Raw genomic sequence first — 72,089 nt, forward strand, 5'->3', positions numbered from 1 at the left:
TTTAGAAAAAGATAATCAGAACTCCATATTTTGTTTTCTAAATCTCCTTTTTTTTACAAAACTGTAGTTTACCTCATTACTTGTCAGGTCAATTTAAAGAAGTGCTGAGTGTCTGTTTGGGTGTCTGTGTCTGAGTGTGTTTCTTTGCGTGTCTGCTAGAGTGTCTATATGCGAATCCTTATGTGTGAGTGTGTGTGCGTGTGTTTCAGTGTATGAGTGTGTCTGTGTGTGTGTATGTTACTACCTTTACAACATTTCCAAGTTTAAATAGACACTTAAGAATAAAGTGCATATACGTTTTAGTCACTTGGTCAAAAATTGCACATGTCAAAGGAGGGGGGGGGGGGCTGATCAATGGTTAAGTCAGGGGCCCCAAAATTTCTAGTGGCGGCCCTGACTATAACTACTTAGCGTTAATGGGGAGGGGGTTCTAACTTCTTACAATTCTATGATTATCAGTGTTAGTTCCTTTGTAATTACAGCAAGCTTTTAAAATAAACCATCTAATATTGAAGCAGTAATCTGACATAAAGATAAAAGGACCTGCTAACATAGATTGTGGGAAGTGTAACGTTCCACATGGATTCCCTCAACCAATAGAAGTTAAGTGATTATGCACAAAGTCTAAGGGGACTCACTTGAAAAACAATCCCATGGCCACCACTGGAGGCTCATTGCTCATCCACCTAAGTGTACATATAAACCCTGCTAGATATCCTAGCCTCCTTTTTACTCTTTCCTAGAATACTAAAGACTATCAGCTAGATACAAAGAGATCTGCTGTGTGAGTACACATGTATTTTCCTGCAATTCACGTCTTTATGGGTGATGCCACAAGTATATTTTCATGCTTAATCACAAAGAAATGAAACAAATAGCAACTACCTATAATTCATACATATGGACTTGTGCAACACTCGGACAAAAGAAAACCAAGTAAAAACTTGTATATTAATGTTAACACCAGGCAAATGATTATATCTTTGTGTAGAAACAACATGAAAATTCATGTGTTTTTTTTATTTATTCGGATGTTGTTTGGGGCAAATAATATTTTATGTATGCTAATAAAATATGTGAAATATCTTCATGTCATGCTATAATTAAATCTAACTGTTGCTACGTGGTGCTAACACAAAGAGTTGGTTCTATAACATACATGTATATACTTTCTCTGTGTGTGCTGCAGTTAATTGTGTAGCAGAGACAAGTCCGCTTGGTTTGAATAGTTATTTCACACAATACGTCTGTTGGAGGTGCGATAAAGAGCAAGCTTGTATTGTTTCATGCAACAATCCTCCACATCTGGCAAGGTGCGGTGTACGTGGCAACACATACCTATTGTTTATACTGATTTGCATTAATTCTTTTTTAAATTCTTTTTTATTTTTTTTTTATAATCCAACAGTGGACACAACAAAACTGACATTTTACTTCTCCAGCTCACCACGCAGGGTGCCTTGGAGAATGAAAAAGAATAGTAACATCTGAAAATATAATCATAACATATAAAAAAAAACAAATACATCAGATGCTTTCATATTTGGGAAAAAAAAAAAAATTAATACAGTATAAACCAATAAGCGCCTTATTTAGCCATTATATTAGTTCATATAAAGATAATCAGATAATATGTCAATCAGGCTTAAAATAACACTACATTAGCTAAAGATACACTGTTGGGGTATATATATATATATTTCTTTTTTTATATATTAGCTATAAATAGCAAAAGATAAGAAGAAAGAAAAAAGAAAGAAAGAAAAAAATATATTTATCTAGGTTCTATTCAATAACAAAAATAGGGGAACAAAGAGTCTAATATCTTTGTTTAACTATTTATCCCTTTAATTTAACTCCCCTTCCTTGAACCGAAGGGGTTAGATCTTAATAGGTGGGGTGGTGTGAGGCACAGCAGCTTAGGACAGGACAAAACAAACAGACACAAGAGGAGAGAAAAAAAAAAAAAAAAAAAAAGATTTGCATGAATTCTAATTGTGGGCTCCCATATTATACCTGGATTTCACACAGATTTGACTTGTAGCTTGATTATGGGTGTATAAAATATAGAAGTATCATCATCTGGTTTCCAAAAATACCACTGACTTTATGTCTCTTGAAAATGTACTTCTAGTGCACAAACAAATGAGACAATGACACTACCCACATCAACTGCCTAAAGTCCAGTTAACAAATAATACACTTATTTAAGTGCTTGAATCTATTTGTTCCTTAGAGTGTAGAATTTCTGGACAGCATCCTAGTGGAACATGAAATGAGTCAGGTTAAAAAGTTTACTTGCCAGAAGCGTATTAAGCTTACGATGGGTAAAAGAGTGAGAGAAGCCCTCCCATGCATAAATGCTTCCAGTAATACCGAAGAAGAATCCCTCAGGTTCTACCGAAGTAGCAATGAAGGACTTAATTAGTCAATACCACCTGTACCATTGTTAATGTTAATTGACCTAATACTACAAGTTGCAGAAAAGGTGCTAATTATACTTTGCTATTGATGACAGCAAATGTGTTAATTAGCCAGTATCTGAAATTAGAAGTTTTAATTAGCCTTCTACAAACTCTCAGAGTGCAGAAAGGGTTAGTCGTACATTCCCAGCAGGTAAAATATATTAATCCCAATAATGCTATAATAACCGTTATAAAACTATTAGCTGTAATAGCTACACAGCTAGTGAAATTATTTAGCTTATATATAGATGTTGTTCACATAGAGATTTACCTGCTGGGAGTAGGAAGGATATAATGTTGGTGATTGAAGAAAAAAGATATAGCTAGTTAACTCAGCTTTTAAAAGTGTATTATTATTATTTTTTAATGGTACATAGTAATTTCCAATAAGATATAATGCTAAGGTAATTTAGAAAATAAGGGCTTCCACTAAAGAAAACAAACTTAAAGCATTGGAAAGTGAGTCACATAATATTTTTAATCTAATGAGGGCTTCCCAAAACCCATGTAAAATCAAAGTAAACATAAAAAGAAACAGATTATGTTAAAAAAAAAAAAAACTAACTTGTTTTCTTGCAAAATTAGCAAATTATCAGTGTAGCCACTGCATACAACTACATAAGGAGGCAGACATGCTGAGAACATTCTCAGCACAGATTCTTCCTCTTCTGAGCATGGGAAAGAATATGACTTCCTGTCTCTCTAGCCTTTACTGAATTGTAAACCAGCTCATCTTACTATAGAAGTTTTTTACATCAAGCAAGATATGTTATTCTGTAGTGACCCAAGCCTCCTTGTGGGGCTGTGAAAGGAAGTAATGAACCTTGCACAAATTAAGTTTTGTTTTGTTTTTAAATAAGGTAAAATCCTTTTAACCCTTTCGTGAGAGGGTTAAAGTGCCTAAATCAGAACACCTGTTCCGATGTAGACAAATTGAAACTACGCGATCGTGCATACGATAGCTAGATTTCAATTATTGGATCGCATCTGGGGGTCGTCCCTACAACCCTAGGAATGCCCTCCAGACCGCGATCAAGTCCTAGAAGCACAGAAGGCTTCAGGACAGCCGTTAGTTATGACGTTCTATTCCGTCATAACGGCTTTAAAGCCCAGTGTAATTATGACGGAATAGAACGGCATAACAGCATTAAAAGGTTAAAATGATGAATGCACTTATTTATATTAAGTGTAAGCCTCTGCTTAGAATGTTTTTAACACAAACATGAAGAACATGTTTAAGCACATAGGGCACTATCATTCCTAAGCCTATATATGCTCACTCTCTTGGATAAATCTGACACTGACATGAAGAGGGAGAAACAAAGTGTGTCATCGGCTTGCATAGAACATTTCCACTGGATATATACCATAGTCGCCAACATTTGAAAAACATTTCCACAGACAGTTTGCAGCAGAGCCACGCCCATGTTTGGTTTGCATAGCTCTGCCCACTCCAATCCACCACAAAACAATCACATAAATAATAATAGTATAATTAGCCATACTGATTGCTTAAAGGCATAAAAGTTTAAATTAAACTTTAATGATTCATGACAGTGCATGTCATTTTTAAAATCACTTATACTTTCTTAGAAACTATGTGCATATCTGCAGCAGCAATTTACTATTGGGAGCTATTGCTGCTCTGAGACTGACTTTAACTATGTGTTTAATCACTTTGTAAACACATTGTTATTACCTCAATATGTTTAACCTGGTAACCGCTGTCTTGGGGCTGCTGAGAACAACATATGCAGATATGTTGAGGACTTGCTAAAACACTATTGAAAGTTTCACAAGTAGGTGGCATTTTATGAGGTAACTATGCATGCTTTTATCTTTGCAGATGTAGTGATTGTGGACAATATGTTAATTGAACCAGAAAATCTGGATTTTTTTGTATGTTCTGTGAATTCCAGTCTCAGCACACGAAAACCCTGATGCCTTAAGCCCCTGCAAAGCAAAGCCTTAGTATATACATTGGGGAAATTAAACATTTTCCAAATTGCCTCACCTGACCTCACACTGCTAAATGTCAGTAGCCGCGTTCGGTAAGCGCTCCAAGTGACTCAGAGTTTTGTGAAGACTTCAAAGCTCAAACAAACAAACCCCTCCCCCCAATTAGACTTCAAAGCTCAAACAAACAAACCCCTCCCCCCAATTAGAGCAAAAAAACGCCAAACAGGTTGCTATGGTGACCTATGAGTCACAGTATAAACATCATAGTGCTATTTCAGTAATAAATGTTTAAATGAGCCATCCCGGCCCCTAGTGAAAAGTGACTATCCAGGTGATACATAGAGGGACTGTGATAGAAATGTACACCAATTTGGAGCTCACACAGCCCAGAAACAGAATTATAAAACACCGAAATTCGATTCTGAACGCTACCAGTAACCATCCAACAGCACTACTAAAAGCAATCCCGAAAGCTCAACTATGCCGCGCTATTAGGAACAATAGCGATATGGCAAGAAGAGACCAACAACTGAGTGAAATGCAACAACGTTTCATACAAAGAGGATACAACCCCCACCTGATTCATCAGAGCAGGTACACAGCGGAAAATGAGACCCCGGTGTCAACTACACCAATGAACAAAGATGAGCAAAGAATGACCTTTACGACTATCTATAGTCCCTCAACCAGATCACTGGGAAAGTCATTGAGAGAACATTGGCACATTGTGAAAGGTGACCCCTCACTCCCATTCAATAACTGGCAACATCCTAGAGTGGGGTTTAAACATTACACACCCGGGACACGGTTGTCACAAAGAAATAAACCGGGGTGCTATAGGTGTTTGGTGTTTGGGGTGCACCACCTGCAACTCTATGATTCCAGGGGCCACCTTTGGTCATCCCCACCGCAATCAGCGATACAAGATTAGGCATGTACTTACATGCACTACCACACATGTGGTTTATCTATTGAACTGCAGCTGTGGTCGGTTCTATGTGGGTAAAACCGCAGACGACGCTAGAACTCGCCTTGCCAACCACAGGTCATCCATCAGGACATCTCTCAAAAAGGGATCTAGCGACCAGCCCGCGACCAGGAATTTTGTGGAAAAAGGACATGGAGTCCATGACCTGAGATTCACATTAATTGACCATGTCCCCCCCCTTAGGTGGGGGGGTGATAGAGATACACTTTTTCTACAGATTGAGGCCAAGTGGATTTTTCGGCTGAACACCTTGCAACCCCATGGACTGAACACTATGTTTGACTGGCACTGCTTTTTGTAGGTATTCCTACATTTTGGTAGCCACTGCCAGTTGTGTCTAGACTACCGAGCCTATTGGGTTTGACCATGAGAGTCTGTGAATCATTCATTTATTCTTTCATTTTTTAACATCCTAATTCACTGATTATCTGCTTGATGGTGGATGTAGTCCATGGTTACATACTACTCTCTGCTGGTGGTTGGTGTTATTCGCTATACCTAAATGTTTAAATCTATGAATGATTTCCATCACACCCTTTTAGTGTAAAGGTAGAGCTTTATGAGTGCTACAGTTGGTTGTGATTTAACCACTGTGTGGATATGAACCAGAATGGGTATGTCCACTTTCCTTTCTTCGCTTGTCTCTATGGCCTTAATTATGGTCTATTAGGTACCATTTGAGCAAATCAATTTGTTTTTCCCTAATCATATGATTGTATGTTATATGTCCATTCCTGATCTTGACATTCTATTCCTATCCCCCCACCTAATCTTGGTGTTCCCTAATTTATAGTATGTATGTTGGTGAGTGGGGTTCAGTATATATGTGTGCTCTATATTATGTGGATTAATTTCTGTGTGTTTACTGTTTGCGATGGTCCCCATAGCAACTACACACAACTCCAGTGACTGATCGTTGTGATCACGTGACACATCCGTGATTTGCGGATTTCGTGATGTTTTAGTGTGTGATTGCTTGGGGGATCCCCTTATTTCGGCAGATGTGTGGTCCCCGTTCCCATTTTGCTGCCTGATTGTACTAGCCGCTATACTAGTCACTGTGTGGATGCCTTGCCTGGTCCGGTGCGATCTATCACCATGACAACGGTATACAATCCTAGTGATTGGTCCATTGCCTCCCATGTGACCGGCTGTTGCAGTTCCGGGTTTTTTTCGACACGGCCTATATTTTTATGCCTGCTTCATTCGAATGTGAATACTATATAATTAGTTACTAAGGGTGTTTTATAACTCCGTTTCTTGACTGTGTGAGCTCCACATTGGTGTACATTTCTATCACAGTCCCTCTATGTATCACCTGGGTAGTCACTTTTCACTAGGGGCCGGGATGGCTCATTTAAACATTTATTACTGAAATAGCACCACAGGCTTAATAGGTTTTTTCTTTTTTGCGCAGTTAACCCTTTACCCTTATTTCTCACTATCATTTACTCTCACCTTTTAGGTTTCACTGCTGCAGATACCATGACTGATTCCAATCTTCTAAAATACAGGGAGGATATCTATAAAGGTATTTATGATATTTTTTCTGGGGGACAGCCGGTAACCCTTGAAAACTCTGGTGGTTTATTTAAACTTATGAAAGAATTAGAGGACAAACTTTTATCTGAATTAAAACATAGAATTGAGTTCATTTTCATTGAAAAATATATAGAACAAAAAAGAGTACCACGTGGTCTTAGAATCAAGAAAGAATGTGCTTTTAAAATAGATGACATTAATTTTAAAAAAAAGTGGAATGATATTTTAGAAGAAGCGTCTTTTAATTTACTTAGACTAATCAAAGACCATAGAAATGGAATTTTGACTAAATTAGAACAAGAAATTAAAGATTTAGAGGTCCAGTTAAAAATCTATGAAAATAGCACAGAATATATCGAATTAGAAAGAGATATTAAGAAAACTATCAATAACACTAAAGAAGATATCCTTAAAGTAAAAGTTAAAAAATTTGAAAAAGATAGAGAAGACTATCTCTCCCACATCAAAAACCCAAATTGGGATAATTATATCTCACATAGATGGAGAAGTGATGTGAAAACATCTAATGATGAAAATACAAGAGATATTTCCAATACACATATGTTACAAACACCAAGAGGAAACAATAGACACCAGGGGAATTTTTATACAAATAGGTCCCATATTAATAATTATACTAATAGAGAAAGAGATAGAGAATATTATTCTAGGCCAGTCCCAAGACAATTAGAAAAAGAGAAAAATAGTTATTTTCAAAATACCAATAGAAGACAGGCCTTGGCTAATAAGCATGATCTAGACCACTCTAGAATTCGAGATAGGTCAGATTTACACAATCAACATGCAACTATAGATGAAACGTATCCAAATACCTCTAATGGCTATGCACAATCTCACCCTTTTTCTAGAAGATCAAATGTTCAGCATACTGAACATAGAAACTCCAATGCTCCAATTAGAAATTATGAACATACACATCAATCTAATAGGCATTCAGATTACGATTTAAGATTGTCAAATAGATTTTCTCCATTATCTAATCATGTGGACACTGACTATAGAAGATCTGATCCTTATAACGGATCTCCACAATTTTTGGGGAACCGTTTTTTAGGCCATGGTTCAAATTTTCAACCAAGCCCCTTACCACAAAGAATGGTACGAAAAAGAAGAGCTTCAGAAAGCGAGGCAATAGGGGAGGACATATGCGAAACAAAAAAGTCAAGGGTTTAACTAATACAAAAATCAAAAAGAGTCCAAATATAGGTATTTTTAACCTTAGTAAAGAGACCCTAAGTGAAAAACACGAGGAAATTCTAAGTAAAGGATTATCTTTTGCTCCAACAAGTAGTCTAAATAGATTTAACACGTATGTGGATGCTCACAAATTTGTACAAAAATTAACACTAAAAAAATGGTTTATAAAATCTAGTGTAGAGAAAGCAGCCTCTAATTGTTTGATACCTGACAAATTTATCCATACCAATCTAAAAGAAAAGTCCAAATTTTATCCAAAAAATGAAAAGGGACCGATCATTGAATCTTTTGAAAAACTGATACTCAGGGATATTGAGAATTTATCTGAAAAAACACTTAAAATGCTTATAATAATACAACCAAAAAACAACTAGAAGCAATCAAAGAATTGGAGGATAATAAAAACATCACGATTAAGCCCGCCGACAAGGGCGGCGGGATTGTGGTTATGGATAGTTGCAATTATCAGAAAATGTGTAATGATATAGTCACAGATGAACTGACTTATAAAAAACTACAGTCTGATCCTACAGAGAAATATAAATTAAGTTTAACATCTATTCTTAATAAGGCTAAAGAGGAAGGAATTCTAAATGTAAAAGAACGTGAATACCTTCTCCCTAAATACCCGAGAATTTCTCTGCCATACTGCCTGCCCAAAATACATAAAAGTATGATAGACCCCCCAGGCAGGCCAATCATTTCAGGCTTAGGTTCCTTAACAGCCAATTTATCTGAATATTTAGATGTCTTTTTGCAAAAGTATGTAAAACTACTTCCATCCTTTTTAAAGGACTCAGCAGATGTATTGAATCTTATTGGGGGTGTATCATGGCAGGATGATTATCTGCTAGCATCCTGTGATGTTGCATCTCTATATACGTGTATCAATCATAAAGATGGATTAAAAGCTATTAATTTTTATTTAGAACAAGATATATCTATGAATTATGAACAAAAGACATTTATTTTAGAAGCTATTGAGTTCAATTTGACACATAATTTCTTTTTCTATGAAGGACACTTTTATAATCAGGAGAGAGGTACAGCGATGGGCACCAGGTTTGCCCCAAGTTATGGGGAATACCAATTTTTACCCAATCACCCACTTGGGGCAGGCCTGGTGTCCTTCAAAAGATATATCGACGATATTTTAATTATTTGGCGAGGAGACTGTCTATCATTAGATAGATTTGTTGAAGATATGAATACCAATGAGATTAATCTTAAATTTACCCATATACGTGACAAAACCATTATTAACTTTCTTGACTTGGAAATTTTTGTTAAAGATAATGAATTAAATGCTAGAACCTTTTTCAAAAAGGTTGATGCGAATAGCTACATACATTATACAAGTTGCCATCACAAAAAGTGGTTGGACAATATCCCCAAAGGGCAGTTTTTGCGTATTCGCAAAAACTGCACAAACCTGACAGATTTTGAAAACCAGTCAGGTTTGATCAAACAAAAATTTATAGAGAGAGGATATAGGGAAAGTGATATAGATAAAATTCTTAATGAGGTCCGAGTAGTTGACAGAAATTCCTTACTAATCCCCAAACGTAAACAAACTACATACACTTCCAATAAGGTTAAAGAGGGGAATGAACAGACATTTATTCCGTTCTTTACAAATTATAGCCATAATAAAAATCTGTTAGAAAAAATTCTGAATAAGCACTGGAAGCTACTGAAAAATGATGAAATATTAGGCCCGGCTCTCCCATCAAGACCACAAATAGTGTATAAAAAAGCTAAAAATCTTAAGACCATTTTGGCACCCACACATAGCACAAAAAGTTCTGTTAATAGTGATAACCAACTTGACATAAAAGGAAATAGTCTTTTTGGTTTCTATCCTTGTTTAACTTGTAAGTCTTGCGAGCACTCAAGTAAATGTAGAGAATTTAAATCAAATGTAACAGGAAAAACATACAAGATAAAAGATCTTATTAGATGCTCGGATAGTAATATTATTTACATTATCCAGTGCAAATGTGGTTTGCAATATACAGGTGAGACCTCCAGACCCCTACGCACGCGTATTAGGGAACATAGGGAGGTGTCAATCAACCCGATCGTACAGCAGGGAGGTGTCAATCAACACGATCGTACTCGATCGGGTTGATTTCCGGTGATTCCTGTCTGCCTCATCAGAGCAGGTGGACAGGGTTATGGAGCAGCGGTCTTTAGACCGCTGCTTCATAACTGGTGTTTCTGGCGAGTCTGAAGACTCGCCAGAAACACGGGCCCACAAGCCTGTTCGGAGCTTGATAAATGGGCCCCATAGGCTCAAAAGGAGGAACCTGCAAAACCTTCAAAACCAATGCAAGACTCCATGGAGGAGAAAAAGATTTAATAACAGGCTTGATAGGGATCAAAGCCTGAACAAAACAGTGAATATCAGTAAGTTTAGCAATATTTCTATGAAATAAAACAGAAAGAGCAGAGATTTGTCCCTTCAAAGTACTTTCAGACAAACCTTTATCCAAACCATCCTGAAGAAACTGTAAAATTCTAGGAATTCTAAAAGAATGCTAAGAGAATTTATGAGAAGAACACCATGAAATATAGGTTTTCCAAACCCGATAATAAATCTTCCTTGAAACAGACTTACGAGCCTGCAACATAGTATTGATCACTGAGTCAGAGAATCCTCTATGACTAAGCACTAAACCTTCAATTTCCATACCTTCAAATTTAGAGAGTTGAGATCCTGATGGAAAAACAGCCCTTGAGACAGAAGGTCTGGCCGTAAAGGAAGTGACCAAGGTTGGCAACTGGACATCCAGACAGGATCCGCATACCAAAACCTGTGAGGCCATGCTGGTGCTATCAGAAACACATGCGATTGTTCCATTATGATCTTGGAGATCACCCTTGGAAGAAGAACTAAAGGCGGAAAAATATAAGCAAGTTGGTAAGACCAAGGAACTGCTAACGTATCCACCATCTCTGCCTGATGATCCCTGGACCTGGAAAGGTATCTGGGAAGTTTCCTGTTGAGATGAGAAGACATCAGATCTATTTCTAGCAGACCCAACATCTATACAATCTGAAAAAACACATCTGGATGGAGAGACCACTCCCCCGGATGCAAAGTCTGGCGGCTGAGATAATCCACTTCCCAATTGTCTACACCTGGGATATGAATTGCAGAAATTAGACAAGAGTTGGATTCCGCCCAAGAAAGTATCCGTGATACTTCTTTCATTGCTAAAGGACTGCGAGTCCCTCCCTGATCATTGACATATATGCCACAGTTGTGATATTGTCTGCCTCAAAGTGAATGAAAAGTTCTCTCTTTAATAGAGGCCAAGCCTGAAGAGCCCTGAAAATAGCACAGAGTTCTAAAATATTGATTGATAACCTCACCTCTAGAGAATTCCAAACCCCTTGTGCTGTCAGAGACCCCCAGACAGATCCCAAACCTGAAAGACTTGCATCTGTTGAGACTACAGTCCAGGAAGGATGAACAAAAGAGGTCCCTAGAATAATCCGATGATGGTCTAACCACCAAGTCAGAGAGAGTAGAATGCTGGGATTTAAGAATATCAGTTGTGATATCTGAGTACAATCCCTGCACCATTGATTCAGCCTGCAAAGCTGCAGAGGTCTCATATGAAAACGAATAAAGGGGATTGCGTCCGATGCTGCAGTCATGAGACCTAAAACTTCCATGCACATAGCCATTGAAGGGAATGATCGAGACTGAAGGTTTCGACAGGCTGAAACCAACTTCATTTGTCTCTTCTCTGTTAAAGACAGAGTCATGAACACTGAATCTATCTGGAAACCTAAAAAGGTGATCCTTGTCTGAGGAATCAAGAAACTCTTTGGTTAATTGATCCTCCAACCATGTCTTTGAAGAAACAACACTAGTTGATTTGTGTGAGATTCTGCTAAATGAAAAGATTGAGCCAGTACCAAGATATCGTCCAAATAAGGAAACACAGCAATACCCAGCTGTCTGATTACAGATAGAAGGGCATCGAGAACCTTCAAAAAGATTCTTGGAACTGTCGCTAGTCCAAATGGAAGAGCAACAAATTGGTAATGCTTGTCTAGAAAAGAGTATCTCAGAAACCGATAGTGATCTGGATGAATCGGAATGTGAACAAAAGGCAGAATAGTCCTTTTAGTCACTATCTTGAAAGTTGGGACCCTTACAAAACGATTCAAAAACCTCAGATCCAGAACTGGTCTGAATGAATTTTCTTTCTTTGGGACAATTAATAGATTTGAATAAAAACCCAGACCCTGTTCCTAAACCCGAACTTGTATAATCACCCCTGAAAGCTCCAGATCTGAAACACACTTCAGAAAAGCCTGAGCTTTCACAGGATTTGTTGGAACATGAGAGAAAAAGAATCTTCTCACAGGAAGTCTTATTCGGAAACCTATTCAATACCCTTGAGAGACAATGCTCTGAATCCACTGATTCTGAACAGAATCTGCCCAAATGTTTTGAAATAATTTAATTCTGCCCCCCACTAGTTGAACTGGATTGAGGGCCGCACCTTCATGCAGTTTTGGGGGCTGGCTTTGGCTTCTTATAAGGCTTGGATTTATTCCAACTTGAAGATGGCTTCCAATTGGAACCAGAGTCCTAAGGGGAAGGAGTGGTTTTCTGTTCTCTATTCTGACGAAAGTAACAAAACCAATTAGAAGCGTTAGACTAACCCATAGACTTTTTATCTTGGGGCAAAAAACTCCCTTCCCCCAGTGATAGTGGAAATAATAGAATACAACTGAAAACCACATAAACCAAATAAATTATTACCCTGGAAAGATAGAGATAGTAATCTAGATTTAGATACCATGTCAGCATTCCATGATTTAAGCCATAAAACTATTCTAGCTAGAATATCTAAAGACATAGATTTAAAATCAATTCTGTATTGCATCTGCAATATAATTTTTCATATCAACAGGGATATCATGTACATTAGATGCTGAGGGAACAACAGGTGCTGTACTAGTACTAATAGAAACATTATCAGCATGCAAAAGCTTATCATGACAACTTTTACATAATATAGCCGGAGATATAATCTCAGCTTGCTTACAACAGATACACTTAGCTTTGGTAGAACTGTGTTCAGGCAGCATGGTTCCTACAGTAGCTTCTGAGTCAGGATCAGACTGAAACATCTTGCAAAATGTAAAAGGAAAAATAACATTTAAACAAAGTATCCAATTTCCTCATATAGCAGATTCAGGAATGGGAAAAAATGCATATGCTAAATAAGCAGAAAAGCAAACAGCATAGCGCTCTAAATATAAAGAAAGCAGGGAGCATAAAGGAAGTGAGGTAATATAACCAAAAAAATATTTGGCGCCAAGTAAGACGCACAACGCAAGTGAAAATATTTTGGCAACAATTAACACCAGGAAATGATGCAACTCACGTCATAACAAGCGCAACTTTGCGCCAAAACAACCTAACGTCAATAAAGACACAGGAAATGACGAAACTTGACGCAAATTTGTGCCAAAAAAATTTGCGCCAAAAATGACACAATAAATAACAGTATTTTGCGCCCTCACGGGTCTAGATTTGCCCACGAAATTTAAGGAAAAAAGACTAAACCCCAGGTTATTCTCATACTGAAACTGCGGGACTGCAAAGGGAAATACACATAGACCTGACTCATGGCAAATATAAGTAAATACATATATTTAAAACTTTATAATAATACATAAAGTGCCAAACATAGCTGAGAGTGTCTTAAATAATGATACATACTTACCGAAGACACCCATCCACATATAGCAGACAGCAAAACCAGTATATGGTAATGGTATAAGAGTATATCGTCGATCTGAAAAGGGAGGTAGGAGATGAATCCCTACGACCGATAACAGAGAACCCTTGAAAAGATTTTCCATGAGTGAAACCATAAAAATCAACAGGCAATACTCTCTTCACATCCCTCTGACAAACACTGTACTCTGAGAGGAATTGGGCTTCAGAATGCAGAATGCGCTTATCATAGAAGAAATCATAAAAATCAAGCACAAACTTACTTCACCACCTCCATAGGAGGCAAAGTTTGTAAAACGGAAGTATGTGTGTGGTGGGAGGTGTATTTATAGGCATTTTGAGGTTTGGGAAACTTTGCCCCTCCTGGTAGGAATGCATATTCCATATGTCACTAGCTCATGGACTCTTGCCATTTACATGAAAGAAATACTGTAAGCAATGAGACTTATGCCACAGCGACCTCTGTGGTGGGAGTACTGCATTGCACACATTATTAATAAACTACATAAAGACTATATAAACACACAATAACAAGGTTATTACAACAAAGTATAATCCTGTTATATTGTGTCTGAACTGTTTAAAATTATTTTTTATGATTGCTAATTAAATAAAAACAAAAACAGTGCTACATAATTTTGTGACAATATACAAATAAATGATAAAAAATAATAATGATTGCTAATGTTAATAGTTTAAAATATGCTTAAAGTACATTTAAACTAACTTTCTTTCTCATATCTCATCTTGGATGCCCTCTCACTACCATAAGCTAAATCTCTCCAAAACTTATTCCCCCCCCCCTTCTTCAAAAATCTCCACCCCCAACTTCTCTATAACTGTCGATAACTCCATTATTACCCCTACCCCACATGCTCGATGTTTTGGGGTCACACTTGACTCAGATATTTCTTTCACTCCTCACATTCAGTCCTTGGCAAAAGCCTCCCGCTTCCACCTTAAAAACATCTCTAAAATTAGAAATTTCCATGCACAAGACACAACTAAGATTTGAATCCACTCTCTCATCCTTTCCCGCCTCGACTACTGCAACTCCATCCTCTCTCGTCTCCCTAGCTGCTGCCTAGCTCCTTTACAACCCATAATGAATGCCTCTTCTTTACACTTCGGTCTTCATCTGCTGCACCTCTCTGCCAATCCCTTCACTGGCTTAATCTTGCCTCCAGGCTTAAACACATTTTAAAGTAAGAGTAGGTGGGGGTAGGGCAGAATATATTATACACAGGAGATTTAGTGGTTAAGGGCGAATAGCCCAAACACAACATTCTCACTCTGAGATACAAAGCCCTCAACTGCTCTGCTCCCCCCTACATCTCAGACCTTGTCTCCAGATACTCTCCCTCCCGACCCCTTAACTCTGCTCATGATCTCCTCCTCTCTTGTTACCTCTTCACATTCCCGTTTACAAGACTTCTTCAGACTGGCTCCCATCTTGTCGAACTCCCTGTTCCATCTCACTGAGATGGTTTTCTGCATGATCCATTTTAATTTTACTTAAAGGGCCAGTAAACCAACAAAATAATGTTATATAATTCTGCACATAGTGCAGAATTATATAACATCAGCTTAGCGCAAACTTTGTACCTTAAAAGATTAAAGTGAAAAAATTTACTTTCATAGTACGCCTCTCCTGGCTCTACTGAGCGGGTCTGTTTGTTTTCCCTAAGCCATCGGGCACGTTGTCTATTCACAGCCAGCCAGATTGCGGCATTAAACTCAATGTAACTCGCTCCTGCTACCAGATCAGAGCGGGAGCGAGTTACATTGAGTTTCATGGCGCAATCGGGCCGGCTGTGAATAGACAGCGTGCCCGATGCGCTTAGAGGAAACAAACAGACCCGCTCAGTAGAGCCAGGAGCGACGTACTGTTAAAGTTAATTTCGTAGCATTTTTTCACCTTAATCTTTTAAGGTACAAAGTTTGCGCTAAGCTGATGTTATATAATTCTGCACTATGTGCAGAATTAGATAACATTATTTTGTGGGTTTACTGGCACTTTAATGCAATGGTTCAATCAGAGAAACGTGGTACTTGCATCTCTATTTTTAAAGGAATTGGTTGTTTCAGCTTTTGTCCAAAGAGAAGGAATGGATTAAGGTTTGTATTTCAGACTAAATATCTGGCTCCTGTAAACATTGAAAGGAAAAAACATGAACCATTAATAGATCCTTTATCATACGTATTGATGGTTTGAGAGATAGGAAACATATTCCACAATGTCTCATATTGTCTGCATTATTGTGCTACACTCTCAAGATTTCATGTGGTAGGTTTGAAACTAAATCATATTTTTTTCTGTATAAGGGAGGTAATGTCTTCAGAGAATTCCAACTTCAATGTCAACCTAAAAGCTACATCAATGGCATCTATTTATATTTTACTTCTATAGCACTGGCATTTTAAGCAATAGTTTATAAATTGAAATAAAAAAAGACCAAATTAAGTTACAGTAATAAATACAGCAATCTGTGGGATGTTTGTTACAGGCCACTTTGCTTTTCCAGTCTGTGCCACTTGGCTACCCAAACCCCACTCAGACATTTCAAAGCCCGTCTCATAATCTTAGAATGAACAAGACATGAAAAATATTGTAGGGTAAATACTATGTTGTATGTTTATGTTATAATGTATGAGTTGTTTTTAAACACATGGGACATCCTCTGCGTAATTGGTGTACTTTCCAAATTCCAAAATGTGATACCCCTGATTTCTTTCTTCTTTTCACATTCCAAATACATTATTAACATAATACCATGCAGCCTAACATATATATATATATATATATATATATATATATATATATATATATATATATATATATATATATATATATATATATATATATATATATATATATATAGGCAATATTAGACAATGTGTGGCTTCTTTCTTTATCCTTAGATAGATAGCTGTTGCAATTTTGCAGTATTCCATCCTCTAAGCCTTGGGCCCAAATTTATTTTAACTGTGACAGGACAAGATTCCAAGACACAGAATCCTATCTGCATGCATTCTGGGCTAGCAAGGCCCATCTGCTGCCCATATTTATCATCACATGAACAAGTGCTTGTACATTGGAAGCCACTCCCCCTGCTCTCACACAACCAGTTGCATGTGAATTGGGCTTCTCAATCATGGATGAATCAGTCTGGGAGGATTTAGGTCTGCTATGTGGCATAATAAACAGCAGTCTCAAGACCGCTACTTCTTAAAGGGACAGTATACTGAAAAATAGTTTTTCGCTTAATGTGTTTACAATTGCTTTTTTTACCAACTGCAGAGAAAAAAATGTATGAAAACTAGCTTTTTATGTTTTTTTGTGTATATTAAAGCTCTGATTTTGTGTTTAGAAGCCACAACCTAATAAAATGGGTTGAGCTTGTAGGCATAATCAGATATCATTACTGTATCACATTGTATACATATACCTGCTTCTTTATCTTATATCTGTCCATAAAACAATCACCAGTACTTGGAGAGAACAATGGAAAATCAACATTGTATTACCTTATCTCTGCTATATCTAGGGTTGCCACCTGTCCCTTAAAATACAGAACACTTATAAGTTACACATGCTGCAGGGTGTGCAGGGAGGAATATGAATAGTGCTGTCCAGAAACACAATACATGTTCCTCCCTGCAAACCCTGCAACATGTGTAACTCATAAGTGTCCAGGAAAACATGGCTGAGGTGGCAACCCTAGCTATATCCCACTGGGAGTATAATTTCTTCTGCTGGCTGTGTTTACAAAGCTTATCTAGAGCTGGGACCTGTGGCCACAAACTTTCAGAATAGGTGGGAATACCACATGCTAAATCAGCTATTTCAAATGCCAATATAAGGGTAAAGGAGCTAATTGTAAACAATTTAATACACTCCACCAGGTAAAGTGGATAATTGGGAACAAATTAAAGGGGAGAAAATTTTTGAGTAAACTGTCCCTTTAACTTCCAGTTGTAGATTCACATGTGCAAGCTTGTACCAGGAGAGCTAGAAAGGTGTATCTGTAGCTTTGTAAATTAACTCATTGACCCTAGTAGTATGTCACATCCTCAACTGTTGTGCTGTGACACCATGGATATATATTTTTTAAATGTATCTTAGTATTTGTATATTAGCATTATTTTACTCTATTTTACTCTCTCTCTTAATAAATGCTGGCTACTATCAGTCATGTGTTGCCATAAGGAAATTTGATGGTCTGGTTATATCAAGAAATTGATAATTTACTTTCTTTCATTTTTTATTTACATTAGAATTTACTATAAAACTATAATAACGATTAAAAAAGGAGTAACAATGACTTCTAATGAGTCTGCAACCGTGAGCTAAGCAGTCAGAAATGCATAGAGACATTGTAAGCTGCATTTAAACTAATATTCTCAGAAGCTTATACAAAAAAAGTGAGAAGAAAGCATAGATATTGCCTGCAGTCATTTCTAGCAATGAGAGTCTTAATCACATGTCCAGCCGGTAAAATCGATCTTTAAATCTGGAGCGAGAGGTTTTAATTAGGCCACTACGACATCTCAGAGAGCAAAAGGGATTATCTACTCTCAGCAAGTAAATATAATATTCTCTATAATGCTGGGGAGTCTAATAGTAACTGTTAACTACAACAATTTCAGATATTCTTTCTAAAAACAATGCAATAAATATAATTCACCAGCTACCGTCAGGTGATATCACAACCTGTGCAGCAGCTGCAAAGACTTTGTTTGCTGATAAGGAAGAAGAGACCATGGGAATCACACAAAGGTGACTGTGTAGACGTAATCTAGTTGCCGTGCCTGGGACAGATGGCAACCTGATAGCACAGCACTTGTAAGGAGTCATTAAACTCAACAAAAATGTCCATCATACAGAATAGAGAGCAGAAATTAAACATCACAACATTATTGTTTTGCAAGAAAAGAGGTTACATTGAAGCTGTTCAGATTCCTATGTAAAGAAATAATTGTGACATGATACCCACATTTCTTTCATAATTCAGATAGAATACATACAATTTGAAACAACTTTCCAATGTACTTAATTTATCAAATGTGCTTCATTCTCTTGATATCCTTTGTTGAAAGAGCAGCAATGCACTACTAAGAGCTAGCTAAAAACAATGGGTGAGCCAATGACAAGAGGCATATATGTGAAACCAATCAGCAGCTAATTCCCAGTAATGAATGGCTGCTCCTGAGTCTACCTAGGTATGCTTTTCAACAAAGGATACCAAGAGAATAAAGTCTATTAGATAATAGAAGTAAATTGGACATTTTAATATGTGTACACAACTGATCACAAGGGATACATTGCTTCTTGTTTGATGGCAATTTCCAAGATATGTTGGTGGATCAGGACACTGTTGTACAAGAATGAAACAAAAGTTTTATTCAGGACAGGGACATCCATTTTACTCTCTTTTAGATGCAACAAGAAAAAATATTTAATATCCACATTCAGCCCTTCCTTCAAAGACTGAGGATATTTGCCAAGAAAGCATTGTTAAGTCTTAACTAAGCTCAAACATTTTCTACTTAAAGCACGTATTACACGTTGAAAGTAAAAAGTTAGCCAGTGAGTGAAAAGACCAATGTGCGCTAACAGATTTAACTTAAAGGGACAGTCTACACCAGAATTTTATATTGTTTTAAAAGATAGATAATCCCTTTATTACCCATTTCCCAGTTTTGCATAACACAGTTATATTAATATACTTTTAACCTCTGTGATTATCTTGTATCTAAGCCTCTGCAAACTGCCCCTTTTTTCAGTTCTTTTGACAGACTTGCAGTCTAGCCAATCAGTGCCTGCTCCCAGATAACCTCTCGTGCATGAGCACAGTGTTATCTATATGAAACGCATGAACTAACACCCTCTAGTGGTGAAAAACTGTTAAAATACATTCTGAAAGAGGTGGGCTTCAAGGTCTAAGAAATTAGCATATGAACCTCCTAGGTTAAGCTTTCAACTAAGAAAACAAAGCAAAAGTGGTGATAAAAGAAAATAGGAAAATTGTTTAAAATTACATGCTCTATCTGAACCATGAAAGTTTATTTTGGCCTAGACTGTCCCTTTAATCTCCCATAGACATCAATGACGAACAGTGTTCAAACAAAACCTAAACACTTATCGCTCGCACAGTGCAAGTTGAAGGTAGTTATGAATATTTTACATTCCAATGCTCTTCACATAGAAGAAAAACAGAATTTATGTTTACCTGATAAATTTCTTTCTCCAACGGTGTGTCCGGTCCACGGCGTCATCCTTACTTGTGGGATATTCTCTTCCCCAACAGGAAATGGCAAAGAGCCCAGCAAAGCTGGTCACATGATCCCTCCTAGGCTCCGCCTACCCCAGTCATTCGACCGACGTTAAGGAGGAATAATAGCATAGGAGAAACCATATGGTACCGTGGTGACTGTAGTTAAAGAAAATAAATTATCAGACCTGATTAAAAAACCAGGGCGGGCCGTGGACCGGACACACCGTTGGAGAAAGAAATTTATCAGGTAAACATAAATTCTGTTTTCTCCAACATAGGTGTGTCCGGTCCACGGCGTCATCCTTACTTGTGGGAACCAATACCAAAGCTTTAGGACACGGATGAAGGGAGGGAGCAAATCAGGTCACCTAAATGGAAGGCACCACGGCTTGCAAAACCTTTCTCCCAAAAATAGCCTCAGAAGAAGCAAAAGTATCAAACTTGTAAAATTTGGTAAAAGTGTGCAGTGAAGACCAAGTCGCTGCCCTACATATCTGATCAACAGAAGCCTCGTTCTTGAAGGCCCATGTGGAAGCCACAGCCCTAGTGGAATGAGCTGTGATTCTTTCGGGAGGCTGCCGTCCGGCAGTCTCGTAAGCCAATCTGATGATGCTTTTAATCCAAAAAGAGAGAGAGGTAGAAGTTGCTTTTTGACCTCTCCTTTTACCTGAATAAACAACAAACAAGGAAGATGTTTGTCTAAAATCCTTTGTAGCATCTAAATAGAATTTTAGAGCGCGAACAACATCCAAATTGTGTAACAAGCGTTCCTTCTTTGAAACTGGTTTCGGACACAGAGAAGGTACGACAATCTCCTGGTTAATGTTTTTGTTAGAAACAACTTTTGGAAGAAAACCAGGTTTAGTACGTAAAACCACCTTATCTGCATGGAACACCAGATAAGGAGGAGAACACTGCAGAGCAGATAATTCTGAAACTCTTCTAGCAGAAGAAATTGCAACTAAAAACAAAACTTTCCAAGATAATAACTTAATATCAACGGAATGTAAGGGTTCAAACGGAACCCCCTGAAGAACTGAAAGAACTAAATTGAGACTCCAAGGAGGAGTCAAAGGTTTGTAAACAGGCTTGATTCTAACCAGAGCCTGAACAAAGGCTTGAACATCTGGCACAGCTGCCAGTTTTTTGTGAAGTAACACCGACAAGGCAGAAATCTGTCCCTTCAGGGAACTTGCCGATAATCCTTTTTCCAATCCTTCTTGAAGGAAGGATAGAATCCTAGGAATCTTAACCTTGTCCCAAGGGAATCCCTTAGATTCACACCAACAGATATATTTTTTCCAAATCTTGTGGTAAATCTTTCTAGTTACAGGCTTTCTGGCCTGAACAAGAGTATCGATAACAGAATCTGAGAAACCTCGCTTCGATAAAATCAAGCGTTCAATCTCCAAGCAGTCAGCTGGAGTGAAACCAGATTCGGATGTTCGAACGGACCCTGAACAAGAAGGTCTCGTCTCAAAGGTAGCTTCCAAGGTGGAGCCGATGACATATTCACCAGATCTGCATACCAAGTCCTGCGTGGCCACGCAGGAGCTATCAAGATCACCGACGCCCTCTCCTGATTGATCCTGGCTACCAGCCTGGGGATGAGAGGGAACGGCGGGAACACATAAGCTAGTTTGAAGGTCCAAGGTGCTACTAGTGCATCCACTAGAGCCGCCTTGGGATCCCTGGATCTGGACCCGTAGCAAGGAACTTTGAAGTTCTGACGAGAGGCCATCAGATCCATGTCTGGAATGCCCCATAGTTGAGTGACTTGGGCAAAGATTTCCGGATGGAGTTCCCACTCCCCCGGATGCAATGTCTGACGACTCAGAAAATCCGCTTCCCAATTTTCCACTCCCGGGATGTGGATAGCAGACAGGTGGCAGGAGTGAGACTCCGCCCATAGAATGATCTTGGTCACTTCTTCCATCGCTAGGGAACTCCTTGTTCCCCCCTGATGGTTGATGTACGCAACAGTCGTCATGTTGTCTGATTGAAACCGTATATACTTGGTCCTCGCTAGCTGAGGCCAAGCCTTGAGAGCATTGAATATCGCTCTCAGTTCCAGAATATTTATCGGTAGAAGAGATTCTTCCCGAGACCAAAGACCCTGAGCTTTCAGGGATCCCCAGACCGCGCCCCAGCCCATCAGACTGGCGTCGGTCGTGACAATGACCCACTCTGGTCTGCGGAATGTCATCCCTCGTGACAGGTTGTCCAGGGACAGCCACCAACGGAGTGAGTCTCTGGTCCTCTGATTTACTTGTATCTTTGGAGATAAGTCTGTATAGTCCCCATTCCACTGACTGAGCATGCACAGTTGTAATGGTCTTAGATGAATGCGCGCAAAAGGAACTATGTCCATTGCCGCTACCATCAACCCGATCACTTCCATGCACTGAGCTACGGAAGGAAGAGGAACGGAATGAAGAATTCGACAAGAGTCCAGAAGTTTTGTCTTTCTGGCCTCTGTTAGAAAAATCCTCATTTCTGAGGAGTCTATAATTGTTCCCAAGAAGGGAACCCTTGTTGACGGGGATAGAGAACTCTTTTCCACGTTCACTTTCCAGCCGTGAGATCTGAGAAAGGCCAGGACGATGTCCGTGTGAGCCTTTGCTCGAGGGAGGGACGACGCTTGAATCAGAATGTCGTCCAGGTAAGGTACTACCGCAATGCCCCTTGGTCTTAGCACCGCTAGAAGGGACCCTAGTACCTTTGTGAAAATCCTTGGAGCAGTGGCTAATCCGAAAGGAAGCGCCACGAACTGGTAATGTTTGTCTAGGAATGCAAACCTTAGGAACCGATGATGTTCCTTGTGGATAGGAATATGTAGATACGCATCCTTTAAATCCACCGTGGACATGAATTGACCTTCCTGGATGGAAGGAAGGATAGTTCGAATGGTTTCCATCTTGAACGATGGGACCTTGAGAAATTTGTTTAAGATCTTGAGATCTAGGATTGGTCTGAACGTTCCCTCTTTTTTGGGAACTATGAACAGATTGGAGTAGAACCCCATCCCTTGTTCTCTCAATGGAACAGGATGAATCACTCCCATTTTTAACAGGTCTTCTACACAATGTAAGAACGCCTGTCTTTTTAAGTGGTCTGAAGACAACTGAGACCTGTGGAACCTCCCCCTTGGGGGAAGTCCCTTGAATTCCAGAAGATAACCCTGGGAGACTATTTCTAGCGCCCAAGGATCCAGAACATCTCTTGCCCAAGCCTGAGCGAAGAGAGAGAGTCTGCCCCCCACCAGATCCGGTCCCGGATCGGGGGCCAATATTTCATGCTGTCTTGGTAGCAGTGGCAGGTTTCTTGGCCTGCTTTCCCTTGTTCCAGCCTTGCATTGGTCTCCAAGCTGGCTTGGCCTGAGAAGTATTACCCTCTTGCTTAGAGGACGTAGCACCTTGGGCTGGTCCGTTTTTACGAAAGGGACGAAAATTAGGTCTATTTTTTGCCTTGAAAGGCCGATCCTGAGGAAGGGCATGGCCCTTACCCCCAGTGATATCAGAGATAATCTCTTTCAAGTCAGGACCAAACAGCGTTTTCCCCTTGAAAGGAATGTTTAGTAGTTTGTTCTTGGAAGACGCATCAGCCGACCAAGATTTCAACCAAAGCGCTCTGCGCGCCACAATAGCAAACCCAGAATTCTTAGCCGCTAACTTAGCCAATTGCAAAGAGGCGTCTAGAGTGAAAGAATTAGCCAATTTGAGAGCATTGACTCTGTCCATAATCTCCTCATAAGGAGGAGAGTCACTATCGAGCACCTTAATCAGTTCATCAAACCAGAAATATGCGGCTGTAGTGACAGGGACAATGCATGAAATGGGTTGTAGAAGGTAACCCTGCTGAACAAACATCTTTTTAAGCAAACCTTCTAATTTTTTATCCATAGGATCTTTGAAAGCACAACTATCCTCTATGGGAATAGTGGTGCGTTTGTTTAAAGTAGAAACCGCTCCCTCGACCTTTGGGACTGACTGCCATAAGTCCTTTCTGGGGTCGACCATAGGAAACAATTTTTTAAAATATGGGGGGAGGGACGAAAGGAATACCGGGCCTTTCCCATTCTTTATTAACAATGTCCGCCACCCGCTTGGGTATAGGAAAAGCTTCTGGGAGCCCCGGCACCTCTAGGAACTTGTCCATTTTACATAGTTTCTCTGGGATGACCAAATTTTCACAATCATCCAGAGTGGATAATACCTCCTTTAGCAAAATGCGGAGATGTTCCAATTTAAATTTAAAAGTAATCACATCAGATTCAGCCTGCTGAGAAATGTTCCCTAAATCAGTAATTTCTCCCTCAGACAAAACCTCCCTGGCCCCCTCAGATTGGGTTAGGGGCCCTTCAGAGATATTAATATCAGCGTCGTCATGCTCTTCAGTAACTAAAACAGAGCATCCACGCTTACGCTGACAAGGGTTCATTTTGGCTAAAATGTTTTTGACAGAATTATCCATTACAGCCGTTAATTGTTGCATAGTAAGGAGTATTGGCGCGCTAGATGTACTAGGGGCCTCCTGAGTGGGCAAGACTCGTGTAGACGAAGGAGGGAATGATGCAGTACCATGCTTACTCCCCTCACTTGAGGAATCATCTTGGGCATCATTGTCATTATCACATAAATCACATTTATTTAAATGAATAGGAATTCTGGCTTCCCCACATTCAGAACACAGTCTATCTGGTAGTTCAGACATGTTAAACAGGCATAAACTTGATAAGAAAGTACAAAAAAACGTTTTGAAATAAAACCGTTACTGTCACTTTAAATTTTAAACTGAACACACTTTATTACTGCAATTGCGAAAAAACATGAAGGAATTGTTCAAAATTCACCAAACTTTCACCACAGTGTCTTAAAGCTTTGAAAATATTGCACACCAATTTTGGAAGTTTTAACCCTTAAAATACCGGAACCGGAGCCGTTTTAAGCTTTAACCCCTTTACAGTCCCTGGTATCTGCTTTGCTGAGACCCAACCAAACCCAAAGGGGAATACGATACCAAATGACGCCTTCAGAAGTCTTTTATAAGTATCAGAGCTCCTCTCACATGCGACTGCATGCCATGCCTCTCAAAAACAAGTGCGCAACACCGGCGCGAAAATGAGACTCTGCCTATGCTTTGGGAAAGCCCCTAAAGAATAAGGTGTCTAAAACAGTGCCTGCCGATATTATTATATCAAAATACCCAGAATAAATGATTCCTCAAGGCTAAATAAGTGTTAATATCAATCGATTTAGCCCAAAAAAGGTCTACAGTTTAAATAAGCCCTTGTGAAGCCCTTATTTACAATCGAAATAAACATGGCTTACCGGATCCCATAGGGAAAATGACAGCTTCCAGCATTACATCGTCTTGTTAGAATGTGTCATACCTCAAGCAGCAAAGGACTGCAAACTGTTCCCCCAACTGAAGTTAATTGCTCTCAACAGTCCTGTGTGGAACAGCCATGGATTTTAGTTACGGTTGCTAAAATCATTTTCCTCATACAAACAGAATTCTTCATCTCTTTTCTGTTTCTGAGTAAATAGTACGTACCAGCACTATTTGAAAATAACAAACTCTTGATTGAATAATGAAAAACTACAGTTAAACACTAAAAAACTCTAAGCCATCTCCGTGGAGATGTTGCCTGTACAACGGCAAAGAGAATGACTGGGGTAGGCGGAGCCTAGGAGGGATCATGTGACCAGCTTTGCTGGGCTCTTTGCCATTTCCTGTTGGGGAAGAGAATATCCCACAAGTAAGGATGACGCCGTGGACCGGACACACCTATGTTGGAGAAATATTCTTTTTATTTTAAAATATTCATTTATATATATATATATATATATATATATATATATATGAATACGTTTTTGCAATATATATATATATATATCAAATAAATATATAGAAATATCTATTTAAAAATACAAAGAACATTTTCATCTAGGTGAAGAACATTGGAATGTAAACTATTTATACAGTAAAAGACATTATAACACATAAAGATTAAATACAATTATTTTTCAAGTTTCAAGGTATTTGAAGGGCTTAAAAGTGTGTGTGTGTATGTATGTATGTATACACATGTGTAGATGTGTTTTTATGTGTGTGTTACACATGTATATACATATTTACACACACATATATATATTCTTATACACACACCATATATACATTTAGAGTCTATACATATAAACCACCCAAGCGGCTGTGGGTAAAGCCCACTGTAACATGATAAATCGTCTCAGAGTGCATCGAGTCACTGCATCAAACATTTATACAATGCACTGTAATTCACACATCTTCACTATCTGTTTTGCCTCCGCCTGAGGGGTTCACTACTTCACTCCCCAAGGTTCACTTGGGGTGGATGCCAGAGGATCGGCGGGGCGGCCCTCCTTGAACCCCCCAGGCAGAGGCAAAAAAAAATAGTGTAGATGGGGGAATTACATTACTTCGGGCTTTACCCACAGCCGCTTGGGTAATTGTCAGGTTTACCCGGATTTCTGACTTTACCCATAACATTGGTAAGAGTGTATATGGAGTTTTTCTGGGTAAAAACAAGCGGGATACTTGCCTAGACGTGCTAATTTCCTATGCAACAATTTTTATTGATTTACTTTAGTGACATGGAGGATTTTAATCTCAGACTTTTATCTCCACCATCATTTTAATGAATTTATATATATATATATATATATATATATATATATATACACACACATATACATACATACACACCGACATATACCATATACCTTTGAACCCTTATATATAGATTTTTTTTTATCAGAAACTGTATATATGACGCTAGGTCTTCAGGAGAACTAATCCAATAAGCGCACATGTGTGTTCAACCGCAATCGTTTACATTCAACTTGAAATATGTGCTACAATATTGTCTACCGCTACCAGCAATGAAATTAGCGCACCTCTTGTAATCCAGCCCAATATCTGTTTTCTGATAATAAAAACAAACTTTCTAGGAGTCTCAATTTAAAAAATAAATAAAAAATAAAGATTTTAACAGGAAATCCAATTATGCACCTTAGTAACAATATGCCCTCAGGGACAATGCTAGGGTTTTTGGTAATACAGGCAAAGACTAATTTTTCCACCCCCTCCTCCAGAAGAAATACATATATATATATATATATACACCCTGCTATTACTGCTTCTTAACTAAATGTTCTAGTGATGTGTTAAGCAGCTATAGATTTCTGTTATCACATCAAATTAATAAAGTCTGATTTCTTGTATTATAATATCTATAATAGTTCATTTCTGCATGCCATAACGTACCAAATTGGTGGCTCTGGGCAACATAGCAATTCAGTGGTGGCTTTGCTTAATTAAGCAAAAAGTGGTGCTAAAATATAAAACACATGAACCTGGAGGGCAGGATGACCAATTTTCTTTTTCACCATTATACCTAGACTCATACTAGCATGCAGGTGAACAAGTTCTCAAGCAAATAACCTGTCCACCTGCAATCCCTGCAAAAATTTAAGACTGCTGAAGAAATCTGTTCAATCCGGCCCCCATCTCTTGGGCAACCTATTGAGTGAGAGCAGGGCCTGTCAATCACTCCCCATAAGTACGTTTGAGGTGATTTATTTCTGCCAACTAGGATAAGAAGCAGAGACTGCTACTTAAATTTGTGGGTGCAAGCCTGAATTAGTTCTCAGAAGTTGTACAGTTGCTTTATTAAAAAAAAAAACCTGCAGAAAGAAGTTATGAGGGCTTAAAGTGATGGGATGTGGGGTGTTAGAAAAAAACGGCACTATTAGTGCCTTTATATTGCGGTCTATGGGGACTGTGCTATCACTGTAAATATATATGTATATTAATTAATATATAATTTGCTGCCCAACGCTGCACGACTTACCCCCTGTGCTGCGCTAGATTCTCTGCTGTGTCTCACGCTATCAGTACAAGGATCCCATTGAAGCATATGGAAGTGCGCTCTCGTGAGCCCAAAGCTTCAAGGCAATGTGGACGCAAGGTCGCATTCGCATTGTGCTTACTTTGTAATACCAGCACACATTCACGTGCAAATATTGCACTCACGAATGCACAATTTTGCTCTCCATTCATAATCTAGCCCAAAATGTATTTTAGAATATCAAACAAAAAATATGAAAAGTGAGATGCACATCTACAAAAGGCCAAAGGAAGAAAAAATGTTAATATAGACAAACTACTGTTTCTGTTAATACAATACATTGATCAATTTATTTTAACATTGTGTTCTATCATTTGGTTCTGAACATAAAAACCATGACCTTCCTGATTCTCATCATAAATGTAAAGCCATTAGTCAGACGTTGTTCACCTACTTTCACTATGCATTAAAACTCTTTTTTCATTCACTACAGCAGTAGAACTTTAGCTAATATAATATAGGGCTGACTCATCACCAACAGCAGTTATCTGTAAAGCAGTCATGTACAAATGTTATTTACGTATTGCTTTATTACACTTATAGTTGCCAATACAAATTGAATGAATACAATGAGCTACCAGTTTGCACACCTTGCACACCTTGCAGCATTTATGTATTTAATACAAATATATATTGGTACCATCTGATATGTAGCTCACATAAGGCAGTTACAAACGGTCCTCAGTTCCACAGCTTTTCTTTCATCTATAAAATAAAATGCTAATTTATGTGCAGAAAAAAGTTTGAAATGTAAGCTTTTCAAATAATATGAGCCTGATAATCATGAGTTTTTCACTGTTCACAGGGAGGATGAAGTGCAAACTGCAGGATTTAAAACCACTGCCCATGTTATAATCCAGAGTGTTGGCTTGAATAATAAAGGCACTTATATCAGTCACTGATTGGTCAAAGAAAAACAGATATGATAAACAGACGTGATACAGTGGTGCCAAAAATGTCGACCATGGTCTACCAGTCGACCGCCTTACCCCTTAAGGTAGACCACGGGGAACAAACTGGCCGGAGCAGATCAGATGTATAGCGCACCTGGATAGCGCTTACACATCATGGGCACACTCATAATAAAAGGAATACACACTGAACCCACCTTGCCTCTTAATGGAAAACAATAGCACAGCTGGCAGGAGCAGCTCTGTTTAGCGCTGCTGAATAATGTGGCTGGGATTCATTGCGCGCTGGGAAGGGAACCATCAATAGCGCATCTGCGAATAGCGTTCATTGCCACACTCAGAGGATAACGCAGCGTTAAAAAGAATAGTGCGTCCCGCACTACAGAATAATAAGCTTTAGAGTGGTGCGCTACCCTTTTCAAGGCTGTATTATTAAAGGAATAATACACAATGCTGTGATTAAAATGATAGCATGGCCGCATTGTTAAAAATAATTTGGATAGAGCGGCAGCACTAATTTATTTAATTAATTATTTTATTATGGCTGTGCTCTTTTTACGGGTGCTTTGCGCTCCAAGCCTCTCTTTCATTTACTGCACAGTTGCTACAGCACTATGGCTATATAAGGCTTAATGTATATTATTCTATAAAAGAAAATCAGAGGTGCTTCATGGTGCAGAGTGAAAGATCAGGTAAGATTAAAACCATTCAATGGGGTTCAGGTCTGGAGATTGAGATGGCAATGACAGGGTCTTGATCTGGTGGTCCTACATCCACACCTTCATTGACCTGGCTGTGTGGCATGGAGCATTGTCCTGCTAAAAAAAAACAATCCTCAGAGTTAGAAATCATTGACAGAGCAGAAGGAAGCAAGTTTTCATCCAAGATAATCTTGTACCTGGCTTGATTCATGATTTCGTTCACAAAAGATAAATCTGCCCGATTCTAGCATTGCTGAAGAACCCCCAGATCATCACCAATCCTGCATCTAATTTCACAGTGGTTGTGAGACACTGTGGCTTGTAGGCCTCTCCAGGTCTCTGTCTAACCATTAGAGGGCCCGGTATTGGACAAAGCTGAAAATTGGACTCATCAGAGAAGATGATCTTACTCCAGTCCTCCCAAGCTGCCATTTGCTATTCTTTTTGTAGGTCACTTGAGGCAATGCTACGGTTGTTGAGTGACATTCGAATGAGTTGGTGGTCATCCCGGGTAGTGGAGAATGTTTTTTGCCCTCTGCCGTTCTGTGGCTTTGTTGTCCCCAATGTCTGCTGCTTGACCTTGTTCTTATGAACCGCCGCCTTTTACATTTTAAGGACGTAAGCAACCTGACACTCACTGTATACCTCTGCAAGTAAAGCCAAAATTTAAATTTAACCCTTCCTTTCCTCGCTCGAAACTTTTCTTTTCAACTCTTTTGTCATGGTCAATAGTTATTTTTTAAGCCAAAACCTAGCACTGTTTTGCCATCCAGCTTCTCCTATTTCAAGAGGATAGTAATGACCACTGCAGTGGTTTTATACATTTCCTCATTAAATAAGATTTGGTTCAGGTGATAACCTAATCAGTACCTCATTAAGTAGAATGAGGTTTGCTTATGTTGGAATTTTTCCCCCCAAAGCTTTATGTATGTATACACAGGACCTTTTCAACGGGTGCACCACCCAACTGTTTTTTACCGAGCACTTGGCTAAAATTTTAAGTCAGTTTTCAGATAAAATGAGCTTACATTAAAATGGTTTAATGTTTATTGACCATGTTATCATTAAATACATTTATGTTAAATTATGCAATTAATTTGTGCTTTAGAATGAAGAAAATTGTATAATATTAAAAAAATATTACACTGCCCCCACCCAGCTACTTGTTAATGCCACCCAGCAGGTAAAATATTATGTGGAGAACTCTGTATATATTTGTATATGTATGTATGTATGTATGTATGTGTGTGTAGCGTTTTAAACTACATTTTAATACAACACCAAAGTTTATATCTAAGTAAAGAACTCCACTACATGAGTGGGGGTTAAGAACACGGTATGCGCATATACTACCCCTGATTGGTTCAGTGGCTATTTTAGCTCCAGATTGACCAGTAGTGCAATGTCTGCTTAAATCTGGGCTTCACAAAGACAAGGTCTTTAGAATTTTCGACTCCTAAACTTTCTGGAACATTTTTACATATGTATACATATATTTTTGTCAGTTTATAAATCTAAAATAAAGTTGTAAAATTCTGATTTAACTATATATAATGACATCTCAGAAATCAGATTAAATCATTTGTGTAGTATTTAAATCCCATATAAAAGTAAAAAATAAAAAAAAATTGGCCATGAATTAGATCTCAAATTTTAGTAAAGGGATTGCACCAGAAAAGGGCATGAATTGGTAGGCAAATATGATGAATACCCTTTCAGTTACCACATATATTGTATGGAGATGCCTAGTGCCTTCATTGACTTCAGAATAAATCCTGATCAGTCTGACTAGACATTCACACAGTGCAAATATTTATCATGTGTCTTCTTTTGTTTGCAAAACTATAGTAATGTTTTCTTTTGCCTTTAGTTGAATGGTAAAACTGATTTAACTCAGCGATTTTTTACCTTATGATTTTTGCGGCCCACAGAGGGCCAGATTACAAGTAGTGTTCTAACTTTAGCACTCAAGCGATATCAGATTTTTTTGGCTTTCTGCGGGCAACGTAAATAGCGCTTGTATTACAAGTAGAAAGTAAACGCAATCACAAGAGCACAATCAGGATTTACTCTTGTCAGATTAACGCCACTGGCAACCTCGCAAAAAATAAATACACACATATACAGTATATTTAAAAAAAAAACAAAAAAAAACGCTGCTTTAAAACTACATGCATCTTCTCCAGTATACATGTGTTTCACGGTTATATAAGATTTACTTTAAATTGGACATTTTACCTAGATACAATATCTTGCTGTGAAATCACTTATATGTGCTAATGAACAACTATTCCAATAACTGTACATTAGACAAACTGCAAAAACAGCCTTCAATGGCATCTACGATTCTTATTATTTACATAAAATGTAAAGACAATAATTAATACTATAAAGTTAAGGTAATCGACTCTGTGTTTATACTAAACATTTTCAGAATTATTCAGATATTCATGTTATCAAATTTGACAGTTCAAATAAATGGATAAACCTGTAAGACTTAGTGGTATGTGAAAGTTTAATAGACAGCATGAGTTTTCATTTAACTGGAAAGAAATCAACTACTCATCAAGCACAATATCCATCACTGCTAAATTATTATGTAAAAAGATTGTATTATACTTGATAGACATAAAGGTTTGCTGGTATTTCTGTTTATAAAAAACTGGTTTGCTTCCATTAAACTGAAAAAAGCCTCTAAAGGGTAATTATTTTCTAGAATGACGTAGTTTATTTTTTTTCTTGCCACCAGAAACCGTGTTAAATATGACTTAATGACTTCCCAATAGAGCAACAGGTAAAGGAAACGATCCTAAGGGCTCCATGTACTAAGCAGTCAGCGAGCTACCCGCAACAAATCTCGCGTCAAAATTCGCAAACTGATATGTACAAAGCCGTCAATTATGTTAAAACTTGCATCTTTAAAATTGCGAGCGTACTTATCCACCAAACCTCGCTACCGCTCCATTTTTCACTGTAATTAGACACATTTGACCACCAACTCGCCAAAAACGAATGTACTAAAAAATCTATTTGTCCGCTCGCTACAATTTCCGCTCCCACCTCGTTATTTTTGCCTCGCCACCTTTTAGGTGGCGGGCAAGGTACAAAACAATAGGAAAGTCAATCTAGACGCCAGTCTAGACATATATAAAAGGCAGTAATATCAGCATTGTACTTACAGCATAACTGGCGTCTAATTTGTCTCTCATTTCCATGTACATAAATTGCGCCCAATTTGTCGACTGTAATTAAAGAGTAATCTATTTAAATTTGTATTGTATAGTTGTCAATCTTTATAATTATTTTTATATTAATATTTATATATTATCAGATCCAGATGAAGCCATATCCAAATTGTAAATAAATATTACAAAAATAACGCTCTGTTATCACTCTTCAAAAAATTTTGAACAATAATAAAGTTGTTTAGATAAGTTGAACTTTTATAGGAGCAAAATTCTATTCCCGCGACTATGATGTTCGTGACACCTTGCATGTCACGTGTTAATAATTGGCCAGACAATTCAACTGAAAGATAAGTACATCAGCTTAGTCGCGGCGAGCGAGGCGTCAAATTTATCAACAATCCGCAACTGCTCGCGGCGGGCTAGACTTGTCTATTTATTGGGGGAATATTAGTACATAGCGACAGCGGACACCATTTCGCCCGCGGCGAGTAACGGCGAGTTTATCCGCGTCTACAATGACGGATGAATTGACTGCTTAGTACATGGAGCCCTAAGTCTTCTGCAAACCTTTCTCACAGACCAGTTTAAGAAGCTGCAATCTGCCTCATCTGCATTCAGTCGAATACAAAAAACTCTTTGCCAATAGGCAATATGACTGGACAACCTAAGAAAACTGCTTCAATAAAAATAAAAAAGAGATTTCCATATTTTTATCATATACATAACATAAATATATATGAAAAAACACAATACATATGATACAGTAAAAAATAAAAAAAACTGACACCTTCACATTATATATGATAGCTTTATAGATTTCAGTCTGTATTTTGGTCATATGAAACACATCAGGATATTTCCTTCTAAATCTTCTTGTATATGTGCAATAAATATACTCTTTTACTATTTCTTTTTTTTTTTAAGTAAAAAATCTGGATATTTTAGATACTGTTTAGAAGCTCCTCTAAGTAACATTTAAAATTCATTCATAAAAACTACTATACCGGACACCACCAACAAATTCAGAAATCCTGACACATAGGGAATGGAGTGATGAGTGTAATTTGTTCTTAGTGTTCTATTTACATGGTGTTAAAATATACAACTCAGCACCACATTGTATCAATACTTATATAAATTGTAATAACACAGGACTCATTATATATATATATGTGTGTGTGTGTGTGTGTGCACCTGTGGGTGTGTAACAATTACCCCTTAGCTACCCAGAACCTGTGTGACCAGTAACAGATTAATAAATGCTTCACAGACAATCAAGAGGTTAATTCTGTGCTACATAACAGCAGCAATATTTGTAGCACTTGATTGCCTGGCAAACTTTTTTGACACTGGTTTTGGCATGGATCCCTTGAAGTCAAGCCTGGTGGCATGCAGCTTCTATCTGTGCTTTGCACTTGTTGTTGAAGGGGGTGAAGGAAACAGGAAGAGAGCACTGACTGCCACCTTGAGAAGTAAAAGCCAGGTCAGAGATGATGTGCAGGAGGGCCAAGACTGCATGCCACAAACAGGGGAGGTGCATGGCGCACAGACAAATAGAAGGGACAGTGGATTTTACTGGGTACCAGCACTATTTTCACGGTCTGTTAAGCCCATATCATGAAATCAAACATCATTAAAACAGAAAGGGAACACATGGTACTAATTCAACACTTATGGCATTGGGTTTCTTTAGTTGTGTTACAGTTCAAAAACAAAAACAGCTAAAAATTCACATAAACCAGCACAGCAGCCAAATTTCTAAATAGAAAAAAAAAGAGAAAACTCTACTGCATCAACACACTGCATGATTAATACTAAATATCAATGATAAATCCTAAAATAGTACTAATATATATATATGTTTGTTTGTACGTGTGTGTATATATATATATATATATATATATATATATATATATATATATATATATACTTTTATGTGTGTGTGTATTTATATTGATACTCAAAGTAACAATAAAGAAAAAGATTTAGTAATAAAATTATTATGTGCAATACAATTAAGATACAATAATATAAATATATTTATGCTTATAAACATAGACAACAATAATCCGATCTGTCATCATTTATAACTGTGACCAAATATCCAAACATTTATTTGGTCTCTAAATCATTGTCACTGTCTAATATACTTAGAATTTCATCACAAGGGAATCCTCTGTGTCTTCATCTAACATTTCACTAACTGCAAGTTTGAAACTAATAAAATATGATCTATGACATAGTTCTGAGATGAGAAATACACTCTAGTGCAGAATGAGAAAAGTCATCATTATTTAAAATATAATATACTGTTTAGTAGTTTTAAAGGGACATTAAGCTTAAAATGTAATTCCCCATACACACACACATATGCAAGCATACACACACACACACATACCGACACTTACACATAGATGTTAGCGCGCGCACACACCCACCCACACAGATTTGCTCATACATACACAAATGCACGCATACACACACACACACATATGCAAACATACACACACACACACATACCGACACATATACATAGATGTTAGCGCGCGCACACACACACACACACAGATGCGCGCATACACACACAGAGATACACACACCCACCCACACAGATTTGCTCATACATACACAGATGCACGCATACACACACACACACAGAGTTGCACGCATACACACACAAAGAGATGTACACATTCACACACACACAGATGCACACAGATTCTTTAACATACCTTTAAAGGGATACTGAACCCACATTTTTTTAATTCATGATTTAGATAGAGCATGCCATTTCAAGCAACTTACTAATTTACTCTTATTATTAATTGTTCTTCGTTCTCTTTGTATCTTTATTTGAATAAACAGAAATGTAAGCTTAGAATCCAGCTCATTCTTGGTTCAGCACCTGGGCAGCGCTTCCTGATTGGTGGCTACATTTAGCCACCAATCAGCAGGTGCTACTCAGGGTTCTGAACCAAAAATGGGCTGGCTCATAAGCTTGTATTCATGCTTTTCAAATAAAGATAACAAGAGAACAAATAAAATTTGATAATAGGAGTAAATTAGAAAGGTGCTTAAAATTGCATGCTCTATTTAAATCATTAAAGAAAAAATGTTTTGGTTCAGTGTCCCTTTAACATTCCCTCCTTTAACTTTAAATGGATTTCAGTCCTTCATCCTGGCAATCATCAAGACTACACTTACATTTTTCTTCCTATATTTGATCCCCATGTATGGATTCAGACAGCATCCTTGCAGTGTTGGTTAACTGCGCAAGGACTGTCTTACGTGTAGTCAATACACTTATCAGATCAGCACCACCAACTTGTAAGCCCCCTCTATATGGATCATATGGCCACAGTATGTTGGAGGGTCAGAGTGGGATGAATGCTTGCAAGAAAAATATTGTTTGTTTAATTAGAGATGGCTCTCTTCTCACCGACATAAAAGCCCTAAGTTATAGGGTATTAGTATATACTGCAACGTTATGTACTTCATTCCCAGAGGCTAAAGCCCACATGGAACTCCCTCCTAACATGCAGCCTCAGAGTTCCGGATCCCTCCTAACATGTTGCCTCTGAGTTCTGGATCCCTCCTAACATGCTGCTTCAGAGTTCCGGATCCGTCCTAACATGCAGCCTCAGAGTTCAGATCCCTCCTAGTATGCGGCCTCAGAGTTCAGGATCCCTCCTAAAATGCGGCTTTAGAGTTCAGGATCCCTCCTAACATGCTGCCTCAGAGTTCAGGATCCCTCCTAACATGTGTCCTCAGATTTCCGGATCCCTCCTAACATGCAGATTTAGAGTTCAGGATCCCTCCTAACATGCGGCCTCAGAGTTCAGGATCCCTCCTAACATGCTGCCTCAGAGTTCAGGATTCCTCCTAACATGCGGCCTCAGAGTTCAGGATCCCGCCTAACATGCTGCCTCAGAGTTCAGGATCCCTCCTAACATGCAGCTTTAGAGTTCAGGATCCCTCCTAACATGCGGCCTCAGAGTTCAGGATCCCTCCTAACATGCGGCCTCAGAGTTCAGGATCCCTCCTAACATGCTGCCTCAGAGTTCAGGATCCCTCCTAACATGCTGCCTCAGAGTTCAAGATCCCTCCTAACATGCAGCCTCAGAGCTCAGGATCCCTCCTAACATGCTGCCTCAGAGTTCAGGATTCCTCCTAACATGCGGCCTCAGAGTTCAGGATCCCTCCTAACATGCGGCTTTAGAGTTCAGGATCCCTCCTAACATGCGGCCTCAGAGTTCAGTATCCCTCCTAACATGCGGCCTCAGAGTTCAGGATCCCTCCTAACATGCTGCCTCAGAGTTCAGGATCCCTCCTAACATGCGGCCTCAGAGTTCAGGATCCCTCCTAACATGCGGCTTTAGAGTTCAGGATCCCTCCTAACATGCGGCCTCAGAGTTCAGGATCCCTCCTAACATGCGGCCTCAGAGTTCAGGATCCCTCCTAACATGCTGCCTCAGAGTTCAGGATCCCTCCTAACATGCGGCCTCAGAGTTCAGGATCCCTCCTAACATGCGGCCTCAGAGTTCAGGATCCCTCCTAACATGCAGCCTCAGAGTTCAGGGTCCCTTCTAACATGCTGCCTCAGAGTTCAGGATCCCTCCTAACATGCTGCCTCAGAGTTCAGGATCCCTCCTAACATGCTGCCTCAGAGTTCAAGATCCCTCCTAACATGCTGCCTCAGAGTTCAGGATTCCTCCTAACATGCGGCCTCAGAGTTCAGGATCCCTCCTAACATGAGGCTTTAGAGTTTAGGATCCCTCCTAACATGCGGCCTCAGAGTTCAGTATCCCTCCTAACATGCGGCCTCAGAGTTCAGGATCCCTCCTAACATGCTGCCTCAGAGTTCAGGATCCCTCCTAACATGCGGCCTCAGAGTTCAGGATCCCTCCTAACATGCGGCTTTAGAGTTCAGGATCCCTCCTAACATGCGGCCTCAGAGTTCAGTATCCCTCCTAACATGTGGCCTCAGAGTTCAGGATCCCTCCTAACATGCTGCCTCAGAGTTCAGGATCCCTCCTAACATGTGGCCTCAGAGTTCAGGATCCCTCCTAACATGCGGCCTCAGATTTCAGGATCCCTCCTAACATGCTGCCTCAGAGTTCAGGATCCCTCCTAACATGCTGCCTCAGAGTTCAAGATCCCTCCTAACATGCAGCCTCAGAGTTCAGGATCCCTTCTAACATGCTGCCTCAGAGTTTAGGATTCCTCCTAACATGCGGCCTCAGTGTTCAGGATCCCTCCTAACATGCGGCTTTAGAGTTCAGGATCCCTCCTAACATGCGGCCTCAGAGTTCAGGATCCCTCCTAACATGCGGATCCCTCCTAACATGCTGCCTCAGAGTTCAGGATTCCTCCTCACATGCAGCCTCAGAGTTCAGGGTCCCTCCTATCATGCGGCCTCAGAGTTCCGGATCCCTCCAAACATGCGGCCTCAGAGTTCAGGATTCCTCCTAACTTACGTTTTCCACAGCACTGTGAATGTTTAATGGGATGTGTTCAATAAAGACACAAAAGATTATAATTGTTGCATGTTGTTACCTTAAGTACATTGTGTTTGTCTTTTCTTGTGACTTTGATGAAGATGAGATATCATTTTGTGACCAATTCATGCAGAAAACCAACTAATTCCAAAGAGTCCAAATACTTTTTCTTCCCACTGTATATTTGTATTATATATATATGTGTGTGTGTGAGGTGTTTATGCATAAGTTTAATTGAAATAGTATAGCACAGAAGCAAATTATATACTCCTTGGAACTCAAACTAATTTTTTTTTTGTACTCCAGTCGTTTAGGGCTCAAGTATTGTCTGATATGTGCTCACATAGAAGTGAACACACCCATGATATCCAAAATGCACTAGTACTAAATTATCGCTCAAGCTGTAAAAAATAACTTTGGATCTTGAAATATGGGAGAAAAATTGAAAATGGTATGGATTGTACTCAAGTGATGTATATTAACTCACAATAGTGCTACATTTTTACATCCACTTGTCCAAAATGTTTAATTACACCTTTAAACCTTTAAAAGCTCAAAAAATTAAGATGTTTCTATCCCTTCCCTCCTCCAAAATCCTGACCTTTCCACATGCTTCACAGTGGTTGGTTTATATCTGCAAGATCTTGTTTATATCTGTCCCTAATTGGCCACAACATATAAGGTAAAATAAACAGCATTTAAGAGGCTTTTCAAGGTGTGTCCTAGCATTGCAAAATCATGCAGATATTTGCAATGCAGTGAATAATTTCTGGTGCATTGATAAAAAAATAATTTCTCTTGTTTGCTTGCATTGTTTGTCCTTTTATTCGGTTAGTGTTTTTTTGTTGGTTTGTTAATTATATCAGAAGCGCCTTAAATTACATTCTCTGCACAGTTTAGGAGAGAGACGACACTCAGTAAGCCAGGGATGGTTAAGAAGAGCCTTGCAGGGACTTCCTGTGGGCGGGATTACTGGATGGAAGCAAATGCAGGGAGCTCTGCATGTTTAAGCTACAAATACCGCTTATTTACCACTTTACATCGCCATCCAGCCCCCCATGTTACGTGTCTTGCTAGGAGACTCTGCAACGGTCATCGCTAGCCGACTTTTTGAAAGGGAAGGGCATTACACCTGCTCTAGCCCCCGGGAGCAATTTATGAAACCCTTGTGGTCCGCCATGTTGGCGCATCAGCTCAGCTAAGTCGAGCAATACTACAACTGATTACTTGGCAGATATGGATTTCCTGCCCGCCAACTCTGGAATAATGGAGTCGGAGTGTAACCCTGCTGCGCAGATAATAGCAGTCTTTATGCCAGCATTTAATCGCCTGATCCACAGCTATGGGAAACTGCATGAAGCTGTTCATATCGCTGGGAAGCACGATCCTACACTAAAGTTTAAGGAGAACCTGCAAATCGGCTCTACAGTCCGAAACCTGCAAAATGTACTGCCCACTCACCCGCACGGGTCCGCTCTGCTTGCCGATCCCATTGTCCGTGATTGTGGCCCGGTTTGTCATGCGGAGGAGGGGTCACCCCCTGGGCGCTTACCATTTGAGAAACCCTGCGGCCCTGCGGGACTCGCTATGGACTGCCCTCTGAGCACTCTTTTAGCTACCTCGGCTCCCGCCCTATGCGTGTTGAGACAGGACATTGGGACACCACTTTTGCCTGACCTGCTGCAGCACCCTCCCTCTTTACCGGATGCCAAGACAGCCTCAAAGATTACCTGCTGTCCTGCCAGCATACCGATGCCCATAGCTGCCTCTACAGAGCAGAGCCGTACTGACACACTGCTACAGCATGAGACAGATATGAGGGGCTCCTGCAGAAACTGTCTCTCACAAAAGCGCTATATTCATCTGAGAAACAGTTATATACCTCTAACCCGGGTTGGAATCGGGTGAACTGTTTATTTAATCTTAGCCACCCGCGGTCCTTTTAGACTACTGCCTGCAGATCATAGCAACCTTTTTATGAAAACTGGTAACTACAGGCAATAAGACTGAGTGGCTTAGGGATATCTCAGACAATTAACAACTACCTGTTGCCAAAAATATTTGTCTACTTTTGAACTGAATTCTGCATTTGACTATACGACACCTGGCAATTTTGATTAACCGTATATATTTGCTTAACTCTATCTAGTATATAGTTTTGTTAGACAGCATATACTTCATCTTGTTATAAACTTGGTTATGTTGTGCGCTGTGGTTGCATATATGTATTGTTTTGGCGCTACTATTTTTATTGCTTTTATTTCTGTTTACTTCCCAGCGACCTATCTACATCAGGTGGTAGGGGTCTTGTAGATGTGCGTGAGTACAATGCTATACTCATCACAGGCAGGATTTACTGATCAAAATATATCTCTGCAGACTGGTGGTTTCCCTTTTAGTATCTGTAGATTATAATAGTCTGTCAGCCAACCGATGGCAACAAATGGGAGGGAGAATCTCACATAACTTCAAAATGCTACTTTTCTCCCTCTGATGCTCAGACTCTCTTAGAAATTAGCAGCTACTGGTTAACTCACATATGGCCTGGTTATCCCTAATAAAGTAGTCTCCTATCCTACTCCCAACTATTTTCTAGCAAATAAAAGTTTTTACAAGTGCTCATTTTAATCAACTCTTATAGGCTATTTCATGCTACATAGATTGGGCTCTCACATGTCATACATAGCTGTTCCTCCTTAACCAACTACCAGACCACTGTTTATTAAAAGCAAACTATTGGGCAGTATAACCTACTATTAGATTCAGATATACCCCTACAATAGCACTCATATCAACTCATAGGATCAATAGTCTTATTAATTTAAAGGCATAAGGTTGCTTTCCCGGCAACACCAGGTAGCTTATATGCGGACCCCCCTCATATACGCATAATGGGGATGGCGTACCCCTGAATTCTCTGTGTCATCTGGGAAGATGTTTAATTTTCTTAGTATTCTGTTAATTTTTGTTTTGCTAGTACTTATTCTCCTGTAGTAAGAGTAACTATCTTTAAGTGTCTAATGTAAGTAATATTTTGTTATGTCATGTACTCTGACACCCAATGTATTAGAAGATACTTCCGCCACAATATAACTTGGCTTACATATATATACTCAATACTTATATAGATCCCATCTTACCCCCCTTTGAACCGCGTTTATTAATACCAATCCTCACTTATAAATAACTATATTATATCAGGTCTTATCCCACAAGAACTAGCCCATCTCTACAAAATGTTTATGTATGAGGCCTGCAAGCACTCTCAGGATTGTACCTTAACCTAATACTCACACAGTATTGCAATTCACGATGAACCTAAAACTCTAAATAAGTGGAGGTTTTCCACATTGGTTTCAAAGGGGGACATATATATATATACTTTCCGTGATAGAAGGTACTAGTTTACTTTATTTTAGTTTATTATTGTTTAGTTGTGCTAGGTTAGTGCTTAGTTGGGTTTTATTTAGTTTAGTTTAGTTCTGATGATATTATAAAATTTAGGGACATGGGTGCAACATAAGAAAATGCCTGAATAAGTTATATGTACATCTAAATGCATAAGTGCCTTTCATCTTTCTCAAAAATACGCGAATACTGTATATCGATGCTTATAATGTAGCATTTAACCTAGAACTCTGATTGTAACTTGTTCTCTGTAATCTTACTCTGAGTGCATATGAATATGTTGTCTTGCTCCTATGTCTCTTCAATAAAAAGAATTTAAAAAAAAAAGAAGAGCCTTGCAAATGCTGCAAAGTTTCCATAAATAAATAGTGTCAGTAAATATGCTTGGAGGGAAGACAAAGTTTTAAATACAGTAATGCAGTGGTGAACAGCAGGAATCCCTTTATTGCACATCTCCCTCAGAGGCTTCACATGCAGCCCCCTGAGGTGCAATGGGGAAAAGAAAACAACACGGCATTCTCCAGCGTATTCACACAAAACATACCTTTTTCCTTTTGCAGTACACAATTATTTCTCTCTCCGTTTGTAACACCCAGCGCTGCTATTAAACATTACTAGATTTATATATTTCTGCTGCCGTTGGATGAAAAAAAAAAATCTAAGGTTCCTTTGTGAAGGCAGAAATTAAACATGCTACTCATAAAAGGGACATATTACTCAAAAATGTTCTTGTATTTCAAAGAGCAGCAGGTTTTTATTTTCTTCCAATAAATAGGTTTATTTAAATGTAATGTGAAACTAACAAGGACTTAGTTTGGACATCCATTTTTCAGAAAAAAGCCTTAACATTGTGAAACAGTATGAAACAAAACAGACACAATTTTGTGGTATCATGTCCCATTACAGCCAGTGATGCCCAACACTGAGCTAAAGAATGTAATAAAACACAGAAGGTGCAGAAACCTAGATGTAAAGGTAGTTAAACGAAAATCCTGATGCATAAACACATTCTAAAAAGGGCTAGATCACAAGTGGAATGCAAAAGTATTAGATCTCTTTTGCATTAACATCACTCAAGCACAATTGATAGTGGTTTTATATTGAACTTTCACATTCAAAGTATTTTTTTTTTTAATGTTCGAGTAATAGTCTAGTGAACGGTCAGCTGACCAAGAAACGCGTTGCATGAATACAGTACTCTTTACAGATCTGGTGACTACTGTACTTCTGTGCTGGGCTATTTCATGTTTTCTAGAACTTTACCTTTGTGTTTAATCCAATATGGGGGATAAATTCATTATTAGCTAGGGTAATTAATACAAAAATGACATGCTCTATATAATTAGAACATGTAATGTTTGTATTGGAATGTCCATTTAACCACAAACACTGCATACTTCTCTCCCTGCTGCACTTTAACCCCTTAAGAAGGACCAGCATCGTACCCTGTACGACGCTGCTGTCCTGGGCCTCTCTCTGCCGCGATTTTGTAAGAAATATGGAGATCTCGCTATTTCTGCATGAGTGGGGCAGTGCAGAAATAGATGGGCAGAGCAGCAGTGGTGCCGATCGTTGGTGGTGTGGGAGGGTTAAGAGGGAGGCGGGTGGGCGGCCCATCACTGCAGAGGGGCGGGAGGGGGTGGGACGGCCATGCTACAGAAACATTTCTGTTAGAGCGGCAGTGAGTGGGAAGGAGGGAGGGGGAGGAGGTGGAAGGAGGAAGAGGGGGCTCTTAAAGTGGATGGGGGAATTAGAGGGTGAGAAATCTATCTGGGACTGTGAGGGGGTAGGGTAATGAAGGAGGGCAGTTACACTACAGAAAAATAAGTTTTCATTATTATTATAAAAATAAAATTTAAAAAAATCATAGATAACTGGGTACTGGCAGACAGCTGCCACTACCTAAGATGGTGGGAATTAGTTAGCAAGGGGAGGGTTAGATAGCTTTTTGGGAGGGATCATGGAGGTGGGAAGGTAAGGGGATAATCCTACACTAAAGAAAATAATAATAATTTAATTTGTTTTTTTTTAAAAAAGGTGTAAAACTGCATACTGGCAGACTGTCTGTCAGTATTTAAGATGGGTTGACCAGTGGAGGGGTGGGGGAGGGAAGAGCGCTGTTTGAGAGGGATCAGGGGTGGGAAGTGTCAGATGGGAGGCTAACCTCTACACTAAAGCTACAATTAATCTTACAAGCTACCTAATTAACCCCTTAACTGCTGGGAATAATAGAAGTGTTGTTGCGCAGCTGCAATTAGCGGCCTTCAAATTAGCAAAAAGCAATGGCAAAGCCATATATATCTGCTATTTCTGAACAAAGTGGATCCCAGAAAAGCTTTTATAATCATTTGTGCCATGATTGCACAAGCAATATATAAATAATTTCAGTTAAAAACCCTAAGTTTGTGAAAAACATAATTTATGCTTACCTGATAAATTCCTTTCTTCTGTTGTGCGATCAGTCCACGGGTCATCATTACTTCTGGGATATAACTCCTCCCCAACAGGAAATGCAAGAGGATTCACCCAGCAGAGCTGATATAGCTCCTCCCCTCTACGTCAGTCCCAGTCATTCGACCAAGAATCAACGAGAAAGGAGTAACCAAGGGTGAAGTGGTGACTGGAGTATAATTTAAAAGATATTTACCTGCCTTAAAAAACAGGGCGGGCCGTGGACTGATCGCACAACAGAAGAAAGGAATTTATCAGGTAAGCATAAATTATGTTTTCTTCTGTTATGTGCGATCAGTCCACGGGTCATCATTACTTCTGGGATACCAATACCAAAGCAAAAGTACACGGATGACGGGAGGGATAGGCAGGCTCATTATACAGAAGGAACCACTGCCTGAAGAACCTTTCTCCCAAAAATAGCCTCCGAAGAAGCAAAAGTGTCAAATTTGTAAAATTTGGAAAAAGTATGAAGCGAAGACCAAGTTGCAGCCTTGCAAATCTGTTCAACAGAGGCCTCATTCTTAAAGGCCCAAGTGGAAGCCACAGCTCTAGTGGAATGAGCTGTAATTCTTTCAGGAGGCTGCTGTCCAGCAGTCTCATAGGCTAAACGTATTATGCTACGAAGCCAAAAAGAGAGAGAGGTAGCAGAAGCTTTTTGACCTCTCCTCTGTCCAGAATAAACGACAAACAGGGAAGAAGTTTGGCGAAAATTTTTAGTTGCCTGCAAGTAGAACTTGAGGGCACGAACTACATCCAGATTGTGTAGAAGACGTTCCTTCTTTGAAGAAGGATTTGGACACAAGGATGGAACAACAATCTCTTGATTGATATTCCTGTTAGTAACTACCTTAGGTAAGAACCCAGGTTTAGTACGCAGAACTACCTTATCTGTGTGAAAAATCAGATAAGGAGAATCACAATGTAATGCTGATAACTCAGAGACTCTTCGAGCCGAGGAAATAGCCATTAAAAACAGAACTTTCCAAGATAAAAATTTTATATCAATGGAATGAAGGGGTTCAAATGGAACACCTTGTAAAACGTTAAGAACTAAGTTTAAACTCCATGGCGGAGCAACGGCTTTAAACACAGGCTTGATCCTAGCTAAAGCTTGACAAAAAGCCTGGACGTCTGGATTTTCTGACAGACGCCTGTGTAACAAGATGGACAGAGCTGAAATCTGTCCCTTTAATGAACTAGCCGATAAACCCCTTTTCTAAACCTTCTTGTAGAAAAGACAATATCCTAGGGATCCTAACCTTACTCCAGGAGTAACGTTTGGATTCGCACCAGTATAGGTATTTGCGCCATATTTTATGGTAAATCTTTCTGGTAACAGGCTTCCTAGCCTGAATCAGGGTATCAATAACCGACTCAGAAAAACCACGCTTTGATAAAATCAAGCGTTCAATTTCCAAGCAGTCAGTTTCAGAGAAGTTAGATTTTGATGTTTGAATGGACCCTGTATCAGAAGGTCCTGTCTTAGAGGTAGAGACCAAGGTGGACAGGATGACATGTCCACTAGATCTGCATACCAAGTCCTGCGTGGCCATGCAGGCGCTATTAGAATCACAGATGCTCTCTCTTGTTTGATTTTCGCAATCAATCGAGGAAGCAGCGGGAAGGGTGGAAACACATAAGCCATCCCGAAGTTCCAAGGTGCTGTCAAAGCATCTATCAGAACCGCTCCCGGATCCCTGGATCTGGACCCGTAGTGAGGAAGTTTGGCGTTCTGGCGAGACGCCATGAGATCTATCTCTGGTTTGCCCCAACGTCGAAGTATTTGGGCAAAAATTTCCGGATGAAGTTCCCACTCTCCCGGATGAAAGGTCTGGCGACTCAAGAAATCCGCCTCCCAGTTCTCCACTCCCGGGATGTGGATTGCTGACAGATGGCAAGAGTGAGACTCTGCCCAGCGAATTATCTTTGATACTTCCATCATTGCTAGGGAGCTTCTTGTCCCTCCCTGATGGTTGATGTAAGCTACAGTCGTGATATTGTCCGACTGAAACCTGATGAACCCCTGAGTTGTTAATTGGGGCCAAGCTAGAAGGGCATTGAGAACTGCCCTCAATTCCAGAATGTTTATTGGAAGGAGACTCTCCTCCTGATTCCATAATCCCTGAGTCTTCAGAGAATTCCAGACAGCGCCCCAACCTAGCAGGCTGGCGTCTGTTGTTACGATTGTCCAGTCTGGCCTGCTGAATGGCATCCCCCTGGACAGGTGTGGTCGATAAAGCCACCATAGAAGAGAATTTCTGGTCTCTTGATTCAGATTCAGGGTAGGGGACAAATCTGAGTAATCCCCATTCCACTGACTTAGCATGCACAATTGCAGCGGTCTGAGGTGTAGGCGTGCAAAAGGTACTATGTCCATTGCCGCTACCATTAAGCCGATCACCTCCATGCATTGAGCCACTGACGGGTGTTGAATGGAATGAAGGACACGGCATGCATCCTGAAGCCTTGTTAACCTGTCTTCTGTCAGGTAAATCTTCATTTCTACAGAATCTATAAGAGTCCCCAAGAATGGAACTCTTGTGAGAGGAAAAAGAGAACTTTTCTTTTCGTTCACTTTCCATCCATGCGACCTTAGAAATGCCAGAACTAACTCTGTATGAGACTTGGCAGTTTGAAAGCTTGAAGCTTGTATTAGAATGTCGTCTAGGTACGGAGCTACCGAAATCCCTCGCGGTCTTAGTACCGCCAGAAGGGCACCCAGAACCTTTGTGAAGATTCTTGGGGCCGTAGCCAATCCGAATGGAAGAGCTACAAACTGGTAGTGCCTGTCTAGGAAGGCAAACCGTAGATACCGTTGATGATCTTTGTGAATCGGTATGTGAAGGTAAGCATCTTTTAAATCCACTGTGGTCATGTACTGACCCTTTTGGATCATAGGTAAGATTGTCCGAATAGTTTCCATTTTGAACGATGGAACTCTTAGGAATTTGTTTAGAATCTTTAAATCTAAGATTGGCCTGAAAGTTCCCTCTTTTTTGGGAACCACAAACAGGTTTGAGTAGAACCCTTGTCCTTGTTCCGACCGCGGAACTGGATGGATCACTCCCATTAATAACAGATCTTGTACACAGCGTAGAAACGCTTCTTTCTTTATCTGGTTTGTTGACAACCTTGACAGATGAAATCTCCCTTTTGGGGGAGATAATTTGAAGTCTAGAAGGTATCCCTGAGATATGATCTCCAGCGCCCAGGGATCCTGAACATCTCTTGCCCAGGCTTGAGCGAAGAGAGAAAGTCTGCCCCCCACTAGATCCGGTCCCGGATCGGGGGCTCTCGGTTCATGCTGTTTTTGGGGCAGCAGCAGGTTTCCTGGCCTGTTTGCCCTTATTCCAGGACTGGTTAGGTTTCCAGCCTTGCCTGTAACGAGCAACAGCTCCTTCCTGTTTTGGTGCAGTGGAGGTTGACGCTGCTCCAGTTTTGAAATTCCGAAAGGGACGAAAATTAGACTGTCTAGCCTTAGCTTTGGCTTTGTCTTGAGGTAGGGCGTGGCCCTTACCTCCTGTAATGTCAGCGATAATTTCTTTCAACCCGGGCCCAAATAAAGACTGCCCCTTGAAAGGTATATTAAGTAATTTGGACTTAGAAGTAACATCAGCTGACCAGGATTTTAGCCACAGTGCTCTACGTGCCTGTATGGCGAATCCAGAGTTCTTAGCCGTAAGTTTGGTTAAATGTACTACGGCCTCCGAAATGAATGAATTGGCTAGTTTAAGGACTCTAAGCCTGTCCATAATATCGTCTAGCGTAGATGAACTAAGGTTCTCTTCCAGAGACTCAATCCAAAATGCTGCCGCAGCCGTAATCGGCGCGATACATGCAAGGGGTTGTAATATAAAACCTTGTTGAACAAACATTTTCTTAAGGTAACCCTCTAATTTTTTATCCATTGGATCTGAAAAGGCACAGCTATCCTCCACCGGGATAGTGGTACGCTTAGCTAAAGTAGAAACTGCTCCCTCCACCTTAGGGACCGTTTGCCATAAGTCCCGAGTAGTGGCGTCTATTGGAAACATCTTTCTAAATATTGGAGGGGGTGAGAACGGCACACCGGGTCTATCCCACTCCTTAGTAACAATTTCAGTTAATCTCTTAGGTATAGGAAAAACGTCAGTACTCGCCGGTACCGCAAAGTATTTATCCAACCTACACAGTTTCTCTGGTATTGCAATGGTGTTACAATCATTGAGAGCTGCTAAGACCTCCCCTAGTAATGCACGGAGGTTCTCCAATTTAAATTTAAAATTTGAAATATCTGAATCCAATCTGTTTGGATCAGAACCGTCACCCACAGAATGAAGCTCTCCGTCCTCATGCTCTGCAAGCTGTGACGCAGTATCAGACATGGCCCTAGTATTGTCAGCGCACTCTGTTCTCACCCCAGAGTGATCACGCTTGCCTCTTAGTTCTGGTAATTTAGACAAAACTTCAGTCATAACAGTAGCCATATCATGTAATGTTATCTGTAATGGCCGCCCAGATGTATTAGGCGCCATAATATCACGCACCTCCCGGGCGGGAGATGCAGGTACTGCCGCGTGAGGCGAGTTAGTCGGCATAACTCTCCCCTCGCAGTTTGGTGAAATTTGTTCACATTGTACAGATTGACTTTTATTTAAAGTAGCATCAATACAGTTAGTACATAAATTTCTATTGGGCTCCACCTTGGCATAGGAACAAATGACACAGATATTTTCCTCTGAGTCAGACATGTTTAACACACTAGCAATAACTTGCAACCTGGTTATAATCTTTTTTAGTAAGAACGTACTGTGCCTCAAAGAGGTACTTAAACGATTAAATGACAGTTGAGATAATGAACTGAAAAACAGTTAAAGCATCAAGTTTAAAATAACACAACTTTTAGCAAAGGTTTGTTCCCATTAGTAAATAACTAAATTTGACATAAAAAATTACAGAGTAACGTTTTTATTCACAGTCAATAAAAATTCTCACAGCTCTGCTGAGAGAATGTACCTCCCTTCAAAGAAGTTTGAAGACCCCTGAGATCTGTCAGTGAACCGGATCATGCAGGAAATATAATAGTAGCTGACTGGAATTTTTTGATGCGTAGCAAAAGAGCGGCAAAAACGGCCCCTCCCTCTCACACACAGCAGTGAGGAGAAACGAAACTGTCACAATTTAAAGCAGACAATTGCCAAGTGGAAAATAATGCCCAAACATTTATTTACTCAGTACCTCAGCAATGTAAACGATTCTACATTCCAGCAAAAACGTTTAACATGACAATATTTATTAAAAGGATTAGTAACCTTTAACAGAGTAGTTCCGGTGAAAAACCATTCCCAGAATACTGAAGTGTATACATACATGTCATTATAACGGTATAGCAGGATTTTTTCATCAATTCCATTCAGAAAATAAAAACTGCTACATACCTCAATGCAGATTCATCTGCCCGCTGTCCCCTGATCTGAAGTCTTTACCTCCCTCAGATGGCCGAGAACAGCAATATGATCTTAACTACTCCGGTTAAAATCATAGTAGAAAACTCTGGTAGATTCTTCTTCAAACTCTGCCAGAGAAGTAATAACACGCTCCGGTGCTATTGTAAAATAACAAACTTTTGATTGAAGTCATAAAAACTAAGTATAATCACCATAGTCCTCTCACACATCCTATCTAGTCGTTGGGTGCAAGAGAATGACTGGGACTGACGTAGAGGGGAGGAGCTATATCAGCTCTGCTGGGTGAATCCTCTTGCATTTCCTGTTGGGGAGGAGTTATATCCCAGAAGTAATGATGACCCGTGGACTGATCGCACATAACAGAAGAAAAGGTAACGTTTTTTTTTTTATTTGATCGCATTTGGCTGTGAAATGATGGCATGAAATATACCAAAATGCGCCTAGATCAATACTTTGGGTTGTCTACTAAAAAAATATATATATATATATAGTTTTGATAGGTAAATAAAAACTAAAAAAAACTATTTCTGTTTAAATGTAGTGATGGCAGAAATGCTAAAAATGCTCTGGTCTTTTGGGAAAGCCTTAGTCTGAACTGCCGGTCCTTAAGGGGTTAAAGCTGCCTGAAGCAACAATGCAATGTAATAAGTGAGTCCATGTTAAAATAAAAAAGGTAACTTGCTTATCCCTACATAGAATTCCAGCTGTGCAGTGATTGTGATTTACTACATTTATGGTTAAGTTATTTTTGTCTTGGTTTGGATGCCACAAACAAAATAAACATAAGATTCTGGCTACATTCAAGCCATTACCTGGTTGAAAAATGTAAAGTCCTAAATTGTGTGTGATACATGCCAAAGTGGTGTCCAAACTAGCATTAGGCACCTACTGCATGAGTGTGTAACAAAGATGAGGGCAGGAGGAACAAAGGACTAAAGGCATCACACATTTTATTTTATTGTATACTAATAAACAACACAGAGAATATGGATCCATTACTTATCTGATATGTTCAAAGAAAATTAGTTTGAAGGAACAGTAAAATGTCTAACACACATAAAAAGCTCCTTTAACTGTCTCATACGCTGGCTGACTAATGGACTATATGCCCCACATAACAAATCTGAGCAAAAAATGTTCCCAGACAAGGAACCTGTCATCATCCCATGTTCAGGGCTTGCAAGGCAGCATCCTCTTTCCATTCTTAAAGGGACGGTACACTGTAAAATTGTTTTTATATTAATGTATTTTCAATCATCCTAGACAAATTAGTAGGAGATTATTTAACTCTGCAACCTCTGAGGTCGCGGTGAGCTTGAGAATCAGAGGTCTTAAGCTTGCTGCTTCTTAAAGGAACAGTCCACTTGAAAATTGTTATTTTAAAAAAAATATAGGTAATCCCTTTATTACCCATTCCCCAGTTTTGCATAACCAACCAACACTGTTATATTAATATACTTTTTACCTCTATGATTACCTGTATCTAAGCCTCAACAAGACTACCTCCTTATCTCAGTGCTTTTTACAAACTTGCATTTTAACCAATTATTGCTGGTTCCTGCAAAACCATTATTATTCTCCATGGCAGTGAGCACAATGTTATCTACATGTCACACATGAACTAGCACTGTCTGGATGTGTGCAAGATTGTAAAAAGCTAAAGAAAAGATAAGAGGCAGCCTGCAGGGGCTTAGAAACAGCCAGTCTTTGAGGTTATAAAGTATATTAATATTATGTTGTTTATGCAAAGCTGGGGAATGGGTTGTAAGGGCATTATCTATCTTTTTAAACAATAAAAAAATCAGTTAGACTGTCCCTTTAACTAGCGGTTGCAGACTTGCATTACTAATAAAGCACACAAAATATATGGATCACTGTCAAAAGAAAAAGAAATAAAATCCTTATTGACACACATTTCTAGCCATTTGATTTGTTTATTAGAACATTGTTATATATAACAAACATACAAATCTCTAAGCCACTGCCATACAAACTCAAACGGGCCATATTCTTCTGTTCACAATGATACCTAATCATTATAATGTTGTTAAAAAGAACTCTCCAAGTTTAGAAACATTTTCTATGTTTGAAAAGCTGAAATCCTTAAAGTGCAGTGTTCTATTGCTATACAAAACCCACAAGGGCTCTTGCTTTGCTATTATGTCCAGCATGGTCACTCTTAAACTTTCAACCTATTGTGGTGGCTATGAATCAGTTGCCATGCAACAGTAAAGGCCATGCTATGCTTTCAAGACAAGGAGTGTTTGCTAAACCTATACGGAGAGAAACACGTCCACCTATCATGTAAAATAAGCTATTTACTTAAAGGGACATAATACTCATATGCTAAATCACTTGAAACTAATGCAGTATAACTGTAAAAAGCCGACAAGAAAATATCACCTGAGCATCTCTATGTAAAAAAGGAAAATATTTTACCTCACAATTTCCTCAGCTCAGCAGAGTAAGTTCTGTGTAAAAAGTTATACTCAGCTGCTCCCAGCTGCAGGTAAAAATTAAAAAAAAAATGAAGAAATGAACAGCAGCCAATCAGCATCAGCAGTGCTGAGGTCATGAATTCTTACTGTGATCTCATGAGATTTAACTTAACTGTCATGAGATTTCATAGTAAGCTTCCTTTACCTGATTGGTGAAATAATATGAGAGTTCACAAGGCTCATCCTTTCAGCTGTCCCAGGACAGACATACTAATATGCTGCTTAGAAATCCTTTACAATGGGATGTGGCTACTGAGGAACTTTTGAGGTAAAATATCTTTCTTTTTTACATAGAGATGTTCAGGTGATATTTTCTAGGCAGCTTTTTACAGCTATGCTGCATCACTTTCAAGGTTCAAAACATTTGGGTATTATGGCCCTTTAAGTTAAACTAGAAAATAAAAAAATAATGTTCAAAATTAATATAAAGTAATGAAGAAAACATACAAAAACTCTTCAGATATTATAAAGTGTTCACCACAGATTTTTGGGATGAATATGTATGAGCATCTGCTAAATACAAGTATGAAAATAAGTAGTCTACAACCATGCCAGACAGCTCAACAGCTATATTTAACAAAAGTCTTAACTTCAAAATGAAAGGTTTTTCTACAAAACTATAACCAGCAGTAAATCGATTATAAATCTGTTTTATTTATTGTTACTTCATGCATTTCAGGGACAATGCTTGTGGATACTTCAAATTAGTTTTTAATCTCTGACCTGTCATATTATTGCTTCTAACATTTGAAAAGAAAAAAAAAAATCCAGGGCCTTTTGCAGCTGGGCAACCACATCAATATAGGGTTTCCGCCTCGGCCAGGTTTTCCTGGACACTTATGAGTTATGCATGCTGCAGGGTAAGCAGGGTGGAACATGTATTATGCTCTGGACATCACATGAATAGTGCTGTTGAACAGCACAATACATATTCCCCTCTGCACACCCTGCAGCATGCGTAACTGGAAAACATGGCCGAGGTGACAACTCTACATCAACAGGAAGTATTGACCATACCCACTGATAGTTTTCACTCAAAAACACCCAATGCAAATTGCATACACTATACCTATACACAAAATAATATGTTAATATTTTTCTGTTCTAATGTAAAGTGCTAGACACATATATACATAAGGACAACACAGACTCCATGACTGATTACCAAAAGGCACAAAACATCCATGCCAACCACACAACAAAATGTGTGATATACTCCTAGGATAATTATACCAGTAGATAAGTATGCCATATACACAAGCCCACTTTTTTTCTGTTCAGGTGACACATTTGGCATTAGTCTGGTAGCTTGTATTATATGGTTAGTCCCTTAAAGGGACACTGAGCCCAAATGTTTTCTTCGTGATTCAGATAGAGCATGACATTTAAGCAACTTTCTAATTTACTCCTATTATCAAATTTTCTTCTTTCTCTTGGTATCTTTATTTGAAATGCAAGAATATAAATTTTATTGCCGGCCCATTTTTGGTGAACAAGCTGGGTTGTCCTTGCTAATTGGTGGATACATTCATCTACCAATAAAGGAGTGCTGTCCAGAGGTCTGAACCAAAAACAAACAAAAAAACAAGCTTAGATGCCTTCTTTTTCAAATAAAGATAGCAAGAGCACGAAGAAAAATTGATAATAGGAGTCAATTAGAAAGTTGCTTAAAATTGCATGCTCTATTTGAATCACAAAAGAAAAAAATTGGGTTCAGTGTCCCTTTAAACCCTGTAAACTTAAATTCAAAGCAATGAGAAGGTTTTTGAGTTAAAGGGACAGTCTAGGCCAAAATAAACTTTCATGATTCAGATAGAGTATGTAATTTTAAACAATTTTCCAATTTACTTTTATCACCAATTTTGCTTTGTTCTCTTGGTATTCTTAGTTGAAAGCTTAACCTAGGAGGTTCATATGCTAATTTCTTAGACCTTGAAACCCAACTCTTTCAGATTGCATTTTAACAGTTTTTCACCACTAGAGGGTGTTAGTTCAAGTATTTCATATAGATAACACTGTGCTCGTACACGAGAAGTTATATGGGAGCAGGCACTGATTGGCTAGACTGCAAGTCTGTCAAAAGAACTGAAAAAAGGGGCAGTTTGCAGAGGCTTAGATACAAGATAATCACAGAGGTTAAAAGTATATTATTATAACTGTGTTGGTTATGCAAAACTGGGAAATGGGTAATAAAGGGATTATCTATCTTTTAAAACAATAAAAATTCTGGTGTAGACTGTCCCTTTAATAAAGTGTCTGTGTTGTTTTTGTTTTTTGTTTTTCTTACACAACACAATAAGAAATGATGACATAGAGCCAAAAAAACTGAATTCGAAAAAACGGGATTCTAACATCTTTTCAGAACACACACACTAAAGGGAAAAAGCAAATCATATGTTCAGTAGTCAAATATATTAACTTAAAGTTGAAATACTGAGATTTTTCTTGTACTCTTGCAAAAACAGAATTTATGCTTACCTGATAAATTACTTTCTCCAACGGTGTGTCCGGTCCACGGCGTCATCCTTACTTGTGGGATATTCTCTTCCCCAACAGGAAATGGCAAAGAGCCCAGCAAAGCTGGTCACATGATCCCCCCTAGGCTCCGCCTTCCCCAGTCATTCGACCGACGTAAAGGAGGAATATGCATAGGAGAAATCATATGATACCGTGGTGACTGTAGTTAGAGAAAATAATTCATCAGACCTGATTAAAAAACCAGGGCGGGCCGTGGACCGGACACACCGTTGGAGAAAGTAATTTATCAGGTAAGCATAAATTCTGTTTTCTCCAACATAGGTGTGTCCGGTCCACGGCGTCATCCTTACTTGTGGGAACCAATACCAAAGCTTTAGGACACGGATGATGGGAGGGAACAAATCAGGTCGCCTAGATGGAAGGCACCACGGCTTGCAAAACCTTTCTCCCCAAAATAGCCTCAGATGAAGCAAAAGTATCAAATTTGTAGAATTTGGTAAAAGTGTGCAGTGAAGACCAAGTCGCTGCCTTACATATCTGATCAACAGAAGCCTCGTTCTTGAAGGCCCATGTGGAAGCCACAGCCCTAGTGGAGTGAGCTGTGATTCTTTCAGGAGGCTGCCGTCCGGCAGTCTCATAAGCCAATCGGATAATGCTTTTAAGCCAGAAAGAGAGAGAGGTAGAGGTTGCTTTTTGACCTCTCCTTTTACCAGAATAAACAACAAACAAAGAAGATGTTTGTCTGAAATCCTTAGTAGCTGCTAAGTAAAATTTGAGAGCACGAACTACATCCAAGTTGTGCAATAAACGTTCCTTCTTTGAAACTGGATTAGGACACAAAAAGGCACAACTATCTCCTGGTTAATATTTTTGTTAGAAACAACTTTCGGAAGAAAACCAGGTTTAGTACGCAAAACCACCTTATCTGCATGGAACACCAGATATGGAGGAGAACACTGCAGAGCAGATAACTCTGAAACTCTTCTTGCAGAAGAAATTGCAACCAAAAACAAAACTTTCCAAGATAATAACTTTATATCAACGGAATGTAGGGGTTCAAACGGAATCCCCTGAAGAACTGAAAGAACTAGATTGAGACTCCAGGGAGGAGTCAAATTTTTGTAAACAGGCTTGATTCTGACCAGAGCCTGAACAAAAGCTTGAACGTCTGGCACAGCCGCCAGCTTTTTATGAAGTAAAACAGATAAAGCAGAAATCTGTCCCTTCAAAGAACTTGCAGATAATCCTTTCTCCAAACCTTCTTGAAGAAAGGATAGAATCCTAGGGATTTTTATCTTGTTCCATGGGAATCCTTTAGATTCACACCAACAGATATATCTTTTCCATATTTTATGGTAGATTTTTCTAGTTACAGGCTTTCTAGCCTGAACAAGAGTATCAATGACAGAATCTGAGAACCCTCGCTTTGATAAAATCAAGCGTTCAATCTCCAAGCAGTCAGTTGGAGTGAGGCCAGATTCGGATGTTCGAACGGACCTTGAACAAGAAGGTCCTGTCTCGGAGGTAGCTTCCATGGTGGAGCTGATGACATATTCACCAGGTCTGCATACCAAGTCCTGCGTGGCCACGCAGGAGCTATCAAGATCACCGATACCCTCTCCTGTTTGATCCTGGCTACCAGCCTGGGAATGAGAGGAAACGGTGGGAACACATAAGCTAGGTTGAAGCTCCAAGGTGCTACTAGTGCATCCACTAGAGTCGCCTTGGGATCCCTGGATCTGGACCCGTAGTAAGGAACCTTGAAGTTCTGTCGAGAAGCCATCAGATCCATGTCTGGGATGCCCCATAATTGAATTATTTGGGCAAAGATTTCCGGATGGAGTTCCCACTCCCCCGGATGAAATGTCTGACGACTCAGAAAATCCGCTTCCCAATTTTCCACTCCTGGGATGTGGATTGCAGACAAGTGGCAGGAGTGAGTCTCCACCCATTGAATTATCTTGGTCACTTCTTCCATTGCCAGGGAACTCCTTGTTCCCCCCTGATGGTTGATATACGCAACAGTCGTCATGTTGTCTGATTGAAACCTTATGAATTTGGCCTTTGCTAGCTGAGGCCAAGCCTTGAGAGCATTGAATATCGCTCTTAGTTCCAGAATGTTTATCGGTAGAAGAGATTCTTCCCGAGACCAAAGACCCTGAGTTTTCAGGGGTTCCCAGACCGCGCCCCAGCCCACCAGACTGGCGTCGGTCGTGACAATGACCCACTCTGGTCTGTGGAAGCTCATCCCTTGTGACAGGTTGTCCAGGGTCAGCCACCAACGGAGTGAATCTCTGGTCCTCTGATCTACTTGAATCGTTGGAGACAAGTCTGTATAATCCCCATTCCACTGTCTGAGCATGCACAGTTGTAATGGTCTTAGATGAATTCGCGCAAAAGGAACTATGTCCATTGCCGCAACCATCAAACCTATTACTTCCATGCACTGCGCTATGGAAGGAAGAAGAACAGAATGAAGTACTTGACAAGAGTTTAGAAGTTTTGATTTTCTGGCTTCTGTCAGAAAAATCCTCATTTCTAAGGAGTCTATTATTGTTCCCAAGAAGGGGACTCTTGTTGACGGAGATAGAGAACTTTTCTCTACGTTCACCTTCCACCCGTGAGATCTGAGAAAGGCTAGGACAATGTCCGTATGAGCCTTTGCTTGTGGCAGGGACGACGCTTGAATCAGAATGTCGTCCAAGTAAGGTACTACTGCAATGCCCCTCGGTCGTAGCACCGCTAGAAGGGACCCTAGTACCTTTGTGAAAATTCTTGGGGCAGTGGCTAATCCGAATGGAAGTGCCACAAACTGGTAATGTTTGTCCAGAAAGGCAAACCTTAGGAACTGATGATGTTCCTTGTGGATAGGAATATGTAGATACGCATCCTTTAAATCCACCGTGGTCATGAATTGACCTTCCTGGATGGTAGGAAGAATTGTTCGAATGGTTTCCATTTTGAACGATGGAACCCTGAGAAATTTGTTTAAGATCTTGAGATCCAAGATTGGTCTGAATGTTCCCTCTTTTTTGGGAACTATGAACAGATTGGAGTAGAACCCCATCCCTTGTTCCTTTAATGGAACAGGATGAATCACTCCCATTTTTAACAGGTCTTCTACACAATGTAAGAATGCCTGTTTTTTTATGAGGTCTGAAGACAATTGAGACCTGTGGAACCTTCCCCTTGGGGGTAGCTCCTTGAATTCCAGAAGATAAACTTGGGAGACTATTTCTAGGGCCCAAGGATCCAGAACATCTCTTGCCCACGCCTGAGCGAAGAGAGAAAGTCTGCCCCCCACCAGATCCGGTCCCGGATCGGGGGCCAACATCTCATGCTGTCTTTGTAGCAGTAGCAGGTTTCTTGGCCTGCTTACCTTTGTTCCAGCCTTGCATTGGCGTCCAGGCTGGCTTGGCCTGAGACGTATTACCCTCTTGCTTAGAGGGTGTAGAACTTGAAGCTGGTCCGTTTCTACGAAAGGGACGAAAATTAGGCTTATTTTTAGCCTTGAAAGACCTATCCTGAGGAAGGGCATGGCCCTTTCCCCCAGTGATATCTGAAATAATCTCTTTCAAGTCAGGGCCAAACAGCTTTCCCCTTGAAAGGAATATTAAGCAATTTGTTCTTGGATGACGCATCCGCTGACCAAGACTTTAGCCAAAGCGCTCTGCGCGCCACAATAGCAAACCCTGAATTTTTCGCCGCCAATCTAGCTAATTGCAGGGTAGCGTCTAGAGCAAAAGAATTAGCCAATTTAAGAGCACGAATTCTGTCCATAATCTCCTCATAAGAGGTATCCTTATCTAGCGACTTTTCTAGTTCATCAAACCAGAAACACGCTGCTGTAGTAACAGGAACAATGCATGAAATTGGCTGTAGAAGGTAACCTTGCTGAACAAACATCTTTTTAAACAAACCTTCTAACTTTTTATCCATAGGATCTTTGAAAGCACAACTATCCTCTATAGGGATAGTAGTGCGTTTGTTTAAAGTAGAGACCGCCCCCTCGACCTTAGGGACTGTCTGCCATAAGTCCTTTCTGGGGTCGACTATAGGAAACAATTTCTTAAATATAGGGGGAGGAACAAAAGGTATGCCGGGCCTTTCCCATTCTTTGTTTACAATATCCGCCACCCGCTTGGGTATAGGAAAAGCTTCGGGGGGCACCGGGACCTCTAGGAACTTGTCCATCTTACATAATTTCTCTGGAATGACCAAATTGTCACAATCATCCAGGGTAGATAACACCTCCTTAAGCAGAGCGCGGAGATGTTCCAATTTAAATTTGAACGTAATAACATCAGGTTCAGCTTGTTGAGAAATTTTTCCTGAATCTGAAATTTCTCCCTCAGACAAAACCTCCCTAGCCCCTTCAGACTGGAGTAAGGGCATGTCAGAACCATTATCATCGGCGCCCTCATGCTCTTCAGTATCTAAAACAGAGCAGTCGCGCTTACGCTGATAAGTGGGCATTTTGGCTAAAATGTTTTTAATAGAATTATCCATTACAGCCGTTAATTGTTGCATAGTAAGAAGAATTGGCGCACTAGATGTACTAGGGGCCTCTTGTGTGGGCAAGACTGGTGTAGACACATAAGGGGATGATGCAGTACCATGCTTACTCCCCTCACTAGAGGAATCATCTTGGGCATCATTTTTTTCACTATCACATGCATCACATCTATTTAAATGAGAAGGAACTTTGGCTTCCTGACATACAGAACATAGTCTATCTGATGGTACAGACATGATAAACAGGCATAAACTTGAAAACAAAGTACAAAAAACGTTTTAAAATAAAACCGTTACTGTCACTTTAAATTTTAAACTGAACACACTTTATTACTGAATATGCGAAAAAGTATGAAGGAATTGTCCAAAATTCACCAAAATTTCACCACAGTGTCATAAAGCCTTAAAAGTATTGCACACCAAATTTGAAAGTCTTAACTCTTAAAATAACGGAACCGGAGCCGTTTTTACATTTAACCCCTATACAGTCCCTGGTATCTGCTTTGCTGAGACCCAACCAAGCCCAGAGGGGAATACGATACCAAATGACGCCTTCAGCACGCTTTTTCAGTGTATCAGAGCTCCTTACGCATGCATCTGCATGCTTTGCTTCCCAAAAAACAACTGCGCATTAGTGGCGCGAAACTGAGGCTCTGCCTATGACTAGAGAAGGCCCCCAGTGAAAAAGGTGTCCAATACAGTGCCTGCCGTCTTTTTTATCAAAATTCCCAAGATAAAATTAACTCCTCAAAGTAATAAACCATTAAACATGTTTATAAAACAAACGTTTTAGCCCAGAAAAATGTCTACCAGTCTTTAAAGCCCTTGTGAAGCCCTTTATAACTTGTTATTAAAATGGCTTACCGGATCCCATAGGGAAAATTACAGCTTCCAGCATTACCAAGTCTTGTTAGAAATGTGTCATACTTCAAGCAGCAAAAGTCTGCACACTGTTCCCCTCAACTGAAGTTACTTCATCTCAACAGTCCTGTGTGGAAACAGCCATCGATTTTAGTAACGGTTGCTAAAATCATTTTCCTCTTACAAACAGAAATCTTCATCTCTTTTCTGTTTCAGAGTAAATAGTACATACCAGCACTATTTTAAAATAACAAACTCTTGATTGAAGAATAAAAACTACATTTAAACACCAAAAAACTCTAAGCCATCTCCGTGGAGATGTTGCCTGTACAACGGCAAAGAGAATGACTGGGGAAGGCGGAGCCTAGGGGGGATCATGTGACCAGCTTTGCTGGGCTCTTTGCCATTTCCTGTTGGGGAAGAGAATATCCCACAAGTAAGGATGACGCCGTGGACCGGACACACCTATGTTGGAGAAATGAATTTTACAAGCATGCAAAGCAACATTGTTTTTCTCTGTCATGTCATCAAACTATTATTGAAATCATTTTTGTATTTGTCTTTCCCCATGGGGTATCAATGCACTTTTGTTGCTATAGAAAAATCTATTTTTTTTCTCATATTGATTAAACAGATATGACCTTTGAAAAAGCCACTCTTTGTATCTGCCAGTTGCCTGAGTGCTCATTTTGTTACCCCATAAAATACATTCTAAACTTGAAAGCTATTGTTTTATTATTATTTTTTAGCCCTAACCGACAACTCTTAATATAAAATTAGAAACCTAGAAATGCTATAATTAGCAGGTTAAACAGCTGCATATTTGGGTATAGCTAACAAGGACAGTGCCTGGGGCTTTAAGTATTTGGGGCAACAAATTTTGAGGGATAATTCTACAGCGTTATAATTTCCCATCCTTATGCTCTACAAATACAGTAGTAGTTTATGAATTTTGTTACAGGTTAGTAAATCATAGCGGTCTAATGGGGTCCATCGTGCTTTCATGTGTCCCACGACTCCAGCAGTGAAAAATATATAAGGTAAATATGGACGTAAACTGCTAGGAGTACAAGGCCAGACTGATTGACGTACATTAGTTTTAGGTAAAAAAAAATAAAAATGTGCAAGGGAGGCCATTTGTATGAAGAACACATTCTCTAGTAGTAAGTAATATAGAAGGCAAATATTGACTTAAAGATATAGTAAAGCCAAAATGAAGCATATACAGATTGCAGTTTTTAAACAACTTTCTTCTATTATCTATTTTGCTTCATTCTTTGGTATTCTTTGTTAAAAAAAATCATATCTAAGTAGGCTAGGAACAGCAATACACTACTTGGAGCTTGCTGCTAGTTGGTGGCTTCACATATGAGCCTCTATTCATTGGTTCACCCGATGTGCTCAGCTAGCTGCCAGTAGTACATTACTGCTCCTTCAACAAAGGATACTAAGAGAAGGGAGTCAATTTGATAATAGAAATAAATTGGAAAGCTATTTGAAATTGTATGCACTTTCTGAATCATGAAAGAAATGTTTGGGTTTCATGTCCCTTTAAATTTTGGGGAGATATGGTGGCCCAGCAGATTGACTGATATAATTGTTTTAGGCCTAAAGAAATATGCACACATTTGACCTATATCTACACTAGAGTGAAAGAATGACCATCAATGTGGGCTAATACTGAAATGCACGGATCAATGGTGCAGTGAATAATTTGCTTGATTCCCGCTCACACTAAATTTCACTTTATTTATTAACGATTTAGTGAAATTTATTAAAACATTCAAAACATGCATATGCCAGACAGTGTAAAAGATTATGTTGACTGCCTTTTATTTATCACACATGCTAAATATTAAATAAAAACTACAGAAATTCCGATCCTACAGCTAGGGCGGCCACCTTTCTTGGAAAAAACACCAGATGTGCTAATTAGCATAGATTTGCATAAACAATTACAAAGCACAACACAGAAACTAAGGCTAAAATGATTTACTAATACTGGTGGGGTTGCAACTTTAGTTACTAACAAGCTTTAGCTTCTTGTTCAAACTAAAAGGTAAGGGCACTTACAGATTTAAAAAGCTCACCTAATGGAAATTCTGAAATGAATCACTCATGCAATCCACTGCATGTAAGCACAACTATAACAGTACAAATATGGCCCAGAGAAGTAATGGGGTAAAGTAATGGAGTGTCAGTGATAGCTCTGAACTGGGGAAGATATATTTCTTTAAAGGGAAATGAAACCCATTTTTTTTCCATGATTTAGAAAGAGCATGCAATTTTAAACACATTTCCAATTTACTTCTATTTTCTAATTTGCTTCATTCTCTTGATATCCTTTGTTGGAAAGCATATCTAAATATGCTCAGTAGCTGCTAATTGGTGGGTGCCCATAGATGCCTTCTGTGATTGGTTCACCTATGTGCATTGCTATTTCTTTAACAAAGTTTATCTGAAGTATGAAGCAAATTAAATAATATAAGTAAATTGGAATGCTGTTTAAAACTGTATTCTTTGAGTCATGAAATAAATATTTTGGGTTTCATATCCCTTTAATGTGCAAAATGGTTAAACACATAGTTAAAGTAATCTTCAAGCAATAAAGCAATAGTAAAATAATATTACACAGAGTATTTTCATTTTGCTTTATTTTGTATTTTTAATACAAAAGAAGCATTTGTCACCCCATCACATGTACAATCATAAGGATGCCTCAAATGTGATTACTGACAACTGGAGAAATTTAACCTCAGTTTTCAAACATAAAATTTAAATATATTCTGATCACTGTCATATTATAGCAGTTAAACTGAACATTCTTAAATTGTACAGTATTTTGTGTTTGTCAAGAGAAAATTATAAATTGTATAACACTTTTTTGGATGAAATGCTGTAGCTTTGTTTCTATGTTACTATACAAAGGCATTTAGTGACAGCAATGTAAAAACACGCTTCTCACTGTAACAATGTAAACAATGTCACGCCTACATAAATATGCCGCCGACTCATTAATGTTTCAATATTGATTAATGAGCAAGAACATTTCAAGCACCAGAGAGATACCTCTATTATTGTTGACCCAGGTAAGAGGTCTTGTGCATAAAACAGAGGCTGCTTTTCTCTCGCAATCGTTATCTATTATCTGAGAATAATGTATGAACTTGGTGAGGAATGAATAATTAGCTTATGCACCCACCATTAAAGGGGTTGCTGATGTATTTTGTCTTTCAAATATGTATAGTATATGCTAGCAAATAATCACTGCATTGTACCAGGTCTATATGCAAAATAAATGTTTTGCTATAGCTAATATAAGCTCCTCCGTTGATCAAACAACCACTGTGTAGAAAGTTACGAGATCAAAGTAAAACATTCAGCAGGATTCACACCTACCTCTCTGGGGAAGTGGAAAAAACGGCCACCTAAAAATATAAATATATTACTACATATAACTGTACATTTTAAAGGGACAGCAAATACCTTGCAATTACAAGATTTTCTGCAGTCTGCAATAATTAACATAGTTGTTGATTTTGAGAATGTTTTTAATGCATTAAGACCTTATTAGCTGAAAATGTTTATTAACAGCCAAACTCCACCCAACAGTTACCTTTGGAGAAGCCAATCCATACTTGTCAGTGGAGTAGGGGTTAGCAAGGGTCATTATGTTATTTTAAAAATGTCCTTTGTTTTGCAGTTCATTATCTGATAATCTCTGCTGAGGCATATTAGAGAAAAATATGGTGCAGGGTTAGGCTTGTGAGGCCTGTCATGTACACTTCCAGTTAGAATTGGAAAAATTAATTTTCAAACCTAAATTACAAGAAAATCAAATAAAAAACAAAAATCTACGGTAAAGTTGTTTTACTACAAATAAAGAAAACATTTTATATTAAAGTATGTGTGTTTACGATCCCTTTATGGGGAACTACATTTTGTGTTTAATGTCCCTAAAAATGGCAGCTTTATAAATGTTTTCAGAATCCTTTTGTGTGTTTTTCTCTCTCTTACATGCACCTAGGGTTGCCACCTCAGCCATTTTAATCTACACAGCTATGAGTTACACAAGCTGCAGAGTGTATTGTGCCTCTGGATAGTAAATGAAGAGTTTGACTGGCTGGCACTAGTCATGTGTCTCCCTGCACACACTGCCACATGTGTAATTCATAACTGTCCAGGTTAACAATGGGTGAAATGGCAACACTACTTGTACCTTTCTCCTTTGTTTATTTTCTGACTGTTTCACATTATCTAATTTCCCACCTCTCTGATCCCTCCATTAAAAAGACAGTAAATTACAAATTAAACTTAAATGGATGGAATTGATCATGGAGTTTAAAAAAAATCCAATTTAATTCTATTATTAATTTTGGTTAGTTTTCTTGGTATCCTTTCTTAAAGTGTAATCCTAGGTGAGTTCAGGAGCGTGCATGTGTCTCTAGCCATCTGGCTGCAGTATTCACAACAATGTTTATAGCAATGTTACACAACACTGCTGCCATAGACTTCTAAAGACACGTGCACACTTCTGAAATCCTATCAGCCTACCTAGATTTACTCTTCAAAAAAGATACCAAGGGAAAAAACATAATTTATGGAAGAACTTACCTGATAAATTCATTTCATTGTGGCAAGAGTCCATGAGCTAGTGACATATGGGATATACATTCCTACCAGGAGGGGGCAAAGTTTCCCAAACCTCAAAATGCCTATAAATACACCTCCCACCACACTCATACCTTAGTTTAATGTATAGCCAAGTAGTGAGGAGTAAAAAAGCATACAAAAAGAGGAACTGAAAAAATAATGTGCTTTTATACAAAAAAAATCATAACCATCAAAAAATAGGGCAGGTCTCATGGACTCTTGCCACTCAGAAATAAATTAATTTATCAGGTAAGTTGTTACATAAATTATGTTTTATTTCATGTAAGTGGCAAGAGTCCATGGGTTAGTGACATATGGGATAATAATACCCAAGATGTGGAAATCCACAGAGTCACTAGAGAGGGAGGGATAAAATAAAAACAGCTATTTCTGCTGAGAAATTAAATCCAAATAGTAATTAATGTTGTTAGAATTCACAACTTTAGGCAGAAATTTAAACAAAGTCCACAAAACAGCTTTATCTTGATGGAAAATCAAACAAAGTGAATGGAACAGCACAAGAGTAGTTGAGGTGCTCGTGTAAACAGGTGAGCTGCCAATTCACCCAGAACAAGTCCACAATATAGCAATGTCCACAGCACTCTCTTTCAGTAGCAAAAAATCTTTATTAGGACATAAATAACAGCGACGTTTCGGGGTTAATTCCCCTTAATCATGCATGATTAAGGGGAATTAACCCCGAAACGTCGCTGTTATTTATGTCCTAATAAAGATTTTTTGCTACTGAAAGAGAGTGCTGTGGACATTGCTATATTGTGGACTTGATGGAAAATCAGATAAGGAGACTCACAATAGAGAGCCAACAACTCAGAAACTCTTCTAAACAAAGAGATAGCCAAAAGAAATAACACTTTCCAAGAAAGTAGTTTAATATCCAAAGAATGCATAGGCTCAAAAGGAGGAGCCTGCAAAATCCTTAAAACCAAATTGAGACTCCAAGGAGGAGAAATAGACTTAATAACAGGTTTGATACGAACCAAAGCCTGAACAAAACAGTGAATATCAGGACGGTTAGCAATCTTTCTATGAAATAAGACAGAAAGAGCAGATATTTGTCCCTTCAAAGTATTTGCAGGCAAACCCTTATCCAAACCATCCAGAAGAAACTGTAAAATTCTAGGAATTCTAAAAGAATGCCAAGAAAACTTATGAGAGGAGCACCATGAAAATAGGTTTTCCAAACCCAATAATAAATCTTCCTTGAAACAGACTTACGAGCCTGTAACATAGTGCTAATCACTGAGTCAGAGATTTGAGATTCTGATGGAAAAACGGCCCTTGAGACAGAAGGTCTGGCCTTAAAGGGACATTATACACTCATTTTTTCTTTGCATAAATGTTTTGTAGATAATCTATTTATATAGCCCATAAAGTTTTTTTTTTAAATTAATGTATAGTTTTGCTTATTTTTAAATAAAATTGCTCTGATTTTCAGACTCCTAACCAAGCCCCAAAGTTTTATGTGAATACGCTCGACTACCTACTCCAGCTTGCTCCTGTTTGTGTAAAGGGTCTTTTCATATGCAAAAGAAGGGGGAGGGGGGGAGTGTCTTATTTGCCACTTGCAGTGGGCTTTCCAGCTACCTTTTCAACAGAGCCAAACTGACAGCTTCTAAGTAAGTTTTTAAACAGTTTTATACTGGATTTTTATATCAGTATCTGTGCATATTATTCTTTATAGTAGTGTCTATTACATGCAGTTATATGAAAATGAGTGTATACTGTCCCTTTAAAGGAAGTGGCCAAGGTTGGCAACTGGACATCCGTACAAGATCCGCATACCAAAACCTGTGAGGCCATGCTGGTGCTATCAGAAACACATAAGATTGTTCCATTATGCTCTTGGAGATCACCCTTGGAAGAAGAACTAGAGGCGGAAATATGTAAGCAGGTTGGTAAAACCAAGGAACTGCTAAAGCATCCACCATCTCCGTCTGGGGATCCTTGGACCTGTAAAGGTATCTTGGAAGTTTCTTGTTCAGACGGGAGGCCATCAGATCTATTTCTGGAAGACCCCACATCAGCATAATCTGATGAAACACATCTGAAGATAGCACAGAGTTCTAAAATATTGATTGGTAACCTCGCATCTTGAGGTTTCCAAACCCTTTTGCTGTCAGAGACCCCCAGACAGCTCCCCAACCTGTAAGACTTGCATCCGTTGAGATTACAATCCAGGAAGGACAAACAAAAGAGGTCCCTCAAATAATATGGTAATGGTCCAACCACCAAGACAGAGAGAGTTGAATGTTGGGATTTCAGAATATCAGTTGTGATATCTGAATATAATCCCTGCACTATTGATTCAGCATGCAAAGCTGCAGAGGTCTCATATGAAAACAAGCAAAGGGGATCGCGTCCGATGCTGCAGTCATAAGACCTAAAAGTTCCATGCACATAGCCACTGAAGGGAATGATCAAGACTGAAGGTTTAGACAAGCTAAAACCAATTTCATTCTTCGCTGTTAAAGACAGAGTCATGGACAGTGAATCTATCTGGAAATCTAAAAAGCACCCACCATCTCCGCCTGGGGATCCTTGGACCTGGAAAGGTATCTTGGAAGTTTCTTGTTCAGACAGGAGGCCATCAGATCTATTTCTGGAAGACCCCACATCAGCATAATCTGATGAAACATATTAACAGCCAAACTCCACCCAACAGTTACCTTTGGAGAAGCCAATCCATACTTGTCAGTGGAGTAGGGGTTAGCAAGGGTCATTATGTTATTTTAAAAATGTCCTTTGTTTTGCAGTTCATTATCTGATAATCTCTGCTGAGGCATATTAGAGAAAAATATGGTGCAGGGTTAGGCTTGTGAGGCCTGTCATGTACACTTCCAGTTAGAATTGGAAAAATTAATTTTCAAACCTAAATTACAAGAAAATCAAATAAAAAACAAAAATCTACGGTAAAGTTGTTTTACTACAAATAAAGAAAACATTTTATATTAAAGTATGTGTGTTTACGATCCCTTTATGGGGAACTACATTTTGTGTTTAATGTCCCTAAAAATGGCAGCTTTATAAATGTTTTCAGAATCCTTTTGTGTGTTTTTCTCTCTCTTACATGCACCTAGGGTTGCCACCTCAGCCATTTTAATCTACACAGCTATGAGTTACACAAGCTGCAGAGTGTATTGTGCCTCTGGATAGTAAATGAAGAGTTTGACTGGCTGGCACTAGTCATGTGTCTCCCTGCACACACTGCCACATGTGTAATTCATAACTGTCCAGGTTAACAATGGGTGAAATGGCAACACTACTTGTACCTTTCTCCTTTGTTTATTTTCTGACTGTTTCACATTATCTAATTTCCCACCTCTCTGATCCCTCCATTAAAAAGACAGTAAATTACAAATTAAACTTAAATGGATGGAATTGATCATGGAGTTTAAAAAAAATCCAATTTAATTCTATTATTAATTTTGGTTAGTTTTCTTGGTATCCTTTCTTAAAGTGTAATCCTAGGTGAGTTCAGGAGCGTGCATGTGTCTCTAGCCATCTGGCTGCAGTATTCACAACAATGTTTATAGCAATGTTACACAACACTGCTGCCATAGACTTCTAAAGACACGTGCACACTTCTGAAATCCTATCAGCCTACCTAGATTTACTCTTCAAAAAAGATACCAAGGGAAAAAACATAATTTATGGAAGAACTTACCTGATAAATTCATTTCATTGTGGCAAGAGTCCATGAGCTAGTGACATATGGGATATACATTCCTACCAAGAGGGGGCAAAGTTTCCCAAACCTCAAAATGCCTATAAATACACCTCCCACCACACTCATACCTTAGTTTAATGTATAGCCAAGTAGTGAGGAGTAAAAAAGCATACAAAAAGAGGAACTGAAAAAATAATGTGCTTTTATACAAAAAAAAATCATAACCATCAAAAAATAGGGCAGGTCTCATGGACTCTTGCCACTCAGAAATAAATTAATTTATCAGGTAAGTTGTTACATAAATTATGTTTTATTTCATGTAAGTGGCAAGAGTCCATGGGTTAGTGACATATGGGATAATAATACCCAAGATGTGGAAATCCACAGAGTCACTAGAGAGGGAGGGATAAAATAAAAACAGCTATTTCTGCTGAGAAATTAAATCCAAATAGTAATTAATGTTGTTAGAATTCACAACTTTAGGCAGAAATTTAAACAAAGTCCACAAAACAGCTTTATCTTGATGGAAAATCAAACAAAGTGAATGGAACAGCACAAGAGTAGTTGAGGTGCTCGTGTAAACAGGTGAGCTGCCAATTCACCCAGAACAAGTCCACAATATAGCAATGTCCACAGCACTCTCTTTCAGTAGCAAAAAATCTTTATTAGGACATAAATAACAGCGACGTTTCGGGGTTAATTCCCCTTAATCATGCATGATTAAGGGGAATTAACCCTGAAACGTCGCTGTTATTTATGTCCTAATAAAGATTTTTTGCTACTGAAAGAGAGTGCTGTGGACATTGCTATATTGTGGACTTGATGGAAAATCAGATAAGGAGACTCACAATAGAGAGCCAACAACTCAGAAACTCTTCTAAACAAAGAGATAGCCAAAAGAAATAACACTTTCCAAGAAAGTAGTTTAATATCCAAAGAATGCATAGGCTCAAAAGGAGGAGCCTGCAAAATCCTTAAAACCAAATTGAGACTCCAAGGAGGAGAAATAGACTTAATAACAGGTTTGATACGAACCAAAGCCTGAACAAAACAGTGAATATCAGGACGGTTAGCAATCTTTCTATGAAATAAGACAGAAAGAGCAGATATTTGTCCCTTCAAAGTATTTGCAGGCAAACCCTTATCCAAACCATCCAGAAGAAACTGTAAAATTCTAGGAATTCTAAAAGAATGCCAAGAAAACTTATGAGAGGAGCACCATGAAAATAGGTTTTCCAAACCCAATAATAAATCTTCCTTGAAACAGACTTACGAGCCTGTAACATAGTGCTAATCACTGAGTCAGAGATTTGAGATTCTGATGGAAAAGCGGCCCTTGAGACAGAAGGTCTGGCCTTAAAGGGACATTATACACTCATTTTTTCTTTGCATAAATGTTTTGTAGATAATCTATTTATATAGCCCATAAAGTTTTTTTTTTAAATTAATGTATAGATTTGCTTATTTTTAAATAACATTGCTCTGATTTTCAGACTCCTAACCAAGCCCCAAAGTTTTATGTGAATACGCTCGACTACCTACTCCAGCTTGCTCCTGTTTGTGTAAAGGGTCTTTTCATATGCAAAAGAAGGGGGAGGGGGGGAGTGTCTTATTTGCCACTTGCAGTGGGCTTTCCAGCTACCTTTTCAACAGAGCCAAACTGACAGCTTCTAAGTAAGTTTTTAAACAGTTTTATACTGGATTTTTATATCAGTATCTGTGCATATTATTCTTTATAGTAGTGTCTATTACATGAAGTTATATGAAAATGAGTGTATACTGTCCCTTTAAAGGAAGTGGCCAAGGTTGGCAACTGGACATCCGTACAAGATCCGCATACCAAAACCTGTGAGGCCATGCTGGTGCTATCAGAAACACATAAGATTGTTCCATTATGCTCTTGGAGATCACCCTTGGAAGAAGAACTAGAGGCGGAAATATGTAAGCAGGTTGGTAAAACCAAGGAACTGCTAAAGCATCCACCATCTCCGTCTGGGGATCCTTGGACCTGTAAAGGTATCTTGGAAGTTTCTTGTTCAGACGGGAGGCCATCAGATCTATTTCTGGAAGACCCCACATCAGCATAATCTGATGAAACACATCTGAAGATAGCACAGAGTTCTAAAATATTGATTGGTAACCTCGCATCTTGAGGTTTCCAAACCCTTTTGCTGTCAGAGACCCCCAGACAGCTCCCCAACCTGTAAGACTTGCATCCGTTGAGATTACAATCCAGGAAGGACAAACAAAAGAGGTCCCTCAAATAATATGGTAATGGTCCAACCACCAAGACAGAGAGAGTTGAATGTTGGGATTTCAGAATATCAGTTGTGATATCTGAATATAATCCCTGCACTATTGATTCAGCATGCAAAGCTGCAGAGGTCTCATATGAAAACAAGCAAAGGGGATCGCGTCCGATGCTGCAGTCATAAGACCTAAAAGTTCCATGCACATAGCCACTGAAGGGAATGATCAAGACTGAAGGTTTAGACAAGCTAAAACCAATTTCATTCTTCGCTGTTAAAGACAGAGTCATGGACAGTGAATCTATCTGGAAATCTAAAAAGCACCCACCATCTCCGCCTGGGGATCCTTGGACCTGGAAAGGTATCTTGGAAGTTTCTTGTTCAGACAGGAGGCCATCAGATCTATTTCTGGAAGACCCCACATCAGCATAATCTGATGAAACATATCTGAAGATAGCACAGAGTTCTAAATTATTGATTGGTAACCTCGCATCTTGAGGTTTCCAAACCCTTTTGCTGTCAGAGACCCCCAGACAGCTCCCCAACCTGTAAGACTTGCATCCGTTGAGATCACAGTCCAGGAAGGACAAACAAAAGAGGTCCCTCGAACAATATGGTAATGGTCCAACCACCAAGACAGAGAGAGTTGAATGTTGGGATTTCAGAATATCAGTTGTGATATCTGAATATAATCCCTGCACTATTGATTCAGCATGCAAAGCTGCAGAGGTCTCATATGAAAACAAGCAAAGGGGATCGTGTCCGATGCTGCAGTCATAATACCTAAAACTTCTATGCACATAGCCACTGAAGGGAATGATCAAGACTGAAGGTTTAGACAAGCTAAAACCAATTTCATTCTTCGCTGTTAAAGACAGAGTCATGGACACTGAATCTATCTGGAAACCTAAGGTGACCCTTATTTGAGGAATTAAAAAACTCTTTTGTAAATTGATCCTCTAACCATGCCTTTGAAGAAACAACACTAGTTGTTTTGCGTGAGATTCTGCTAAATGAAAAGACTGAGCTAGTACCAAGATATCGTCCAAATAAGGAAACCTCAATACCCTGCTCTCTGATTACAGATAGACGGGCACTGAGAACCTTTGAGAAGATTCTTGGTGCTGTCACTAGGCCAAATGGAAGAGCGACAAATTGGTAATGCTTGTCTAGAAAAGAGAATCTCAGAAACCGATAGTGGTCTGGATAAATTGGAATGTGAAGATAAGCATCCTGTAAGTCTATTGTGGACATAAAATGCCCTTGCTGAACAAAAGGCAGAATAGTCCTTATAGTCACCATCTTGAAAGTTGGGACTCTTACAAAATGATTTAAAAACTTCAGATCCAGAACTGATCTGAAAGAATTC

The sequence above is a fragment of the Bombina bombina genome, chromosome 2 (genome assembly GCF_027579735.1).
Source record: "Bombina bombina isolate aBomBom1 chromosome 2, aBomBom1.pri, whole genome shotgun sequence".
Taxonomy (NCBI): domain Eukaryota; kingdom Metazoa; phylum Chordata; class Amphibia; order Anura; family Bombinatoridae; genus Bombina; species Bombina bombina.